Source organism: Schistocerca americana, chromosome 5, assembly GCF_021461395.2.
Source record: "Schistocerca americana isolate TAMUIC-IGC-003095 chromosome 5, iqSchAmer2.1, whole genome shotgun sequence".
Lineage (NCBI taxonomy): Eukaryota > Metazoa > Arthropoda > Insecta > Orthoptera > Acrididae > Schistocerca > Schistocerca americana.
In genome coordinates, this window is record NC_060123.1 from 357,940,329 (window position 1) to 358,012,417 (window position 72,089).

Here is a 72,089-nt window from a genome sequence, read left to right on the forward strand (position 1 = left end):
CTGCTGGACCCTGTTAACTATAAATGTGCAAATTACCTATATAATGCAGCGAATACCGTTGAATAGAATACATCAGGATCAGATTCTACACGTGAATCTAAAACGTAAGTATTCTCTTAACATTAAAAGTGTTTTTACATGCAGCTAAGCACCAACAAAAACTTAGATCTGAAAAAGTAAATGAGCATTTTTGTTACTAAGAGCAGCTTTTATTGAACTGTTCAAACAGTCACCCATGAATATTGGATTATTGCCTGATGGTGCTGAATCGTTGCACACTACAGATGCTAGTCTAGTATTATCGCCTCGCTTTGGAACTTCCTATGTAGCACATGGAGGTTCACACGTAACCACAAGGCAGTTCGTTTTTGTTTTTTGTTTTTTTTTCCGCGACCGGTGAGTCGCGCCGTGGCCTCACATATTACGCGTTGCAGACTTATTTTTGTGGGATTCCCTGCACCTGCGCCAATATATTTCTTCAGAATGGTGTGCAGTATTGCGTGAGAAGGTCCTCCGCAGCTCCTCCCTGTGCAAGAAGTAAATACGGCCTCTGGTCTGTACACCGCTTTCTCAAAAACCAGCACAAAAGCATGAGAGGAGGAAGCGAGTAGCAGTAAGAAGTTGCACCGCGATTCAGACTCCGAATTTAACTCACAGACTAAATGTTACGATGTAGCTGAGAGAACACATGCAAGGAAAATGGTCTTCGATATACAGTACAGTAATGATTCTTCTCTGCCAGCTAACAGTTAATTACCGACTACCTTACATAAAGTCGATGAATCCACCCAAACAGAAATCAGTACTTGACACTAGATACGAGTAATTGCATTGTACATTTCGAATGTAAGGACAAAGATATTTTATTAAATCTATTGCCTCAGAGAATGCAATCGTGCATTTCCTCTACCTGTAGAAAAAAATATTTTCATATATATGAGCCACTGTCTGTAAAAAGTACATTATCGTGAAGAATTACATAAGTGTAATGTATACTACTTGTTGCATAAACCGACATAGTTCCATGTTTAAGTGTACAGTGAAGTCAAACTACATAATGTGGCCAAACATTGGTGAAGCCACCAAATGCAGCGACAAGACTGCATAAACATCAATTGGACTGGGAGACTGCTATGGTGCTTCCTGTCAAATTAAAACGATGAGTCTAATCAGGACTCGTGGAGAGATGTTTGCTATTCGCGGCCAACTATTTTACGGTGGGCGATCTATTCATTGGAATTTAAGTGCAGGAGAGGTACTGAAGCTGTGAGGCGAGTTGAAATTCCCACTTCGATAGCTGAGTAGATTATAGCATTGTTATTAAAGGCAAGCTCCCAATACGAGTCTCGCACAGATAACATTCTGTACTTATCTGTAAGTTACAAGACAGCTTCAAAGTTGAAGATCAACAAACTGTGTAGTGTACTAACAATACGAGATACGATTCGTAGCAATATAATAATTGAAGTCTGTCACCGAATGGTGGCACAGTGGTTGAGGCAACGGACGCGTACACGCCAGGGCGTTGGTTCATATCAGGCCATCAAGAATTTGAATTTTCGTGATTGTCTATATCGATCAAGACGACAGCGAGGATTTCCTACCTTATTGTTGTCCCGTCACTTTATGAGTTAAGCCTCTAATAACTTTGTCGCTGATCGCAGGGATTGAGATATTCTTCGAATTCCAAGAATGAGTTCATTTTTCAGGGCACCCATCAGACAGGTAACCTAAGCAAAGCTTATCTGTATTTTTAGTCATATATTCTCAACTCATATGTAACTCTAACTCCATTTGTCCGAAACGTTACTCTGAACCATAAGAAAGAAGATTTAATGAGTTGAGTACATTTGACAACAAATCGAATGACAGAACTGTTTGAAAATAAAGAAACGGGACAGATACGCTGAAATTCCATTGTAAATAATTAATACCGATACCATAAATGGCTCTTCCATTTGTGGAAATATCAGTTCCTTTAGTCTACAAGCCTAAGCCGTAGCCTCTATCGTGAAGCTTCAGATAAGGCTACAAAATGTATATAACGGTATTTATGTTACTCAGATGTAGCACTAAATAAAGTTAGGCACTTATTCCGGTCTAGGTTAGGTTTTAAACAGCATGAGTGGCTAACTTTATCCTTAATAGACGACGCGTCAGTTTCTTAACAAGTGCGCCGAAGCTTACGAAATATCTCTATTTGGTATTGATATTCTGCAGGGAAGCCATATTAACGACAGCGGAGATTATTCACAGAAGCAGCTACATATATTGTCTAAATATCTCAGTCGTTTTCTTCATGTGGGGTACTACAACCGTGTATTTGTTAAAAGACATTTTACAGGTTTCGCCTGTTGTTGGCAAGCATTCAGTTTGTTAAAGCAGGCAAGACTGGCCAAATTCGGTGTTACAAGTCATCAAGCAATCTACTACTTTCGCCATTTAATATGTTGTTGTTGTTGTGGTCTTCAGTCCTGAGACTGGTTTGATGCAGCTCTCCATGCTACTCTATCCTGTGCAAGCTTTTTCATCTCCCAGTACCTACTGCAACCTACATCCTTCTGAATCTGCTTAGTGTATTCATCTCTTGGTCTCCCTCTACGATTTTTACCCTCCACGCTGCCCTCCAATACTAAATTGGTGATCCCTTGATGCCTCAGAACATGTCCTACTAACCGATCCCTTCTTCTGGTCAAGTTGTGCCACAAACTTCTCTTCTCCCCAATCCTATTCAATACTTCCTCATTAGTTATGTGATCTACCCATCTAATCTTCAGCATTCTTCTGTAGAACCACATTTCGAAAGCTTCTATTCTCTTCTTGTCCAAACTATTTATCGTCCATGTTTCACTTCCATACATGGTTACACTCCTTACAAATACTTTCAGAAATGACTTCCTGACACTTAAATCTATACTCGATGTTAACAAATTTCTCTTCTTCAGAAACTCTTTCCTTGCCATTGCCAGTCTACATTTTATATCCTCTCTACTTCGACCATCATCAGTTATTTTGCTCCCCAAATAGCAAAACTCCTTTACTACTTTAAGTGTCTCATTTCCTAATCTAATTCCCTCAGCATCACCCGACTTAATTAGATTACATTCCATTATTCTTGTTTTTCTTTTGTTGATGTTCAACTTATATCCTCCTTTCAAGACACTGTCCATTCCATTCAACTGCTCTTCCAAGTCCTTTGCTGTCTCTGACAGAAATACAATGTCATCGGCGAACCTCAAAGTTTTTATTTCTTCTCCGTGAATTTTAATACCTACTCCAAATATTTCTTTTGTTTCCTTTACTGCTTGCTCAATATACAGATCGAACAACATCGGGGAGAGGCTACAACCCTGTCTTACTCCCTTCCCAACCACTGCTTCCCTTGCATGTCCCTCGACTCTTATAACTGCCATCTGGTTTCTGTACAAATTGTAAATAGCCTTTCGCTCCCTGTATTTTACCCCTGCCTCCTTCAGAATTTGAAACAGAGTATTCCAGTCAACATTGTTAAAAGCTTTCTCTAAGTCTACAAATGCTAGAAACGTAGGTTTGCCTTTCCTTAATCTTTCTTCTAAGATTAGTCGTAAGGTGAGTATTGCCTCACGTGTTCCAGTGTTTCTACGGAATCCAAACTGATCTTCCCCGAGGTCGGCTTCTACTAGTTTTTCCATTTGTCTGTAAAGAATTCGTGTTAGTATTTTGCAGCTGTGACTTATTAAACTGATAGTTCGGTAATTTTCACATCTGTCAACACCTGCTTTCTTTGGGATTGGAATTATTATATTCTTCTTGAAGTCTGAGGGTATTTCGCCTGTTTCATACATCTTGCTCACCAGATGGTAGAGTTTTGTCAGGACTGGCTCTCCCAAGACCGTCAGTAGTTCCAGTGGAATGTTGTCTACTCCGGGGGCCTTGTTTCGGCTCAGGTCTTTTAGTGCTCTGTCAAACTCTTCACGCAGTATCATATCTCCCATTTCATCTTCATCTACAGCCTCTTCCATTTCCATAACATTGTCCTCAAGTACATCGCCCTTGTATAGACCCTCTATATACTCCTTCCACCTTTGTGCTTTCCCTTCTTTGCTTAGAACTGGGTTTCCATCTGAGCTCTTGATATTCATACAAGTCGTTCTCTTATCTCTAAAGGTCTCTTTAATTTTCCTGTAGGCAGTATCTATCTTACCCCTAGTGAGATAGGCCTCTACATCCTTACATTTGTCCTCTAGCCATCCCTGCTTAGCCATTTTGCACTTCCTGTCGATCTCATTTTTGAGACGTTTGTATTCCTATTTGCCTGCTTCATTTACTGCATTTTTATATTTTCTCCTTTCATCAATTAAATTCAATATTTCTTCTGTTACCCAAGGATTTCTACTAGCCCTCGTCTTTTTACCCACTTGATCCTCTGCTGCCTTCGCTACTTCATCCCTCAAAGCTACCCATTCTTCTTCTACTGTATTTCTTTCCCCCATTCCTGTCAGGTGTTCCCTTATGCTCTCCCTGAAACTCTGTACAACCTCTGGTTCTTTCAGTTTATCCAGGTCCCATCTCCTTAAATTCCCACCTTTTTGCAGTTTCTTCAGTTTTAATCTACAGGTCATAACCAATAGATTGTGGTCATAGTCCACATCTGCCCCTGGAAATGTCTTACAATTTAAAACCTGGTTCCTAAATCTCTGTCTTACCATTATATAATCTTTCTGATACCTTTTAGTTACCTGATACCTTTTAGTTTAATGTACGGATACTATTACAGTGTAATGGCACTCACTGTGCTTCAAAATGACTTGTAAGGCCGAAATTCGCCAATCCTGCGAGCTTTAATAAAGTAAATAATTGTTAACAACAGCCGAGGTGAAAACCTTTCAAATGTCTTTCAATAAACATAAAATATCCGCATATTTATAGTAAGAGAGAATGAATTATTTCAGCCTCAGGTCTCTAAGATGGAATCCTTACCGGGATCAACTTACAACAATCTAATAATTAGATGATTTGAAGAAGAAACATAGTAAGAACTTAGAGTGCCACTGTGATATTTTTCAGTTGAGAACTTACTTTGTGAGTTGTTCAAGATCGGAACCAGTAACGACGCCATTTTAGTGACCAGAGGCTGGTGTACACGGTGTTCTGCATTGACAGGTACAAACAAAAGAGAGGGCAATGAAGCAAGAAAATAATCACAATATACATAGGTCGGAAACCAAAGGGTTTTTCCAATCTAACGTGTTACGATAGACCACATGAACACCTTATCGAAGCGTTCACGTGGATCCAAACTACAGACATGCATTTGAGAACAAACTCACTACAACAAATGTCAAATGTTCAAATATGTGTGAAATGTCATCAGTCCCTAAGCTTACACACTACGTAACCTAACTTATCCTAATGACAAACACACACACCCACGCCCGAGGGAGGACTCGAACCTCCACCGGGACCAGCAGCACAGTCCATGACTGCAGCGCCCTAGACCGCTCGGCTAATCCCGCGCGGCAACAAATGTCCACATGGCCACTGCTCATATGAAGACAGGCTCTATCACGTCTCTTCATCGATGTCGGTGCACGTTCAAAATACCGAGGATTACTATGATTGCAATGACAACCATGCGCAATGCATTCCCGGAGTTCATCCAGAGTAGCAACACGACTGGAATCCAAAACAGCCATCTCCGGACACAAAATAATCCACCGGGTTGAAGTGGACAAACCTGTGAGGCGATGCCATTGGCGAGCCAGGACCGATACACTTGCTTTCGAATATTCGTGCTACATACTCCCGGGCAGCCAAATGGAAGTGTGCCGATGCATCATCATGCATGTACGACCTTTCACCATAAGGAACATCATCAAATATTTCGACATTATTGCATTAGTTAACACGTCGTACAGGTGAAATCGTTGGTTCCCAGACCTGTGTTTATCACGACTGCTTGCAAGTTTCATGACCCTCTACTCGCCCTTTCGTTTGCACCTACCGTAATCAACACTGTGAATATTATTAAGAAAAATTTACACGACAATCACTGTGTTCGACTAGGGCAGAGCGCCTAGTCTCTTTTGTTTGGACAGCGAACGAATTTTTTGATAATAGATCATAATTATACATACGTTATACTTGGAGCGTCAGGAAATCCTCTGAGCACAATTTAATCGGGTGTTATTGCCTTCGTTTTTCGACAAGATTTTTTATGCATGCTGGTATGGCTTGATTTTCCCCTTCCATGTTATTGTAGATGACTCAATGCGGGCACAGGCCTCAACGGCGTACTTTCGCTCCCGAGTTCGTGTAATCTGTTATTTAATATTCCCAGGGGTCAGCTGCCGGCACAAACCAACGCCATAGCGGTCGCCGAGCTGCGTGCGTATTCTGTCAGTATTTCAGTTCCAGTTACCAACAGACTGCGCTTTAAAACGCGAAAAGGTTGACAGTAAATAAGCGTAAATGAAAATGTTTGCTATACTCGTTGTTCCAGTACTTCACAGGTATTGTGCAAATTCGGTCAGTGTTTACATAATCCCACATTTGACATGAGTTTTTGTCTCCGTAATGGCCACTGCTCTTTGTTAATAATGCACAACCAGCAGCGTTTGACAAATTTTGTTACTTGTGGTGCACAGATGGATTTTGACAGTCTCATGTTTCTTTCTTTCGAAATGGAGATGAGCAACAACAGAAATTGGTACAATGCGACAATAAAAGATTATCGATAGAAATGTGAATTTACGCAGCGTATGTAAGCGATAGACGGCCCATGGAGATTAGGTTACGTTCTTCCACCTCATAATGTCCGCAAGGCTTTTACCTTACTTACACAATAAAGCAGTATTGTAGTTAAGACTTTGGAATACCGTAGCCGAACTCCATGTAAATATCTGTACTACCAAACTTATTTCTTTTCTCTAAATCGCTTCTGCGGAATGCTGAAATGGTTTTTTCTTTTTTCTTTTTTTTTTTTTTCAAAACAGTCCTATCACCTCGTCGACGTATTTGAAATTCATGGTTGACAATAACACATATCAAATTTAAGAATTGCGTACAGAGTTTGATGAATCAGTTCATTTATAGTAACCTTTTTAATGGAGTACTCTGACTTTTATACGAACTAAGAATTTTCTCATCTCTAATATAGTCAAGTTAACATTCTACACAATAATTTATTTATCATCTCTCATTTGGTCATGAAACGAGTTACCATGTGTATCCACAGGAGCACTACATTCCAGGGATATGCTCCAATGTACTCTGTAATGTCCGCAGCTCGTGATCGTGCGGTAGCGTTCTTGCTTCTCGCGCTCGGGTTCCCGGGTTCGATTCCCGGCGGGGTCAGGGATTTTCTCTGATTCGTGATGACTGGGTGTTGTGTGATGTCCTTAGGTTAGTTAGGTTTAAGTAGTTCTAAGTTCTAGGGGACTGATGACCATAGATGTTAAGTCCCATAGTGCTCAGAGCCATTTGAACCATACTCTGTGATGGGTGCACCTGGAAGGTGTGGGCTAGTGGCTCAGTACCGGAGGTGAGTGGAGATGCATACGGTGTAAACAGCCAACTTGTTGGTGAAACTCCTTACTAACAATCATCAGCAATCGTAGAGCAGTGCGTCTGCAGCAGGCAGAGAGCAGGCGACGACGACTGGCACCTCGAGACAGGCGCGCTCACAGCAGCGGCACTGCCCCGGGTGTAGAGAACGGACCGCGCAGGCTGAGGATCGGTGGCACCAACCAAGCTGGACCTCACATTGTGTCTCGGACAATGTGGTGGCAAGGAGTCCAAGCAGTCAGCTATCGGTGGTTTGCATCCAGCTGGCTGTGATTGCGGTCGCGTCACAAATACGGCGTTGGCCGACACAGACTGAACGTCATAATGCTGCCCAGCACTGATCTAGCGGATGGAGCTGTGTTTCTTGGTCGTATCGAAACTTCTCGAACGGGGCCAGTGTTCTAGGCGCAGGTATCAACATTCGGAAGCGTGTCGATGCGATATTGGCCCAAGAGCGAAGACTGCTGTGTAGACAGGTCTTCATCCGCGGCTGCTGGTAGCAACTGACTCTTGCTTACGGAGCGGGGATTTATGCTGTTAAAATCCCAAAGAACTATGCAAAGGAGCTCACAGAAAGGAAATATTCTGTCTTAAACGTAAGACTAGGTGACCACAGTTTTCATTTCATTACACTGTATTGTAAATGGAATTGAGAAGTTTCAGAAAAGACTGTTCTCTTTTTAAATCGCGTCAAGAATGGTTATCCATGCTCAGATAAACACTGAGACGACAGAAGTCATATAAGCACAGACATCCTACAACCAGATATGTAGATGGCATTAGTACCGTGTACTCAAGGTACAAAAGAACATTGCATTGACTGAGTTGTTAATTGTACTCAGGTGATTCGCGTAAATAGGTTTCCGGCGTGATTATGGCCACACGAGAGGAATTAAGAAGACTGAACACTGAGTGGTAGTTACAGCTACACGCATGGGATGCTCATCTTTAGGGAATTCAATATTCCGAAATTCACAGCGTCAAGAGTACCCGAGAATACCAAATTTCAGCCATTACCTCTCACCACGGACAACTTATTTTCTAACGGCGAGAGCAGCGACGTTTGGCTAACAGACAAGCAACACTGTGTGAAATAACAGAAAAAATCAACGTGGGACGTACGACGAATGTATCCGCTAGGACAGTGCGACAAAATCTGACGTTATGGCTATGGCGGCAGACTGGCGGCACAAGTGCCCTTTCGAACAGCATGAAATCGTTTGCACCATCTCTTCTGGGCTCGTCATTATATAGTTTGCATCCAAGACAACTGAAAATGGTGGCCTGATCAGCTGAGCCGATTACAGTTGGTAAGAGCTGGTGGTAGCGTTCGAGTGGGGTACAGACACCACGAAGCCATGAATCCTAGTTGTCAACAAAGCACTGTACAAGCTTGTGGTGGCTCCATAATGATGCGCCCTGTGTTTACATGGAATAGAATGATTCCTCTGGTCCAACTGAACCGATCTTTGACTATAAAAATGTATGGCTCAAATGGCTCTGAGCACTACGGGACTTAACATCTGAGGACATCAGTCCCCTAGAACTAAATCAAATGGCTCTGAGCACTATGGGACTCAACTGCTTAGGTCATTAGTCCCCTAGAACTTAGAACTAGTTAAACCTAACTAACCTAAGGACATCACAAACATCCATGCCCGAGGCAGGATTCGAACCTGCGACCGTAGCGGTCGCGCGGTTCCAGACTGTAGCGCCTAGAACCGCTCGGCCCCTCCAGCTGGCCTAAAAATTTATGTTCAGCTACTTGGAGACCATCTGCAACCAGTAATGGACTTCAAGTCTCCAAACAACGACGGACGTTTTGTGGATGAGAATCCCCTATGTCACTAGAGCACAACCTGGTCGCGATTGGTTTGAAGAACATTCTCGCAATTCGAGCAAATGATTTGGCCAATCATCTAACGTTTGTTGGACATGATAGGGAAGTCATTTCGTGCACAAACTCCTGCACCCGTAACACATTCGCAATTATAGACGGCTATAGATGTAGCATGGCTCAACATTTCTGCAGTGGACTTCCAACGACTTGTTGGATCCATGCCACGTCGAGTTGCTGGACTATTTCGGACAAAAGGAGGTCCGACACACTTTTAGGACGTATCCCTTGACTTAAAACTTCAATGTTTTTCTGTATGCGCAATCTACTGATTGAATGCCCTAGTTTCTTTTCGGCATGTGAGTGATGGTGTCTGTGGTCTTAGCATGTGCTACTTTATGTTTACGGGACGAATTAAATTCCAAAACTTGGGGAAGTAGGCTGTTGTCTTGGACTGGTCAGCCGGCATTGTCCTGCGTCCCCTCTGACGATTTCTGTTTTTCGATCTGCTAAATAAGATACCTCTCACGATCATTCCAAGAATGAAGTACTATTCTGTTCCTGATGAACCTCTTCTTCCGAGAGTTTGCTTAACGCCTAAAATTCATCGCTTAATGTGGGATCAAACAATCTCTAAGATATCACAAACGTCTTGGAAACTGATACACTTATCTGAATTAGAACAATATCACGTAGATTATCAGTATTTTTCACAAATATCTGTGCGATTCCGTAGACCATATTTGTCTGTTGTACAGTTAACCTATCACTGATAATCTTCAGCATGAGATATCCAAGGTTTTATAGCGACATCCGCCTCAAAGTGATTATACAGCTCGTGTTCTTAAATGCGTGTTAAACATTCTTCGAATAAACAATGTAACACTTGATCTCAGGGAAACAAGTGCAAATGCTATCCTCATGTGAGAATCGTCAAGCAAATAGAAAAGATATCAGCTGAAAGCACAACGATATTTCTACTACAGAAGAAGTCACTAATTTCATGATAACGGTAGTTTGTGCTTCAGCTGTGGAAAAACGAAATCAGCAGAAATTGTCGCCAGTATGACTTTCCTCCTAAAGAGGTGCACATTCGTTCGCGCACAGCTAAATGTACGTAAGTTGGCCGCATCAAATGGTGAAAGCCCAAGCCAGCAAAGGCAATTATTCTGACAGGTTAGAAAATTCCGCGGATAATAATTCTTACCCTGATGAAGTTTTCGTGAAACACTTGACGAAAGCCATTATCTTCCGTCTCAGACTGAATTAATTAATGAAAGCAATCGAGTAGTTATGGACTGGAGAATGGGTGACGACAAATTTATGAATTTAATGCTGCCTTGCCTCGTTGCTGTGACATTATTAATGATGTTTGAGGTTTCGAGGGATCACACTTCATTCATCACATGAAATTTCACGCGACAGAGCTGCTACGAACCGCAGGAATGAGATCTTCATCAAGTTCAGAAGATGCAACGGAAGCGTGCCCCAGACGTAACGCAGGGTTTTACGTTGAGAGTACTAAAGGACGTGCCGCTCTTTGACTATGCAGTAGCAAGCGTTAAACGAAATCTTTAGGCTCTGTTTTGGTCTCAGTCGTCAAATGTTTGACTGCTGCAGGCCACTGTGCCAATTTCTTCCAGTCGTTTCTGAACACATACTTAATTGTCTGATCCTGCATAGAAACAATTGCGAAACCAACACGAATAAAAGGAGGATTAAAACCCATCCGAAAAAGGCAAATATAATTTTTAAAAATTATACAGTAGTACCGTCTTCCCGTTGTGATTAATTTCAAAACCGAACTTTTCCATCTCTACAAATTCAGTGTCGCGTATAGACGAATGAAACATCCAACTTGCCGCTGAGGAAATGTCCCACTTGATTGTGGTACGATTGACAGATCTAAGGGTTAAGGCAACAGACACGCACTGAGGAGGATGGATGTTCACACCACATCTTGCCTTTCGGATTTAGGTTTTACATGATTTTCCAAAATCGAGTGAAGTGAATACCGCCATGAATATTTAGTGGAAGACACGTCTGGTAATATTAAGGCCCTTGCCCTATTGAAGATAATGTTCTGTATAAAATAACTGTTGCTTAACTAATAAAGCACTCTCATTATTGGAACTGAACTAAGGAAAGAGTTGATAATTGCAGAGTACTCTGAGGCCTACAAGCTGAGAAGTTCGCCAGACATCTACAACATAAAGCGTATAATATTATTTCCGTGGTCTAGGATTGGCATCTCTGACTTATATAGGAATGGTAGCTGAATTTCCTCCTGTCCCACTCACAATAACAATCATATGCAGTGTCGGCCTCGTCAGAAAGTGCAAAGGAGTGAACGGCAGTTGAAGGTACAGGCGCTGTTCTGCTTATTAGATAATCGAGTTGTTCTACTGACTCTCAGCATATCAAAGAGGCGAGGGTTGTACTTTATGTCTACCTTTTGAAAATTTTCTAGTCTATTAAGTTACTTTACATGTTTAAATTTTGAAAAAAATTATTGTTTTTAATGAAATTTTGTATCAGATTAATTCTTTTTTAATTTGTCATTTAAAGTTAACCCAAAAATGTACTTTTCAAAAGCCGGTGTCACGTCCACGATGAATGTCATATTCAGTATGTTCAGTATGTACATCTCTTTGAATAGTGCATTGTGAGCAAAAGTCAACAACAGTTACGAAATGTGCATTATTCTTTTTTGTTTTATTCGGTGGGCATAAAGTATCCCCCTGGTGGTATTACACGTTACTGAAAGTGTGTTGACATTGTTAAGAGTGTTCTGAGAAATATTTTCAGGTTCTAGAATCCACTTAAATATCAGTATGTCTCTAAAAAGTATGTTGTTGGTAAAAGTCAACTACAAATAACGAATTTTATCTTTTTTTCTGATTTTTAAGGATAGGTACAAAGTAACCACACCACTTCATAATGCACATTATGGGAAGTGCATTGGTATTGCTAGGGTTAACTATCGTTTCTTCATTGCTGAAACAATTGTGTGTGATAACTTTATATACTAGCGGGTGTACTTTCATTTTGTGTCAGAAGCACATGAGTCGTGTATCTCACTAGCTCTGGGGTGATAAGAAAGATAGTTTAGTATTAACAATTCAGCAATGCAAAATGGCAAATCATTGCTAGAGTTCCGTCAAAACCAATGTAAGAAGTTAGAACATTTCATAATAGCGTTGGGAGCGATTACCAGTAACGAGCATAGTAAACTACAAACAGAGAACCTATTAACAGTAGTGTGTAGCACATCTATAGAAGTAATTGGTTAACGCTAAACAAAGTTAAGACTAATGCGACAACAAATAGCAGGAATTTGAATAAAGACTTTCTCATACTTTGATTTTAAATAACTAAAATCTGAAATGAAAAAATTTTCGTTTCCTTGTAGCTACATTCCTTAGTCCTTCAGATCCTAGGATCAAAAGTAGAATAATGGAATTGAAGTGGCCTTCAGTGAAACAGCTTTACAAGTACACAGATATCAGATATTGAGGTACTGAGATTGAATTTAGGGTGACGTTCCTGAATGTGTGGCGTGTGAAGCACATACTTTTCTTTTTAATGAAAAGTAGGGAAATCCAAGGAGACGATACTACAAGGAATCTAAACAATAAAGTAGTTCTCAGAGTACCGAGAGTCAGAAGAAATTATTATATCCTACCGGTTGGTAGGCATTTAGGAATATTTAACTTATCAGTAAAGAAGCAGCAAAAATGAAATCAGGAAGAGTCGACAAAGATGGGAACTATGCTTAATTGTTATCGAACATATGGTTTTAGTAGGTATTTAATAAGTGAATAAATCAAAGCGAGGAAAGCATGGAAGCGTATAAGCAGTTCAGAAACTGTGTCTGAAAAAAAATATTAATCTTGAGATGGAGTGTTTCGTGTGACCCTTTCAGCATAATAAATCGTCAGCGGCAGAACAATGTAGCAGACCCATACTACCTACAATACTGTAGCCAGCAACACCATACCGAGAGGGTGATGAAAGGAGCCGCCGCGATAGCAGAATGGCCTGGGCCCCGAACATGGCTATAAATTCTTGCTGTCCTGGCTGCCAGCGATCAATGGACTTATATGTACACAGTATTATACACTGCACTAGGACTAGCGAAAACACTATCAGGTTTCGGGCACCAGCGGGAAATGCATTTGCAGTGCTACTTCACAACGCAACTATCCAATTGATGCGAGGATTACAATTAGCAGAATTAACGTAAATCATGTTCAGAAGCAACGTGATAGAACCACCTTTGTCTGCGACAGAAGCTGAAATGTTAATTTTTCCTATTTTACACCGCGACGCTGTCATGCATAATGAAGAATTCCGCTGAAACGGATTCCAACCGCAAAGGCTTCCGTTCCGTACAGCTGGTACTTCTAGTAACGAGAACACCGGTACAAATAATTCCAAACATTAACAGAGAACTGGCCGGCCGAAGTGGCCGTGCGGTTAAAGGCGCTGCAGTCTGGAACCGCAGGACCGCTACGGTCGCAGGTTCGAATCCTGCCTCGGGCATGGATGTTTGTGATGTCCTTAGGTTAGTTAGGTTTAACTAGTTCTAAGTTCTAGGGGACTAATGACCTCAGCAGTTGAGTCCCATAGTGCTCAGAGCCTTTTGAACCACTGAACAGAGAACTTCCAAAAATGATACGCTAATAAGAGAACAGGAATGTAACTGGATGGAAAATTCTGTAAATTCTTGTCATTTGAGAGACGGAAGCAATTTTTTTTTAATCGTACAAAACACTTTTTACTAAAGCTCATACGTATAACGCGTATGGTGATACTAAACTTATCGTAAAAATAGATTGGGAAATGTGAATTTTAAGGCCAAAGCCACCAGCAGAAGTCAGCTTCTTCTATATTGGCATACCAACACAGCATAATGTGGCTCCAACTGATTTCGTGGTACTCTCGTTTGAACACATACCGGTACCACCTATTTTTGCAGAAAATCTACATGCAAACATACCGAGTTATATCACAGCATTCCAGTTTCCTAGAGATCGCTATTGTATTTAGAAAGTATATGACTCCGTAAATACATAGTTGCTTCTGTAGTATTTTCGTTGATAAGGAAATATTCGATTGTTCGCCATTTCTGTAGTGTCAGTTTTAAAAGCTGTTGGTATGAACCAGTTACAATAGATTTCTTGTGTACTTGATGACGTACAAGGACTACTAACCTACCGCGATCGCCTCGGTGGGGGGGGGGGGGGGGGTGTATTTCCTTCCACCGTATGCTGTTGTAGAAATGACTAAATACAGCAAATAACAAATTTTTAGTAGCATTTCAATAAATATAAATGCGTTTTTGCGGTTAAGAAACTGACAGCCGTTGTACGAAGAAAATATTCTAATGTTATGGTTCAAATGGCTCTGAGCACTATGGGACTCAACATCGGAGGTCATCAGTCCCCTAGAACTTAGAACTACTTAAACCTAACTAACCTAAGGACATCACACACATCCATGCCCAAGGCAGGATTCGAACCTGCGACCGTAGCAGTCACGCGGTTCCGGACTGAAGTGCCTAGAACCGCACGGCCACCGCGGCCGGCTCCTAATGTTATAAAAAGAACTAACGTGTCACGGAAAACAATCTTTCGAATGCTTTAACGTCCATTAAAATTGAGGGTAGAAGAAAAGATCAGAAATCAGATCAGTGTTTGGATAAGATAACTTCAAGGCATCAGTCTCTATTTGATGTGAATTTCTCAGTGCGTATGACGAAAATTCTTCATCATACGATCTTATATTACTCAGGGTTATTTGGCCAATTTCAAGATTTACATACACTACGATGATTCTGGGTATAATATTCCAGAGCGTGAGAGGTTCGCTGCGTAAGAATAGAAATTCTTTCAACATACTGTCTTAGTGTAATTTAATAACTTCAGCTCTAGGTCTGTTTAGGCATCTAATTTTTTTGAACGAATATGTTTCGTGCTGCATTATCAGGACCTGTACTGCAAATTTGTTCTCTGTTACAACTTAATCATTCAAGTTATCTGTACATTAGATTTGTATCTATAACTGATCTATTTCATCGTTAGTTCATGATTCACGTTTTTGTTGATAACAACATACACAATATGGATTTAAATTTACTAACTGTGTTGTAGACTTCATTTCTGTATTTATTTGAAACATGATAGCCCCAGGAAGTTTAAATGCTATATCTACTCAATTATGTAGTCAGTTGGTTATCAGTTTTCATTTTTTTCAACAAGAATTACATTCTTCGTGTTCATCGCGATACTTTAAAAGTTTATGATTCATTAAATTCTTTCTCGAGACTGTTCTTTGTTTCTTGGGTTCTGATTTAATCACCAGAAAATACAGGTTTCGACATTTCTGTGGGGTTCAACATTTTGTTTTCAACGTTAATGTCAATGAAAAATGAAATAGATTCAATATGATGAGTATCGGTAAATGGGGTGGTTTGAAGAAGAAACAATTGTTGGAAGTGGGCTGCTACTGTGTTGGCAGCGTTGTGTAGCGCTTTACATTGGATCTCTGACTGCGCTTTCTTTGTAAGAGACTCTGTGGCTGGTTGGACTCGTTGTTGGAAGTAAATCGCCAGTACTATTGGGCAGCTGTAAGTTAGTCGCTAGCAGTGATGGAAGTATTGTTGGGCAGTTGAAGGTGAACAGCCAGCAGTGACGGATGTTAGATGTGAGAAGTTAGCATTGATGGAGGGTAGAGGTCTGAAGTGTTAGCGTAGGCTAACGGTCTTTACATGTTCGACTTGGAGGCTGAATATTATTCATGATTATATACCTTTGTACTAGATGTCAATGACGATTTAGATTCGTGTTTCAACTGGATGCCCCATTATTAAGGTTAAAAAATGCATTATTAGGTTTGCAAGAAAATCTTTCCTTTGCTAACCACATGCCTATTAGTAGCTAGTGGCTTTAGTAGTTAGAATCTTTTATTTAGCTGGCAGGATTGACGCTCGTTGTATTGCAGTAGTTCGCGTAATGAAATGTATAGGTTATTGAAATTCTTCCAGTCCATATGCGGCATAACAGCAAGCCAGTGCTTAACAGTATTGGTTAAAAACAATCTTGGTTGCAATTTTATTATTTTTTATTTTTCAACGACGCGTTTCGCCTTATTTAGGCATCTTCAGGTTATCTACGTAGAAAACAGAGAACAAATACATCTATTTAAGAATCGCGATCGCGTTGTGCAGACTTCGATAACCTACAAGCATGCATAAACAGATCACCTGTTCAAAATATAAACAGATCACCAATTGAAAGAGCAAATACCTTAATTTGGTATTTCTTAAGAATCCTTTAGGCAGTGAAGCCAAAGAGCATCGTCGAATATATCAGGCCAATATCGCCTTCGTTAAACTCAGTAAAAACTAGAAATATTAAATAGTAAAATCATTACCTTTTCTAGACGGGCGCGAGAGGCACCAAGATCTGCATAACGCTTGCTACCTGACCTCCCATATTACTCGCTCCTGTGAACGGGAACACGTTGTTACTGTTAAGATTTCTTTTTAGTCAGGGCCATTCTTTTGAATTATTTTTTGAAGTCAGGTTGTAACTTTTTTGAGCAATCAGATTGCAATGCGCTTGAATATTTTGGGTCAATGTTGACATGATAATAAGAAGTAGAGAAAGTAGGCTCAGTACGTTTAGTTTTACTCAGCTGTTTCGGAATTAAATAACGTAGAAGTTTCATCTTCTCATTCTGCAATTTAAGTACAGACACACTCATTTAAATAAAGAAGTTTTATTGTAATAATTCAAAGGCAACAAGAAAAGTCACGAAGTTGTATTGAGAAATCCTATTTTACATTGTATGATGAGGCCACGCAAATAGCATGAACTAACCCCATTTAATATACATATTAAGACATGAAAATTGTTAATTAAGAAATGCAGAATTTCTATTCAGTAATTTGGTATTATTGTGGCAATCATCTTTTCAGCATATTTGTGGTTCATGTGTTCGCACCGGTAAAAATTATACAGTGTAGCATACGAGTATATTTTTTCCTAGTGGCATTAACTTTTCTTTAGCATTATCGATTAGTGACTTTATCCTTCCTCTTGGTCACTAAGCCATTTCACATCCCTGAAAGAAGTTTCAAAAATACTACAGTGTAGTATACGGGTCTAATGGAAAAGTTACGGTATTTTGAAAGATGCATGATTATTAATCTGAAGTCATATTTGCCGATTTCGGTTAACATGTCAATTTAAGCGAACGTACTGTAATGTAATGACTCGTTGGCCATGGCCATCTCACACCCATGTCATACAATACATAAGATGCAACAGTATAGTGTCTGGAGCCGTCCAATATCCTAATTGGCATAATACTCTCAAACTCTACACTTGCAGAAGTCTACAGTAAGTTTTGTAGATGTTTGCACGTAGGCAGTTTGACAGGATTATACCACTCATAGCGTTCGTAAGGGTATAGACATCGATACACTCCCTGCGTATCGAAATTTGCTGTTACTCATCTCTATCGGACAGTTCTCCACAGATGGCGGGCGGATACTACACCGCCCTAGTATAGGTGCGCTTTTGGCTCTTGCCGACTTGGAGGGAGACAAGTGGTCTGAAAATATGCGGTCAAATACAGGCGAGTACGATGTGCGCAGTCACGCATCGGAGCGCAGAAAGTAGGCACGGACAATAATAATTGCTAGTTCACATTAGTTTTGTGTAAAACGAGACATCATACACTAGTCGATAACTTTCGAATTTAGGAAACCAGATACTGGCAGAGCTAAAGCTGCGAGTGCATGTCCTGAGTCACGCTTGGATAGCACTTTTCCACGAAAGGCAAAAGTTCCAGGTTCGAGGTCCTGTCCGGCACAAAGTTCATCCAGGAAGTAGCAAATGACGTTCTACAGCAACCGGAATGAACCATAAAAGAAACGGCCAACCTGAGTGGACTTGATGAATCGCTTGAAAGTTTACGTATGGTGAATGAATTTCAGACATCTTACGAACGCTTTCTGTAAGCTCGAAGTAATACAATCTGTACTGATAGAGACCTTTCTCTTCATTTTTTATGAGTTACTTCGTTATCCTGAGTACTGAGACTAGTAGTTTCATAGGGCACTTTAGGCACAAGGTTAGGAAATTTAATACTGTGATAAGTGAACCTTTGGAGTAAACCTACTAGCCATTGCTGTCAAGGTCAAATTAAACCTTTCGTTTATTACAACAAACCTCGAACTTGTATTTGTGAATAACACGAAGTTCTCTACTGTTACTAAAGGGAAGGGCTTTAATAGATTGTCTTAGTTTTTGAACTGTGCTTTAGCACAATTATTTCGGAAATATAGCAATTATTTTCATGCTCTGAACAATATTAAATGTTTACAATGTCTTTTTGAGACGCTTTTTGCTGTTATTTCTTCCAGATCAGAGCACTACGAGAAAATGTATTCCACTCCAGTAAAGTTAAACGTCAACAGAAGCTTATTTTTCATTAAATGGTGGTTATTCTGATAAAAATTATTGGTAACCTGCTTAGGGAAGCTGAAGTCCTGTTGCCCTATCTCTCTCTCTGTCTGTCTGTCTGTCTGTCTCTCTCTCTCTCCCTCTCTCTGGTTAATTCTCTTTCGCGTGTTTGTCGTCTGGCCTCAGAGCTGTAATATTTCGCTTCCAGCGGCCTTACTTCTCCGCCAGTGTCGCCTAATTTCGGGAGGAACTTAATTAAATTTGGTTTGACAGGCAGGCCAAAAACAAGAGCCCTGCGCCAGAAATGAATGACAGTAGACAGCGCGGCTGCCTGTCTTGTCAAACGACACTCTCTCCTTCCCTCGACGCGGCTAGCTTACCGAAGCAAACTGTGATATTAGCTAGTGCGGTGAGCCACACATGGCGTCTGCTACAGTCAGCTCTTCTCATTTCTGCTGTTGTCTCTGTGTAAGTTCGAAATACGTATTTATTGGCGTTTCTGAAATGTCGTTGTTTATATTCAGGGTATTGTCGTCGTCATTTACCGACTCGTGTAATACGCTGCACCGTGGCCATTGGTAGAAATTTCTTTATTCCTGCTACCAGTTTAAGGAGTCGATCTGGCTCTGCCAAAACTCCTGTTTCAAATGAAGTGAAAGAAGTGTACAGAGGCTCATGACACACTTCTGCTCATTTCGTAAGAAGCAGACCTAGATTGAATTATATTCAGTGATCATCGAAACTGGATCCATATACCAACAACACTTCAAAGATACAAAATATTCCTATTCTTCTAGCGACTTCTTTATTTACGTATATTATAGGAGATATAAAATGTTCTCAAAGTCGATTCTCTGATTGTAGATGAGCTGAAAGGAACATCCGAAAGCAACTCAATATCCTGAGATAAAGGAAAGTGGGTAAAGTGGTCTGAGTGCGAAAAGTGGCCATTGCAAATTTTTTACTCTCAACAGTGCTGCAGAGAAGTCATCAAACTAGTTTCATTCCATTTTCAGTCATCAGTCTTCTGACTGGTTTGGTGCGGTGCGCCACGAATTCTTCTCATGTGCCAACCATTTTATCTCAGAGTAGCACTTTCAACTATCATTCTTATTTAGTTGCTGGATGCATTTCAATGGCTGTCTTCCACTGCAGTTTTTACCCTCTACAGCTCCCTTTAGTACCATGGAAGTTAATCCCTGATGTCTTAAAAGGTGTCCTCTCATCCTGTCCCTTCTTGTCAGTTTTTTCCGTACATACTTTCTCTCGCCAATGTAGCCGAGAACTTCCCCATTTCTTATCAATCCACCAAATTTTCAATATGCTTCAGTAGCACCACATCTTAAGTGCTTTAATTCTCTTCTATTTCGGTTTTCCCACACGCCATGGATCACTACCCTATAATGTTGTGCTCCAAAAGTACGTTCTCAGAAATTTCTTCCTCAAATTACGACCTACGTTTCATACTAGTACACTTCCATAGGCCACGAATGCCATTTTTACCAGTGATGGTCGGCTTCTTATATTCCCCTTCTTCTATCCGTCGTGGGTTACTTTGCCTTCATGGTAGCAGAATGCCTTACCACCAATTCTGATGTTACGAAAGCTTGATCCGTTATTTATTTATTTTTTGATTTTTTTGTATGAAAACTCTTCTGAATTGTAGACATCAGATCTAAGATGTGATTTATACTTTGCCTCACTAAAACGTAACTTAATATTTTCTTACAACATCAACTGTTTAAACTACTTATTTAGCCTTATAAATGTAGTTGTTTGTTGCTTCTTTCGGTCTGATGGTTTCACCTCTGATCATAGTATGAAAGCTTTCACGACCGGATGACATATCTTCTGGTAAACCTTCCGGGATGTAAGGTCGTGGTCCATGAAACTCTTCAGGTTTCACCTCTGAAGCACAAATCTGACCTAGCGCCCAATCGGCAGAATTGGCTACTACTCGTCGGGAAAACTGGTCCAGATGAGCCCTTTTACCAACAATTAATTTTTAATCTGTTTGTTACGAATCAGCTACTTCCATATATCGCACATTATACTACAAACTGATTTCTAAATCTTTATACAGGGTGTTTCAAAAATGACCGGTATATTTGAAACGGCAATAAAAACTAAACGAGCAACGATAGAAATACACCGTTTGTTGCAATATGCTTGGGACAACAGTACATTTTCAGGCGAACAAACTTTCGAAATTACAGTAGTTACAATTTTCAACAACAGATGGCGCTGCAAGTGATGTGAAAGATATAGAAGACAACGCAGTCTGTGGGTGCGCCATTCTATACGTCGTCTTTCTGCTGTAAGCGTGTGCTGTTCACAACGTGCAAGTGTGCTGTAGACAACATGGTTTATTCCTTGGAACAGAGGATTTTTCTGGTGTTGGAATTCCACCGCCTAGAACACAGTGTTGTTGCAACAAGACGAAGTTTTCAACCGAGGTTTGATGTAACCAAAGGACCGAAAAGCGATACAATAAAGGATCTGTTTGAAAAATTTCAACGGACTGGGAACGTGACGGATGAACGTGCTGGAAAGGTAGGGCGACCGCGTACGGCAACCGCAGAGGGCAACGCGCAGCTAGTGCAGCAGGTGATCCAACAGCGGCCTCGGGTTTCCGTTCGCCGTGTTGCAGCTGCGGTCCAAATGACGCCAACGTCCACGTATCGTCTCATGCGCCAGAGTTTACACCTCAATCCATACAAAATTCAAACGCGGCAACCCCTCAGCGCCGCTACCATTGCTGCACGAGAGACATTCGCTAACGATATAGTGCACAGGATTGATGACGGCGATATGCATGTGGGCAGCATTTGGTTTACTGACGAAGCTTATTTTTACCTGGACGGCTTCGTCAATAAACAGAACTGGCGCATATGGGGAACCGAAAAGCCCCATGTTTCAGTCCCATCGTCCCTGCATCCTCAAAAAGTACTGGTCTGGGCCGCCATTTCGTCCAAAGGAATCATTGGCCCATTTTTCAGATCTGAAACGATTACTGCATCACGCTATCTGGACATTCTTCGTGAATTTGTGGCAGTACAAACTGACTTAGACGACACTGCGAACACCTCGTGGTTTATGCAAGATGGTGCCCGGCCACATCGCACGGCCGACGTCTTTAATTTCCTGAATGAATATTTCGATGATCGTGTGATTGCTTTGGGCTATCCGAAACATACAGGAGGCGGCGTGGATTGGCCTCCCTATTCGCCAGACATGAACCCCTGTGACTTCTTTCTGTGGGGACACTTGAAAGACCAGGAGTACCGCCAGAATCCAGAAACAATTGAACAGCTGAAGCAGTACATCTCATCTGCATGTGAAGCCATTCCGCCAGACACGTTGTCAAAGGTTTCGGGTAATTTCATTCAGAGACTACGCCATATTATTGCTACGCATGGTGGATATGTAGAAAATATCGTACTATAGAGTTTCCCAGACCGCAGCGCCATCTGTTGTTGAAAATTGTAACTACTGTAATTTCGAAAGTTTGTCTGCCTGAAAATGTACTGTTGTCCCAAGCATATTGCAACAAACGGTGTATTTCTATCGCTGCTCGTTTAGTTTTATTGCCGTTTCAAATATTCCGGTCATTTTTGAAACACCCTGTACATACAACGCTTTGATTCTACCCCCTTACGGCTTTGATTTAATTAACTTATATTGTTCAAAACCGTCTCTGTTCTATTTTATTTGCCCTAATACAAAATCCATTGAAAATATTTTGCTGCAGTGGCTTGGCATTGTTTCAGATACTAGTGCATCAACGTGCCTAGAAAATATGTCCATTAAGCAGAGCAACAAACATGGGATCTGGATGAGATTGAGGAGGTAAAGAACGGCAAGATTCTTTCTTCTTCAGCGGCAAAGCAATCTCATGTTCCGTGTAACACGCTGAAAAGAAGAATTGTAGGAAAAATAGTTGAAACAGAAGATTATCACCCGAGTTGGCAGAATGCAACTAAACATCGAAGCGTTTTAACAGAGAAGTACCACGTGGATCATTTTTTACCCACAAGGGTTTTCGAGGGCCCTGCGCCCCTCCATAATGATTGCAGGACCAAACGCTCCAGTGACATTTATGGGGTTATACAACCCACCAATCTTGAAAATGAAAGCCAGCGGTGTGGCCGCGCGGATATAGGCGCCATGTAACTAATCGTGCGGCCCCTCCCGACGGAGGTTCGAGTCCTCCCTCGGGCATGGGTGTGAGTGTTGTCCTTAGCGTTAAGTTAGCTTAAGTAGTGTGTAAGTCTAGGGACTGATGACCTCAGCAGTTTGGTCCCTTAGGAGTTCACACACATTTGAACATTTGAAAATGAAAAATTTATCTGTTGTAGAAGTAGAACATGTGGGTCATTTTTGTCTCATATGCATTTTAACGCAATTAGATAACAGTAACAGCGATTTTCAACACTAAATATTTTCTGGACGTGCCTCGACATTATTTACGAGATACTGGAGTACATCACGACACTTTCAGCCAAAAAGAACGTGTAATACGAAGAATTCGGAGGTCGGGTGATACTTCATTTCAACGCGGCTTTCCGTTTTGTATGGACTGCTGACATGCAGAACTATGGAGTGACACAGAGAAGCTACAGAGTAAGCTATTATACAGCAGGGAAGCACCCCACCGCTCCTTCGTTGTTGTTTAGGGCACTGCTAACAGTCCTCTTACACGACAGCAGATGTCAGGCCCGTGGCCCACTGACAACTACTTCACCTCTATGAAACTAGCAGATGAACTGAATCGAAAAGGCACAAGTTCAGTTGGCACTCTTGGGAGATCAGTCAAATAGGTCCCTCCTCCGGCGCGAAGTGGACACGATGCATATTATGCAACACAGAAGTCAGGCGACAATCTTCTCACAGCATACCAAGAGAAAAACAAAAAGAAAAGTTATTCTAACATGCGCGTAGGATGTCAGGTGAATGAGAATACTGAGAAGAAACTTCCAGAAGCTATCAAGTTTTATAATGAATCAAAGGATGTGGTGACCACGTGGCAAGACACTTCGGTGATGGCCTGTGCATGCCTCTTAAAATATTCTTGACCTTGCCATGATCAGCTCTCACACAGTTTTTAAGTTACTTACCGCTAAGAAGATTTGACGTCGAGACTTTTCCTAAGAATAGTAGATGAGGTTATTGCCCCCTCTAAACTGCAGAGAGGAGCCAATATACCCCTTGTAGACACTCGATACAAGCGCTGGCCAATATGGAAATATGAGGTGTTGTCAAATTCAAGTTTCCTGCAAATAACAAAACAACAAAGGAAAATAAAACATCAAACATATGCTTCAACGGAGGAGTGGCTGTTGAGAGGCCAGACAAACGTGTGGTTCCTGAACAGGGTCAGCAGCCTTTTCAGTAGTTGCAGGGGCTAGATGATTTACTGATCTGGCCTTGTAACTCTAACCAAACCGGCCTTGCTGTGTAGGTACTGCGAATGGCTGAAAGCAAGGGGAAACTACAGCCGTAATTTTTCCCAACGGCATGCAGCATTACTGTATGGTTAAATTATGATGGCGTCCTCTTGGGTAAAATATTCCGGAGGTAAAATAGTCCCCCATTCGGATCTCAGGGAGGGAACTACTCAGGAGGACGTCGTTATCAGGAGAAAGAAAACTGGCGTTCTACGGATCGGAGCGTGGAATATTAGATCCCTTAATCGGGCAGGTAGGTTAGAAAATTTAAAAAGGGAAATGGATAGGTTAAAGTTAAATATAGTGGGAATTAGTGAAGTTCAGTTGTAGGAGGAACAAGACTTCTGGTCAGATGAATACAGGGTTATAAATACAAAATCAAATAGGGGTAATGCAGGAGTAGGTTTTACTAATGAATAAAGAAAAATAGGAGTGCGGGTAAGCTACTACAATCAGCATAGTGAACGCATTACTGTGGCCAAGATAGACACGAAGCCCATGCCTACCACAGCAGAACAAGATTATATGCTAACTAGCTCCGCAGATGACGAAGACATTGATGAAATGAATTATGAGGTAAAAGAAATTAGTCAGATTGTGAAGGGAGGCGAAAATTTAATAGTCATGGGTGATTGGAATTCAATAGTAGGAAAAGGAAGAGAAGGAAACGTAGTAGGTGAATATGGAATGGGGATAAGGAATGAAAGAGGAAGCCGCCTGGTAGAATTTGGCAATAACTTAGTTATAACTAACAGTTCAAGAATGATGAAAGAAGATTATATACATGGAAGAGGCCTGGGATTCTCAAAGGTTTCAGACAGATTATATAATGGTAAGACAGAGATTTAGGAACCAGGTTTTAAATTGTAAGACATTTCCAGGGGCAGATGTGGACTCTGAGCACAATCTATTGGTTATGAACTGTACATTAAAACTGAAGAAACTACAAAAAGGTGGTAATTTGAGGAGATGAGACCTGGAGAAACTTAAAAACCAAAGGTTGTAGAGTGTTTCAAGGAGAGCACAAGGGAATGACTGACAGGAATGGGGGAAAGAAATACATTAGAAGAAGAATGGGTTGCTTTGAGGGCCGAAACAGTGAAGGCAGCAGAGGATCAAGTGGGTAAAAAGACGAGGGCTAGTAGAAATCCTTGGGTAACAGAAGAAATATTGAATTTAATTGATGAAAGGAGAAAATATAAAAATGCAGTAAATGAAGCAATCAAAAAGGAATACAAACGTCTCAAAAATGAGATCGACAGGAAGTGCAAAATGGCTGAGCAGGAATGGCTCGAGGGCAAATGTAAGAATGTAGAGGCATATCTCAGAAATAGTTCAAATGGCTCTGAGCACTATGGGACTTAGCATCTGAGGTCATCAGTCCCCTAGAACTTAGAACTACTTAAACCTAACTAAGGACATCACACTCATCCATGCCTGAGGCAGGATTCGAACCTGCGACCGTAGTGGTCGCGCGGTTCCAGGCTGAAGCGCCTTGAACCGCTCGGCCACACTGGCCGTCAGGCATATCTCCCTAGGGATAAGATAGATACTTCCTACAGGAAAATGAAAGAGACTTTTGGAGAAAAAAGAACCACTTGAATGAATATCAAGAACTCAGATGGAAACCCAGTTCTAAGCAAAGAAGGGAAAGCAGAAAGGTGGAAGGAGCATATAGAGGGTCTATACACGGCCGATGCTGTTGAGGAGAATATTATGGAAATGAAAGAGGATGTAGATGAAGATGAAATGGGAGATATGATACTGCGTGAAGAGTTTGACCGAACACTGAAAGACCTAAATCGAAACAAGGCCCCAGGAGTAGACAACATTCCATTAGAGCTACTGATAGCCTTGGGAGAGCCAGCCCTGACAAAACTCTACCATCTGGTGAGCAATATGTATGAGACAGGCGAAGATGAATATAATAATTCCAATCTCAAAGAAAGCAGGTGTTGACAGATGTGAAAATTACCGAACTATCAGTTTAATAAGACACAGCTGCAAAATACAAACGCGAATTATTTACAGACGAATGGAAAAACTGATACAAGCCGACCTCGGGGAAGATCAGTTTGGATTCCGTAGAAATGTTGGAACACATGAGAGAATACTGACCATACGACTTATCTTAGAAGATAGATTAAGGAAAGGTAAACCTACGTTTCTAGCATTTGTAGACTTAGAGAAAGTTTTTGACAATAATAACTGGAATACTCTGTTTCAAATTCTGAGGGTGGCTGGAGTCAAACACAGGGAGCGAAAGGCTATTTACAATTTGTACAGAAACCAGATGGCAGTTATAAGAGTCGAGGGGCATGAAAGGGAAGCAGTGGTTGCGAAGGGAGTGACACAAGGTTGTAGCCTCTCCCAGATGTTATTCAATCTGTACATTGGGCAAGCAGTAAGGGAAACAAAAGAAAAATCTGTAGTAGGTATTAAAATCCATGGATAAGAAATAGAAACTTTGAGGTTCGCTGATGACACTCTAATTCTGTCAGAGACAGCAAAAGACCGGGAAGAGCAGTTGAACGGAATGGACTGTGTCTTGAAAGGAGGATATAAGATAAACATCAACAATAGCAAAACGAGGATAATGGAATGTAGTCGAGTTAACTCGGGCGATGCTGAGGGAATTAGATTAGGAAATGAGACACTTAAAGTAGTAAAGGAGTTTTGATATTTGGGGAGCAAAATAAATGATGATGGACGAAGTAGAGAGGATGTAAAATATAGATTGGCAATGGCGAGGAAAGCGTTTCTGAAGAATAGAAATTTGTTAACATCGAGTATAGATTTAAATGTCAGGAAGTCGTTTCTGAAAGTATTTGTATGGAGTGTAGCCATGTATGGAAGTGAAACATAGACGATAAATAGTTTGTACAAGAAGAGAATAGCAGCTTTCGAAATGTGGTGCTACAGAAGAATACTGAAGATTAGATGGGAAGATCACATAACTAATGAGGAGGTACTGAATAGAATTGAGGAGAAGAGAAATGTGTGGCACAACTTAACTAGAAGAAGGGATCGGTTGGTAGGACATGTTCTGAGGCATCAAGGGGTCAGCAATTTAGGATTGTAGGGCAGCGTGGAGGGTAAAAATCGCAGAGGGAGACCAAGAGATGAATACACGAAGCACATTCAGAAGGATGTAGGTCGCAGTCGGAGATGAAGAATCTTGCACAGGATAGAGTAGCATGGAGAGCTGTATCAAACCAGTCCCTGGACTATAGACCAAAACAACAACAACATTTCAAACTGAAGAACTACCATGTTATCCTAAACTATGGACCAAAATCTTAAATACAGTAACGATCAAAGCTTTGTGACTACCTGACGAACAGCTGTAGGTCCACTTTTGAGATGCTATACAGCAGTGACTGTGCATGGAATGAATTCGACAAGTCCTTGGCAGGTGTCCGTAGGTATCTGGCACCAGGAACACAATTCACATAAATTATGGGCCGTTGGTTTATGGGCAAGTATTTGCCGAACGGCAGCTTATGTTTGTTCTACCGGATTCACATCACGTCAGTTTCTTGGTGAAGACATCAACATGAATACCATCACGCTCTTCGAACTACTGTACAATTGTTCTCGCCTTGTGACTGGGATCATTATCCTACTGGTAGATGCCACTGCCATCGAGGAAAGAATCAAACATGAATGGATGCAATAACGTTCACGTAGTCCACTTCTATCTTGTTACCTTCGATTACTAATCCACGTTCCATGGAAGGTGACATGGACGTCCCCCTTACCATAATACTGTCCCTACCAGCCTCCTTACGTTACGCGTTGGAAGTCATTTGCATCAAATGGTTTGGATGACAATGTGTTCAGACACTACCGACGACCTTGTGTAACAGGAAATGTGATTCATGCGATCTGGGGACAAGTTTTCTGTTGTCCACGGTCCAATATCAGTGATACCATGCCCACTGTAATCTTAATTCGTGATGCTGTTTTGTTACCATGGGAGTCGTCTGCTGCTTTACAATATGTTCAACAGCGCTCGCTGAGCTTTTTGCTCAGGAACACTAGCGCCTGCACCAGCATTGTACTCATTCGTCAGACTCACACAGATTGCCCCTTGTCCTGCTGCGCGGAGCGGGCAAGCCTCTGACCTTCACTTTCTGTAATGAGACGTAGACATTCAGTCGCCTTGTCGGCTACTGGTCGTCTCACTGTCCTTCTACTACTTCCCATACGTGCTCACCATAGTACCACACAAACAGCGGACAAGCTTCGCCGGTACTGAGATGCTCCCTTCCAGGTGCTGAGCCATAACAATCTGTCCTGTGTTTACATCACTCATGCCAACTCATGTTCCCTCGTTATGGACCATTACTGTCGCTAGAAACGGAGAGATAAATTCACACATTAATATGTATGTGATGTTATTTTAACGATTACAAAATGGATAAAATTTACAAAGAACTTCGTTTTTTGAGCTCGGCTACCGATTTGACGTTGCACCCCCTCTGGTCCTGATGTATGCACTGGTTGAGTGCCAAGGGTGTCAAAAAGCCGCTATATGCTCTCCTCAGGCGAACTGGCTCACAAATATTGTAAATGATCCTTGATATAGTGGACACTGGCAATTCGACAGAGTTCGATTTGGTCTCGCGCAAGTTCCAAGACGGATAGAGCTGGGGATCGTGCTGTTACTGGACTACCTCAGCGTCACACAGACAGTTCATCAGTTCATAGAGATACGTGCCATTTGAAGATGAGCTTAGTCTTGTTGAAAAGAACACCGCTATACTATCGAACGAGATGTAACACAGGAGGATGCAGGATATTTGTAAGTTCCGTTGTTCCCTCAGTCACTACCAACTTAAGTCATAACTCATGTGGGGAACCACATCATGTCACCAGAATAACATCAATGTGCCTCTCCAAAGACTTGAAAGAATGGAACCTCTCCTCAAATCTCCGCCGTAATAGCCACCGATAGTCATTGGGGGTGGTGGAGAACCGTGATTCATCGCTGAACATAATGTGACGCCATTCATCAGCAGTCCTTGCATCCCGGTCACGGCACGACTCAAAACAATGTGATTTGTGTTGTGGTGGGATCCTACACATAGGACGGTGATTTTCTAGTACGACTGCTACTAGTCTCCAACCAGTGATCCGAAATGGTGCAGAGAGTTGTTTTAGAATGGTAGACGCGGATATGAAACGGATTCGATGTGCTTGGTGCACAATACGGCTGGAATATGTTGGCTGTCACCTTTCCATGCAGTCCAAAATCGAGCCACTGTCAGATGAGGATACCTCACAAATTGGTATAGTACACTAATCGGCCAATCGGCCATATGCAGAATCACAATGAGGCCACTTTCAAACTGTAAGGTGCTGATAACGCCGTATTACAAGAGTACGCAGCATCTCCGTGTGTTTCACAGTGATCATTCAATATCCGACGCTGTTCACTCCCTCCCCCCTCCCCTCTTTTTATACCCTACCACGCCTGATAACCACACTAAACTCGAATCACACGTAAGCCTCCTGGTGGCCTTTCTACTAATCACAGTGAATTGCAAATCTATATCTCGATGGTGTGTACGAGTACGAAGTTACGCTGACGGTAGACAGTGTCTTCTAGGTGTTTCCCTTTTTTGGTGTCACACAATACATCTTCCTGTTGGGAACGCCACCAGACGGCATTCACACTCAAGGCGGGCCGTGGTCAAGATGTTTTGGCTCATCTTCAGTGTACCACTACATTCATAGAAGAGCATTACCTCTTTTATGGGAAAGGAAATACGAACAGATAATTCTACGATAGATACAACCTTACATGTATTTCAAATTATAAACGTGACGCGCATTACGGGATAATACACCAACCGACAGATTCCTCTAAGAGAGGGTACGTTATCGAAATGATGGTTAATAGAACATAAGGTATAATAAGAAAAAGAAACGTGAAAACAGCTGAGCAGTTTCCGGAATCTACAAATCTGAGCCGGCCGCTGTGGCCGAGCTGTTCTAGGCGCTTCAGTGCGGAAATGCGCTGCTGCTACGGTCGCAGGTTCGAATCCTGCCTATAACATGGATGTGTGTGACGTCCTTAGGTTAGTTAGGTTTAATTTGTTCTAAGTCTAGGTGACTGATGACCTCAGACGTTAAGTTCCATAGCGCCTAGAGCCATTTGATCAATTTTATTTTTCAAATCTGAAATGAGAGCAACTCTAGCGACATATGAAGGATGAAAAACTTGCCTCAATACATGTGTTGCATTCGACAAACATTTATCGCCCTTATTGAGTAGCTAAAAGAAAGCGAAGGAGAAAAAAATTTGCGAATGAAAGAAAAGCGCCAAATACAGATAAAAACTTCTCGGAAATATTAGAATAGACAATGTTCACAAATCTGCTATAGAAAATCACTTCCTAGAAACAGACCATAGCTTCAAAAATGGCACCCTTCAATTATTTTCTCGTTTACCTATATGCTGGGCCACCAACGTCATGCAGGAAGAAAGAATAAGTCAAGAACGAAAGTAGGATCCTTTGTGAAGTGATAGAATTCATAATAGGAAAGTTTCGCAATTCACCCACTTGATCACTTGGTAGCGATACAGTATATCAACACACACTTATGTATGGTAGTATTTACGTCTGTACAGAAAATTCATTTAAGTAAACCATTAACTTATTAGAATATGAAAATTTTGCTATATGAAACTTCTTGGAGATTAAAACTGTGTGCCGGACCGAGACTCGAACTCGGGACCTTTACCTTTCGCAGACAAGTGCTCTATCAACTGAGCTACCCAAGCACGACTGAGGCCCCCTCAGAGCTTTACTTCTGCCTGTACCTCGTTTCCTACCTTCCAAACTTTACAGAAGCTCTCCTGCGAACCTTGCAGAACTAGCACTCCTGAAAGAAAGGATATTGCGGAGACATGGCTTAGCTCTCCTGCGAGCTTCTGTAAAGTTTGGAAGGTAGGAGACGAGGTAGCGGGAGATATAAAGCTGTGAGAACGCGCCGTGAGTCGTGCTTGGGTAGCTCAGATGGTAGAGCACTTGACTGAGAAAGGCAAAGGTCCCGAGTTCGAGTCTCGGTCCAGCACACAGTTTTAATCCGCTAGGAAGTTTCATATCACCGCACACTCCGCTGCAGAGTGAAAATCTCACATTACTACATCTTTGCATATCTTTCTTTATGCCAAAGCATCAGTAGCACAACTGTATTTCGTATGTAATCATGTGTTGACTGTTTTGTTTGAAATGATAACAACCTGGTATTTAATTTTGGCAATGTTTACCAAACCGGATTCGTCTGTAGTTCCCCAAATCCTTTAAAAATAAAAGTCAGGTAGAAGGTACAGGCTGTTCAATCAGATATCACTGACCAGGTGATACAATATGTCATATTTAACGTTTTCCTGACTGACTGGTCCTTACATTCAACCACGCTGTCCATATGTTTTCTCCCGACGAGCCTGCTGAGAAGGAAAAAGAAGTCACCTGAACCGTGGCACTCTCCTGACGTAACATGAGGCTGCCTTCTAGCTTACTTAAACATTCGTTCACAGTAGTAAAACTAAGTAATAATTCCAACATAACACATACAAACAAAAGCGTAACATTCCGTACCGTTGTTTCTCCGCCTTTTAAGGTGTAGCAATGCATCCATGTCGAGTTATTGGCAGTTCTATCACAGGTTCGGCCAATTTAGCGCAGCAGTGGTAAAAACAAACACGAATGGTATGTTTGTCTTCAACGTTAGTGACAGATGACACTTCAGAGTTTTCACGGCTTTTATCCACTATATACTTTCACTACTTTGACAACAGAACCACTGACAGATTTCAGCATTTCAGGGATACTGCCAAATTAAATTCGAAGGCTAAGGAACATGTCTTTTTGTGGACCAGACAAACCACTTCCTTTACCTATGACAACAGAATGGCAGAACAGCAGAACTCCAATTATCAGCTTGAGACGGGCCGGACCGTATCCAAATAAACATTCGGATTGTTGGAGACTATCATGAGAGACATACTACAGTAATATTTACGTAATGAGTACAAAACAATGTTGTTTGGATTTTGTACAGTACTGTATTCACATACAGTAAAACTTCCTGAATATATAGGTCAGAGTCAGTAGTTTTGCTATCTTCAATCGTTTTCATGCAGCCAATTCTCGCATCCGCTTGACGGTTTGCAGCTCTATGTGGTTACAGGCTGCCGTTCCATTCATGTCAGCGTAGTGTCAAGACAGGGAAACGATCACGTATCTCGTTCAGTGATAATGTCACCTCTTGGACATAAGTTTCTTGTCACACACTTGAATGGTTTCATCCTTACTGAGAATTTTAAATACAGGGTCCGAAAAATCACAAACAAACCACTAGCACTTATTCTCTACACTGCAAACTGAATATGTACGTGAATTTTCAAAAGGATTTTTGCTATATCCTCAAGTGATATTCTTTCTTCGGCCACTTTTTTTTTTCCTGTTGCTTCTTAGTCTCATTCTTCTCATGAAACTTCCTGGTACATTAAAACTGTGTGAGGGACCGAGACTCGAACTCGGGCCCTTTGCCTTTTGTGGGCAAGTACTCTACCAACTGAGCTACCCAATCACTTGCCCGCGAAAGGCAAAGGTCCCGAGTTCGAGTCTTGGTCCGGCACACAGTTTTAATCTGCCAGGAACTTTCATATCAGCGCACACTCCGCTGCAGAGTGAAAATCTCATTCTGGGATCATTCTTTTCATCTTCGTCTTTCTGTACCTTATCATCGGTTGAAATACCTTTCCATTTCTTCCAGTCTCTTTTAAATGTGGCTCTCTTCCCCAAATTTCATACTTCCATCGCTATGTAATAGCCGTCTTTTAAATTCAGTTCTTGGTGATGAGCCGAAGTGCCTTAACATTTCCATCTTGTATCAAAAGTTTCCTCACGAACTGTCTTCTATAATGTCACTTCATAGTTTTGATGACCGATTGATCCATTGGCTGCAGGAGAGTAATTGCGTTTGGCGACAGGAAGAGTTTTCTGAAACGTACATATTATCTATACAAATGATTTGTGTGTGATGGAGGAGTGAATTTGGAAGTTAACGCTCTTTGGACTATATAAAAAATGTGATTGAGATTGTAGGCAAAATCAAGTTTACTGACAACATTTATTTTCCAAAAACAAAGACAGACATGATTTATGCTAAACACGTTATGATAGAATATCGTAAACAACTAACAGGTGGTTTAAGACCACAATGGACAAGGATCCTGGGTGGCAGAAGTGAGTCAAGTACTCTGGCCATAGAAATGTGGATAACGGAATCTGAATTGATCTGACGCTGAGCAGACTTTGATCAATAATCAACAGAAGTCTATATAGGTGCAGCTGAGAGCAAGTGCCAATTCGGATTTGTACACCCTGACAAAGCTGGAGCAAATTACGCTACCCTCGTTTTCTTTGTGCAGCGATGTAACTTGCAGCTGGTGAGATGTGTGCGTAAGGGGCGAGGCGTTAGATGGGACCTGTGAATCGATAGTGGCCACGAAAGAAATCCAAAATCTGTCGTTCCAGCGATCAGGCAGATGGATCGCAATTTACTCTCTACCAGAACCCTGAAATCATGGTAGATTTCAGTGTGTGACACACCCATTTGCTGGTCGCACCAAGGACCAATCCGGCTAACTTATACGGCAGAGCGCACAAGGATATCAAACGTCAAGACTGGTAAACCAAAAACGAATAAGTGTACCCTCAGCAAACGAGCAGTCCGAGACGTTTGAAGCCACACTTTCAGTAAAGTGAGAACGTCACCACACGCTCTCCTCTAACTACTTGCAAGTGAAGTCAGTCTCAGGACAGTTCGAAGCACCAACAACACATGCCAGAGCTTTGACCAGAAGATGCTTCCAGACTGAAGTCCAGAACCCGAGTGCCTCACCTCTCCAGATAAAAAAAATTCCGTTTTCCTGCAAAGTTCATTAACGACACTGCCTTCCCCCTGTCTTGAGCAAATCACAGGGCTTTATAGGCGCTAAATCTCTCCTCCAACACGACAGCAGAAACTCATGTCGAACCAGCGCAAGAGTTAAGAAACCTGCAGCTCTGGAAATAAAAGAAACTGCCAATTACTGGCTTTTTTTAAGTTTTCACGGAGGGAGAAGATATTTTCCTCTGAAGTCGTATCATTTCTCACTGGAAATAGATCGTTATATAAATCGCCTGTGCCTTGGAGCATGTTAGTCCTAGCTATGAGGTGTCATAAAGATTCTATCTCTAAACGTTTCTCAGACATCAGAGTTTCTTATACAACCGAGGTGGCTCATGGAAGTGCCTCACAGGCCTATTTGCAGGATCGGGGAACACGAAAACTTGTGAATTTAATTAGATGTGGAGCTGCACACAATGCCCTGTTGATGACTCCACTGTGTAGACGCTCCCATTCAATCCATCGCCCCCAGCCCAACCTTCGGCTGGTGCCAATGCAGGTATAGCAGCATTGTCCTGTTGGAGACCTATCCCAACAAGAGTGTTCTCTGTCTGCCCCACATGGTTGCAGGCCTGTCCAGCATGATTTGCTGTGTGATGGGCTAGCCGCCACTTGCTTTCAGCTTCCAACATGCTGTTTCTACAAACTAAGAAACATAAAAATACCTCTTACTTTTCGTGCCCTACCAGGATCCATCAACATCTGCTCAGGCCGTTAACTTTCTACAGTCTCGCTCAAGGTGCATAACGTTGTAAAAAAAAATCTTTAATAATTTCCCGTATATGAAAAATAGGTGAGAAGGTAACTTGTCCTCTCTCACATTATCCAGAATTAACATCACTTTACTGTCCCCTTTCCCTACGGCCTTTTCTTGTCATATGAAAATTGAATAGTACCATTCATCAAAACAAAGTAGCATCATCCAGGCCTTTGGTTGATTCTTCTAAAAGATGGGACGCATTTTAACGTTTTTGGAAAACTAGTGGTTTTTCGATTTTCTTATTAATAGAGGGGGGATAGTTGTGATTTCCCATAGCATTGGCACAGCTCAGCACCTAACAAAATCTTTCTTATATGTATGACCAGGAGCACTAGTTTTCCTTTTAGAAGTTAAATCTGTTTCAGGTAAGGCCTTCCAAAATATGTTTGTCTCATCTGCGGTGTCTAAAAAATCGGTGTCATAGAATCCTGCTTCAATTTTCTTTTTTTCAATAAAATTGACTGCTCGTTTTGCGTCTGCTAATAGTGTTCACCACTCAAATCCAAATATCATGGCTTGCCTTGAAATTCTGCAGCCAGCAATAGCTCACTTGAAATGGAGACAAACTGTTGATTTTCTCAGCTAAAAGTTTGTTCTCAAACAATCGGCCGTGAATGAGGGTTTCGCAGTGCTCGCTGCTGCAAAGAGCACTTGAATACGACATCTTCAAGCTCTTTGTTTTTTTCTATTTTTCTCACTTTCCTCGACGAACTCCCATCTTCATTCACAGGACAGACTCAAAGTTTAAAATCGAGGGCTTATCTTTCTGTGTCTGATATTGTTGATATTCTCACGCTAAACGTCTCAGTTAACTGCTTACCAATCATGCCTTTGTCTAATTGTTCAATCACTTTTATTTTACCTGGCATCGATAAGACAACGCATTTCTTTGTAGAAGGCATGAGTCCCACAGTAAATTAAAAGATACACTCAAAACAAAAGTGGGAAGACGAAACGTATATTGATGAATCGGTGTATACTTTAAGGGCACGACACAAACTGAAGCAGGCCGCATTGAATGAAGGACGCAAAGAGTACAACAATGAGTGTGTTGCGAGTAAAGCAATGCGCATACTGTACTCATTGTTCACTGGAAGGTTTTTCTTTCAATACAGTCGCTGCGGATTGGTTTAGAACGTTACAGAAACAGTATACAGTTTACTGTAATAACTATCGAACAGAACCAACAATTTTAGTCACTCCGTCAAAATTCCTTTTCCTCAAAGCGATCCGTTTAACTGGTGAACCGGATAGTTACAGTTCAGATGACTACACTTCTGCTGTATGCTGACACACTGTCTGATCCCATTTAGTCCTACGTTGCCTTTGCAAATCCCACGCCCATACATCGTAACCCACGCGTTGTCTTTATGTAGGACGTGCTCAGTGTATAACACTGTAGATGCTCCCGAAATAAGTTATCTCAGGTTTTTTTAACTTCTTTGGGTTAATCTAAGCTTTCCAGATCTATAATAGTCTTGGACACCATATGATATATCACGTAGTTCCGCGCTGCTGTTGGCATGTATTAGAATGCTGCCTATCTATATGTAAATGGGTAGGAGATTAACCATTAAGGAGCACTCCCGCAAGTTCAGCTAAGCTTCAGACAGGACAATAAAGTATACCGGGTGCTGTGGTAGCTGCATTATGGCCCATGTCGCGATTACGTGCGAATTGTGAAAGCAAGTTCCTCGTCCAGACACTGCAGCAATGTTTTACAAAATAACACGCATAATTCAGTATGTGTTGATAGGAAATACAATTCTTGCAGGCGAAACATCCTCCACAGAGTTACGTAACAGCTGCTTACTCCATTCACGGTACCGAGCGAGGTGGCGCAGTGGTTCGACACTGGACTCGCATTCCGGAGGACGACGGTTCAATCCCGCTTCCGGCCATCCTGATTTAGGTTTTCCGTGATTTCCCTAAATCACTCCAGGCAGATGCCGGGATGGTTCCTCTGAAAGGGCACGGCCGACTTCCTTCCCCATCCTTCCCTAATCCGATGAGACCGATGACCACGCCGTCTGGTCTCCTTCCCCAAGACCAACCATCCATTCACGGTAAGTACTCTGGCTGAAATTTCGTAAATTACAGAACACCGCTGTTGGAAATCAGGGAAAAGGATTCTGCAGAACAGTGGAAAATGTCCTAGAAGGGTTTTTTGTTTTAAGCCAACGATGTTCATCACGAAAAACTCCTTGCACGGAGAACACGAGGATCAAGCGCTTGTGGACAGAATTCTTGGAATTGCTGAGCATTCATTGACTTACGTACTTTCTTTGTTTTGGAATCGGAACCAACAAAAGCTTCATTAAAGATCATCGACTATGTTGCTTTTTTTCTCTTAAGAACTGCATTATGGAATACACAGCTCCACCGGTATATTTTATTTGAGACGATCGATTTCAGTCTAGAATCAGACCATCATCGGATCCGAAAACCTTCCCAGCTATGCATCTGCGTAACTGGAATAACAGCTATAAGATTCACATTGTTCCATCATTGATACTAGCTGTATATACGTAACATTATGTCCATTTGACGTCGTAGACGGTTCTGTGTTGAGTGCAGGAGGTACCGCACAAAAAGGTCTATGAGCATAAACGGACATAATGCTACATACATACAACTAATATCAATGATGGAACAATCTACATCTGACAGATGTTATTCCAGTTACACAAACGCATAGCTGAGATGGTTTTTGGGCCCGATGATGGTCTGATCGTAGACCGAAACCAATAGTCTCCAATAAAGTACGTTGTTAAGCTGTGTATTACATAATTCACCTCTCAACATTCTTCAGACCTGTACAACACACCTCCATATAATATTGTTTATTTTCACAGTATGTGCTGTAAGATATTTAGACTTCAAAATTAGTTAATTATTTAGGTGTCACGTGGCAGTCAAGATATAAGGAAATACTAGTTCAGATACGATGTTAATTCGATTTCATAGCTTACAGTTATCGTCACGTGGGGAAGGGGGGGGGGGGGTGAAATGACTCCACTTCTAATGAGGCTACACAGCAATAAGTATTAAAGTGGCATGTTCTAGAAACCAACTGATCGAGTAAAAGGTTCACTAAGCAAGAAATTTTCGGGTGCTATCAGCTTCGTAGCAACGTTGGATTCAAATGGTTCAACTGGCTCTGAGCACTATGGGACTTAACTTCTGAGGTCATCAGTCCTCTAGAACTTAGAACTACTTAAATCTAACTAACCTAAGGACATCACACACTTCCGTGCCCCAGGCAGGATTCGGACCTGCGACCGTAGCGGTCACGTGGTTCCAGACTGTAGCGCCTAGAACCGCTCGGCCACCACGGTCGGCTACAACGATGGAAATTACATGGATCTGAAATGACAAAATCATATTTTGACTTATACTCCCTGAAATTTGAGTAATTACCTGCGTCATCTTAACCTGTAGCGTTATTGTTTGACTATAGCTCATTTAGAAACACTGATATCTAGCGTACACATTTCCTGTCGCATCTTGGCGGCTGGTACACGATTTTCTTCAGTCTGTCATAAATCTTCATTTATTATTCCACCATCTGTTAACTAACACGTTCTGGTTCTTTTAGCTGGGAACTAGCGATGCTTACCAAATTCCATTTCGTCATAAATTACAATCTCGCTTTACCATTTTTAACCAGTTTCCGATGTTCCTCGGTGCCAACGTTGATAACCTTAATAACAGGCTTATGGCTTGTGACGTAATCAGACAAAGAAAACATTACAATCATATATCGATAATTCAACGAGTAACCGATTGCTGATGAAAGCGTAATCACTATACTGAAATTATTGCTATTTTGGTGTAACTGGGCCATTACCTACACTTACTTATAAAATTTTCGAGTAGGGGAATTCCGGAACATAACTACGGCTACTGCCGATTAATAATGAAACTGCCTTGTTCTCAAGCGAGCTTTCTTTAAATGCACAGCCTATCATACTGACAATGCATTTGGATTGTACAGACACCTTCCTGTAGTACCTCCGTGGCATGTAAACGTTCTATTAAATGTGGCGTAGACAGCGTATCGGCGATCATTCTTAGTATCAATTAGGAATAGCGTCCAGAGCTCTCCTATGCGCATTTGCTTTCTTATAAGGATGCGGTAAAAGTATATAAATACAATATAACTCTAAATCGCCGTCCCTCATTACAACCATGACAAGTACAGAACTTGACACTCGACAGCTAAGACGGTAGACATTTGAATGGAGCAGCATAGACGCCCCAAAACTATTCAGAATCACCAAGGCAAAGGGACCGAACGAGCCGACCAACTTGATTTGATGTTATAGAAACATCTCTCCCATCTCTGCTCATTACTTTGCTTTCATATATTTACTCGTAGCTATCCAAGGGAGGCAGGTACTGCATAAGGAATTACAGTTGTTTTATAGCCACAGACACTTAAGGTATATTCAGACTCTTAGGCACATACATTTTAATCTTTATTCTGAAGCAGTACGTTACACTGACACAGAAATAAATAGAAAGTTGTTCAGATCCCGTGGTTCCGACAGTGATTTCGTGAAGTTGCCCTTAGTTAACTCCCACGTGAAATGTTGGAAATAAGGGTCCACTTCTTAACAATATCAACTCTTGTGGAACTGTAGTATAAAATTTGTTGATATTTACCTTTTTAAATTCTGTGCCGATTTTTTCCGATGTTTGCTTGTTTTATTTCCTTTTATCTGCTTTGATAAATTTAGAAACCATTCTCTATATTTCTGTGAATGTGTTGCACCCTCTTCTTTATTTATGAGAGTTGTTTTTCGTACTGTCATTTTCCGTTCTGTCGCTGCGCAATGTGTTATGTTCCACCACGAGCGTCTCTTCCTTCTTGGCTGTTGTCATAATTCTTTCATAGTTTTTGCAATTGCCTGTATTTCAATCCCAAACTCTCTTCTCACTTTCGATCATTTTTTAACTTTTTTCCTTCCCACTTTCTTTTATTGCCACAATTCTAGGGTTCTTCTTTTGCTTTTTTTTCGGTTAGAATTTTGCTTTTATCTCCGTTGAGAATTTGTCTGGACCGATATTGAACTCTCTGCGTACCTTTACAATTTTTATTGATAGTTATCACAAGGTCTATGTGGTGTGAGTCTAAATTTGTAAGTTGGGAGAAACTGATATTTCCACCTTGTAATTTCCTAAACATGATTTGATTAAGGATTTTAGAGGGTCGTGCTGCACAGCAGTTTGCGAGGCCATTTTAGTAGAGAATCAAACAAGAAAACATCAATAAATAAATAAATAAATACTGAATGTCTGGTAAAATCATTGAAAAATGTGATAAACATGCATTTACCACGTGTAATAGAAATATTTTGGAGGCTACTGGAAAGATTACTGTAGATGCTTTGAGAGCATAAATCACACGAATTTTCTCTTTTCTTTCTATAAGAACACGCTCGTACGATAACATATTTAATCGCCAGTAATTGTCGCTAGGTGATGAAACACACAAAAGTCAGACTCAGTAATTGGTACATCGAGCCTTCGGTAGTCTTTTCTCTTTTGCTCACTGTCCACTAGAACATAAATTTCTCCTTCTAAGTAAAAGAGTGTGCAGTTGAATTGCTCTGTAAGTTCAAGTTTTTGGTTTACCTCGAATCAAACCGAGATGAATGTGAAAGAGATTTTTTACGAGACTCACTGATTTGCTACGTTCAGGCATTTTGACTAGAATATTGATTCACGACGTTCTAGTACTCAGCCACCACAGTAATATTTTCTCATATGCATTCCGAAACTGAAACTAAGCAACCAAGAAAAGTGATAAATGTACGTCCGGAATGAGCAGCTCTGCAACCCTCCTGCGGTCATGCAGATCCACGTTTCTTGTGGGTGTCCCAAATCTTTTTTTTGGAGTGCCATTATGGGTGCTACGAAAAGGTCACGACCTGTTTCCTGCTCCTGCCTCTTTGCCAGCCATATCCTTTCATGTCTTTATGCAAATTCTGCAACCGATTACATCACTTTTTTTAAGGAGATATTTATTAAAGGTAAAAGATCCCTTTACTATCTGCAAACAGAAGTCAGTTTCTTTGTAGATCTTTTGTAGATCTTTGTAGATCTTTTTAAAGTAGAAACCTGGAAATACAGAATGGTGGGCATAGGTGTAGTACCCGCTGCAACATAGGCAGTAGAAATTAGTAGCGGTATGCTTTTCTCTGTTTGTTGAACTAGGGAAAACTCAAATTGTAAGGCAGCTTTTTTTAAAGGACTTAGACTACTACAGACCCAGAGTTAATAAAACAATGCCTTATAATCAACAAATCTACGACTCCATGATCAGTTTTGCAATGTAATCTGACTTCGATTGTAAAAAAGGATTAGAAACTGTATCGCAAAGTTACAATAAATAGCGAAACGTGTAATTGCCAGGCATAGCTCATATAAATGAACATCAGCTACTATGAAAAGTGATCGTAAGATTGTATCAGATCTACTGGGGGTAGAAATGATCACCTCATGGCTGAACACGGTATAGTGGTATCGTAGTCCTTGCTCATAATAACAATGCTTTAACATGGAACTAATAACTGCTGATAATACCTCTACTGATCTTTTGAATAATGATGTAATTCGAAAGATTGAATTTGTAATAACTATTACGAATTGCTGAAGACATCACTACCAGCTCTGCTCAAGATAAGGAATGCACCACAAATTCGTGAAAATATCCCTTAAGTAATTTAGGAAAGAAGAAATGAGTACCAGAAAATTCAGAGGAATTATATATGTTGCCTTGAAATAAAAAAAAGTTGACACAAGCCACGAGGGGTGCATAAATGTGAAGCACAAGTCGAAGTCGAAATTCTAACAATCAGATTGTTCTACTTCTGCTTACGCGATTTCCACCAAGGCATAGAACAATTTAAAGTGCAGGGGAGAATGAAGAAGTTGAGTCCATAGCACTTCGGATTGAATAACTGAAACACGATTCAGCAAGCTTCCAACTTACGAAAAGCACAAAGTCCTAGTATCTCTGTAACGTCTCGCGACAGTTTATCAGCTCACCTTCGTACTTCGTCATAAGTGTAACATGCAAAATAAGTAAGTAATAAACCGAGCAATACTAGAATCGCATAACTGAAGTAACTCAAAACCTTGCTTATAACTGAAACTTTCTCTCCGAATCTTCTGACTGTTGCCTCCGTCCCTGATCAGTGAATACTGAACTGCAATAACTCACTGCTCGACTACCCATAAAGAAAAAAGTTTCACATTTACACGCAAGCACGGTCCAAAGTAAGCACGAGCTCTCTTATTGGCTGGAAACGTACGGAACTCATCAAAGATAAACATGCTACCCTGCTGTGACACAGAGAGACACAACTCAGAGTCTACATTGCACGAAGACACTGGATATGGAACGTCCTCGCGAAATTTAGCAAAAAGTAGATTGCAAGGTGAAGTAACTAAACTGTAGCCATTTAAAACGCAACCGAAGCTTCACGGATAGCGAGTCGTAACACGAGCAGAGCGCGCTCTGTAAACCGGTAGCTTGTTATATGACGGTGACCAGAAGCTAACAGGGAACCAACTACTACCGTGATGGCACATACGGCTGCTCCAGTGGGCCTTGGGGCCGTAGAATGATAAAATGAAGAGCTACCCACAACCGCTACCGCTGAAAGGAACTGTGGCAACATTTTTAGCGTTCATTTACATTTGGTATACGATTAATCGCTCTCAGCAAACGAAGACAGATGAGCTGTTTCTCATTCATAGATTTCTTGATAGCATTTTATGAATTTATAACTGTTCACCAACAGAACTAAAAGTTCATAAAAGTAAAAAATACACAGTTAGTATTAAATGCAAACTGTTGTAAAAACACAGAAAGTGCCACTGTTGTCTCTGTGGTTGCGCAGATAATTGCGGAGCCGTCCCTCGGTGCCAGCCTAGTCGTTGTGGCGTAAGTCCGACTGAGATTAACAGCAAGGAAACAAGAGCCCGTCTACAGATCGTGAACCTTGGAGGCTAGATTGAACATTTGTCATTTAAGTCTACTTTTTCATGGTTATAGCCTGTGCGGGCAAAATTCTGTGTATTCAACAATTATGTTTTGATTTATTCTTGGTTGTTAGGCATTTCGTAACTTTATGTGCCCCGACATTAGTTGGTCTCGCTTTATGCGATGAGTGATCCTCGTTTATCCAACTTTCTTTCAATGTCTTAAACTGTTGTTGTTTGTCTTTAAAGAAAATATGGAAAATAGTGATTAAGCAGTAATTTTATAAAAACAAGTACGTTTTTTCCCAAACGGATTATCTCTCATGAATCCATCAAATTGTGAACAAGAAATTTATGAATAAAACAGTGTTTTCCACATAGACCACGTGCTCCAGTTCCACAATGTCAAATATAACTTAAGAGACGAGTTCAACGTCGTAGGGAGGAAATGGATATGGATAAAGCAGACGTGTCATCTACTCGCATGCAACCAGCTTTTCGTGAGACAGAATTCAGTCTTGAAACGATTTTTTTTCGTTAGGGACTTCCTCTGGAAGGCCAGCGTGTGCCGGCAATACATACGACAAAAAAAAAAAGGTTCACATGGCTCTGAGCACTATGGGACTTAACATCTATGGTCATCAGTCCCCTAGAACTTAGAACTACTTAAACCTAAGGACAGCACACAACACCAAGCCATCACGAGGCAGAGAAAATCCCTGACCCTGCCGGGAATCGAACCCGGGAACCCGGGCGTGGGAAGCAAGAACGCTACCGCACGGCCACGAGATGCGGGTTACATACGACATCCCTGATAGATTCTCTCGATCTGTCTCCATTGTACCGTGAACAGTTTGAACGGTACTGTGGCATTACGACAATAAGTTTTAAGCTGGCCGAGTCAAGTGTATTCTAGGTTTCTCGCTTTGTGTGAATTACTCTCTTATGCAGTCGGTATGTTCTGTCGGGGAACTCCCGGCCGTATCCCCGCTGCGTACTCTGCGTAGTACGATGAAACGGAAGGGTAGCAGATTTTTGACTTGCAAAGTTCCCTGTTGCGTGACTATACTCCTTTCCCCTTGGTTCAAAAGGTCCGAAAGAAGCTGTAGAAATTCAAATAGGGAATTTCGTTGCATGCATAGCAGGTCCAAGATCTCAGCCAGTTAGACTCTCCATCTCCTCTCTGTAGCTGAAAATGAAAATCCAACTCATGTTACTGGAAAATGATAACTAAATGAGACATACGGTTTCACTGAAAAAGCGAATTTGCAAGTAACCGAGCCCAGAAAGAAAATTTTACATCAAAAGGATGTTTAAATTTTAATAATAGCATAGCTCTGAAGAGGGGACGAAAGTTTTCAAGGTTTTAACACGCATGCAGTCACATAGTGTGACATCGGCAGAAGAGATCAGAGGTCCAGTCAGTGTTGGCAGAATTGATGAGTGAGGATCCCATCTAAGTCTTTTGAAATTGGAAGTGATGTTGCAACGTGACATCCAGAATTTGCAAGGAGTATTAAAACATGACATCCAGCTAGAATAAAAAATATCAGAGTGCTTACGTATTGACATATCGTGCTTATTTTGAAAAAGCAGAAATCAATAAAACTCATTTACCTTACATTCCAAAAAAGTAAACTAAAAATTTTGTTAATGTCTATCTAGTATATTCCACGAACCCAACACGTAGCGGAATCTTGACTCCCATGAAGTCAACTGCTGAGGTACCACTTGAATGAAAAACGTTCTCACACACGTCATTCATCTCAATCTCCAATTGTGGATGATATAGACCGAAGAACTTTGTTGTATAACTAAAAGTAATCTTTGCCACACACTTATTTTCTGCATCGCAGAATGTATTTTCATTAGCAAGTGAAAAAATTAATTTACATTGCGAAGAGCACCTGTTGTAGGTGATGACTATTACGAAATCGTATAATGCATTATTTTCGTTTGATCTATGTCAATGGGAGGTTACTATGACACTCAAACCGATTATTAGGAGACTGATTAATCTTCTCGAGCAACATAACGAGCTAAATGTCTCCGTACGATGAACAAAGAAAAGAACAGAAAGTTTCACACGAATCGACTCAACAAAACACATTGTTCATAGTGTAGTATTTAGGAAGTTCACACCACGTACCTCCATTGAGGCAAAATATTGGAGCAGAAATTTTCTGTCATCCAAGATCTTCAATTTAGATCTCCGTGCCGAACGACACTCAGCGTGCATAATCGATTTCGGGTATGGAAATGGGTAACATCTGTGGAACAAGTGTTCTGCGGCGTCTCCCTGAAAATTTATCTCGTTTTCTTTTCAGTGACTGACAGACTCCCAGAACCATGGTTTTGCCGTAGAAGTGCACTGAGACGCCACAAATACACTCAACAGTGTTCACAGGGTCTTCAGTTCGGGAAATATTGAGCCTTTGGTCGTTGGTTGATTTTCACAAAAGTACATACATCATAACAAAAATATTTCAAATAAATAGAACATATTGATTACAGCCTGGAAGACAATAAAACGCAATTTGGAAATGTATCACAAAAATAAAATGAATTTAAATTGTTGCATCTACATGAACAATAATATCACAAATTTTGTTCAAATGTTCAAATGAGTGTGAGATCTTATGGGACTTAACTGCTAAGGTCGTCAATCCCTAAGCTTACACACTGCTTAACCTAAATCATTCTAAGGACGAACACACACACCCACGTCCGAGGAGGGACTCGAACCTCCGCCGGGATCAGCCGCACAGTCCATGACTGCAGCGGCTGAGACCACTCGGCTAATCCCGCGCGGCATCACAAATTTTCAAAACACTTTCATAAACGTATTATTGTTGGATTTTTATATAGCGCTCAGGCCCGTTGAGGTCGTACCTTTTCCGGTGGATCCCAGGTTTTTTATTCAGAGGGCATGAGCTACAAATCGGTAAAAACCACAATAGGCACTGAGAAAGGCTATGTTGAGCTTGAATTTCATTCGCGTCCTAGCGATGCTCCTCGAAAATGCACCGAATGCCAATTCTGTTTGGCAGTAATATACACAAAATAGAGCAGATAGCAATTGGAAGTCAAAACTGGTCAGCAGGCAATGACTGAAAAAAAAAAAAAATCTGGACACGTGTAGTAAGTTTCCAGATGAATGACCTGAACGTATCAGAACCGATAGATTACATGAACTTACATAAATGATAGAAGCAAAAAACTATTGCTTGAAATTACTAAGATTTTTGGCATTCGTGGACAAAGTATATTATAAGTACCTGGAGTTTCGGATACAAATGCTACAGGATGTAGCAAGCGCTTTAGTGAATGGTTTAATCGTCACAACAGATGGCGTGAATGTGATGTACACGAAATTTCTGCACAATTAAAGAATTTATTCGCAACCAGTCAAAAGTTAATGCATTTTGTGTGACTTGAAAGTCATAATTGTATACTATTAAGCAATACATTAGAAAACTGATGGATAATTTGTGGTGGGGAAAAAATAATAAAGTTTTGTTACATTCTATGCGATTACCGAACCAATCCTCGTTGTATTATGTCAAATTATGTTGATGGATCAGTTGTGATGGGGACAAAGATAATACATTTTTGTTACATTCTCTGCGATCACCGAATCTATCCTCGTTCTATTATGTCAAATTATGTGTCTGAACAGACCTGAAGAACTAATAACTGCATCAATAACTGCTGCAGGAAGGCTAGTATGCGCATATTGCGCGCAGCGAGGGATGAAAGTCATTACAGAGTCCTTAGTTGGAGAATCGACAGGCGAAAATATGTTGTCTGGAATTTCATGCGTTTCTCCATGTTACGCATCTAGCCAGTACTTTAGACATGCAGGAAGTTTGATACAAAATTGTTAAACTCGTTTAATAACGTTGCATCGGCGGTCGATGTCACAGTTGATTGAAGTTCATCCTATTTGAGCCACGTTGCTAGCCCGCTGACTCAACTAACTTGCTGTATACTCATTTGTATGCAATAGAAGCATTCACGTCGTTCAGCAACCAATTAGCTGTTTGGCTTTCGTCTCAAACCTTTCTGTAACATACTGCCCTGTGAGGGAGAAGTACACAGCCTACAGTATTACATCACATGGAAGCAAACAAGCAAGTAGCTTACAGTCTGCCTGCCAGTTTTTCACACTCAAATGGTTCAAATGGCTCTGAGCACTATGGGACTTAACATCTGTGGTCATCAGTCCCCTAGAACTTAGAACTACTTAAACCTAACTAACCTGCGACCGCAGCAGGCATGTATCTAAGATATTGTCTTTCTTTACATGTTTTTAAATGACGTACGATATAATGGGTCCCCAGTCCGTGAGTCCTTACGGACTGTGCCATATAAGCTGGTCTGTACTAACTAGATACTAGCGCTAGTTCTATTCACTTCTGAAGAAAGGATTGTAATCTGAACTGTGATAGGCAAAAAGTAAAGTTGATATGTGTGGAAAAAGTAGCTAGACAGTGAACATAAATTAGCCAGTGGGAGTTTTGATTCGGTTAGCTTGGATTTTCTTACCTCACATTAATGTCTACTTCTTGGCACATAGATCTGTATAATTATATCTGAAATATATAATCTTTTTACATATGGCGTACACAACGAGGTGACAAAAGCCATGGGCTAGCGAATACACATACACATATGGTGATAGTATGAAACTTCCTGGCAGATTAAAAGTGTGTGGCGGACCGAGACTCGAACTCCGAACCTTTGCTATTCGCGGGCAAGTGCTCTACCAACTGAGATACCCAAACACGACTCACACTCCGTCCTCACAGCTTTACTTCCGCCAGTACCTCGTCTCCTACCTTCCAAACTTTACAGAAGCTCACCTGTGAACCATGCAGGACTATCACTCCTGAAGAAAAGGATATTGCGGAGACATGGCTTAGCCACAACCTAGGGGATGTTTCCAGAATGAGATTTTCACTCTGCAGCGGAGGGTGCGCTGATATGAAACTTACTGGGAGATTTGGAAGGTAGGAGACGAAGTACTGGCGAGGTACTGGCGAAAGACAAAGGTCCCGAGTTCGTGTCTCGATCCGGCACACAGTTTTAATCAGCGAGGAAGTTTCATATCAGCGCACACTCCACTGCAGAGTGAAAATCTGATTCTGGAAACATCCCCTAGGCTGTGGCTAAGCCATGTCTCCGCAATATCCATTCTTTCAGGAGTGCTAGTCCTGCATGGCTCGCAGGAGAGCTTCTGTAAGGTTTGGAAGGTAGGAGGCGAGGTACTGGCGGAAGTAAAGGTGTGAGGACGGGGCGTGAGTCGTGCTTGGGTAGCTCAGTTGGTAGAGCATTTCCCCGCGAAAGGCAAAGGTACCGAGTTCGAGTCTCGGTCCGGCACACAGTTTTAATCTGCCAGGAAGTTTGATATCAGCGCACACTCCGCTGCAGAGTGAAAATCTCATTCTGGATGGTGATAGTATCTCGTACACAAAGTATAAAAGGCCAGGAGAATACACTGGCGCAGCTGTCATCTGTACTTACATGATTCATTTGAAAAGCTTTCCGATCTGATCATGGCGTTACGACGGGAATTAACAGACTTTGAACGCGTAGTGGTAGCAGGAGCTAGACGTGTGGGACATTCCATTCAGGAAATCGTGAGGAAATCCATTATTCCAAGACCCACAGTGTAGAGAGTATGCCCAGAATACGCAGTTTCAGGTATATATCCCACCACTGACAATGCAGTGACTGACCGCCCTCACTTAGCGACCAAGAGCATCGGCCTCCGCGTACAGCCGTCAGTGCTAACAGATAAGCAACACTGTATGAAACAACCACATAAATTAACGTGGGACGTACTACTAACGTATCCGTTAGGTCAGTAATAGGGCTATGGCAGCAGACGACACACGGCAGCAGACGACACACCCGAGTGCCTTTGCTAATAGCAGAGCGCCTCCTGCAGCGCCTCTCCTGGGCTCGAGACCAAATCGGTTGGAAAGCCGTGGCCTGGGCAGAAGAGCCCTGTTTCAGTTAGTAAGAGCTTATGATAAGATTCGAGTTTGACGCCGACCCCAAGAAGCCATGGACCCAATTTGTCAACAAGGCATCGTGCAAGCTCGCGGTGGTTCCATTATGGTGTGAGCTGTGTTCACATGGAATCGACTGGGTTCTCTGCTCTTGTGAACCGTTCATTAACTATTTTCAGCCCTTCATAGATCTCATGTTCACAAAAAACCATGGAATTTCTGTGGGTGTCACCTGACAACCATTGTTAACGATTCGTTTGAAGAACATTCTGGACAGTTCGAGTGAATAATTGTGCAACACAGATCGCCCAACATGAATCCCACTGAACATTTATGGGATATAATCGAGAGGTCAGTTCGTGCATAAAATCCTGCATCTGCAACACTTCCATAATTTTGGCCAGCTATAGAGGCATCATGGCTCATTATTTCTGCACGGGGCTTCCAACTGTTTTCCGATTCCATGCCACATCGAGTGGTCGCTTTCCACCGGGCAAAAGGCTGTGCAACACGACATCAGAAGATATCCCAGTGGACTTTAATGCGTGTCTGAAGAACTCGTGATACTCAACGCTGTGCCTACCGCTGCTAATCGATGTGACTACTCGGGCGCGTAATTTACTCGCAGAACTCTGCCAACTTCGTTAACTGAGGTGCTTCCCCTAACTAACATTCTTTCAATCTCATACGCCCCATTCATTCTTAAATTATACATCTGTTACTGTATCTAATCCCCGAACAAGAACCATTGACCGTACAATTCTTGCATAGATGATTACCGAAACAACAATATCTACAAATCTGATGTGGGTATTTGCAACAAAGCCTGTTACAATAAATATTTTTAAAATAGCTTATACGGTTGCAGCATATCTCATGACAATATATTCGTTTTTAAAATATGGTGCATTGTCTTTATTACGAACGTCAATACAAATAAAAAATTTCTCGCGAAACTACCATCTCTCTATTCCCTAGCGGTTATCCTGTCTAGTCTGGGGTCCACTTTTGCTGTAATTAGTAATTATTTTATTATTTAACTTCGTGACCGGTGTCTTTGCTGAAGGCGCAATGTGAAGGTAACCTAAGGGAGGGAAGCCGTGCACGCCATATGTTTCTGAATTGTGTAAACTTTGCTCTGTATCTGCTCATACTTGTACTATTTTTGCATTGTATTCTCTTGGGCGAAGTTTGTGGACCAGCTAGCATTTACCCAAACGAGCGTTGGAAACCATGTAAATATCACACTCAGACTGGTCGGTGTATCAGCATATCCTCTGCGCGTTACGCTATACAAAGAGGTATGCAGAATTATGGTTATAATAATAATAAGAGTAACAGAAACCTATCTTCAAATCAAAGGAAATTGGAGAAAAATATGTCTCTCTCTCTCTCTCTCTCTCTCTCTCTCTCTCTCTCTCTCACTCACTCACTCTGTGATTGCGTGTGTGTGTGTGTGTGTGTGTGTGTGTGTGTGTGTGTGTGTGTGTATGTGTGTGTGTCGGTGTGTGTTTGTGCAGTTTTGTTGTTTGTGCTGAAAATGCTTTTTGACAGGAACTAGCTTATACACTCGTAAATAGCGTTTTACTTATCACTTTTATCGTACATCCTTAGTTAATGTATCTTATATGTATGTTAATGAGGACGAATTTGTTCTTATAATTAATTTTGGATGAATGCAATTAATAAGAGTGTCAATGAATTAGCTAAAGCTTTCTGCAGTGGAGGTCTGGTGGTTCTCCGCATCTGATAGATTTTTTCGATGCTCATAAATTTTCTGATGCACAGGCTCGATAACCACGTATCGGACCGGCAAAAATCCTCAGCGCAGCAACGTTCTTCCTTGTTGGCTAATGGTCAGTAATTACTGTACGGAAAGTACAATCGAACTTCGGTGCTGATTCCTAGTCGGTCGACCACTTTCCAGCAGTATGTCTTCCACATTAACGATGTAGTATAGAGGTTCCATTAAAAATATCAAAACGTTTCAAATTTAATTTAGACATATAGATATTTATGTTTGTTACATTGTATGAACGACATTTTTTATCAACAGATGGTATATAAACACAACATATGTTTTATTACGACGAGATTTTAAAAAGTTATAACTTGTTGGCTTATGTGACAATTTTAAGTTATGAATGCTTGCAACGTTTAGTGGCGTAGTGTCACTGACACAGTTCACCGTTCTGTGATGTCAAATTCATTCACAAAACGCCGCCAAGACATTCTAATGCGTGTTGGATGTTCTGTAGTTACATACTAGAAGGAGACCAGCATCCAGTACCTTCGGTAAGTAAAGTGACGTTTTATCTTGTTTTGTAATATTTCCTCATTATCATGCCGCAAGCACTCAGCCATATCTTGACATGACTTGCATCAGCTTGTAGTCCACATTAGAAAATTTTAGCATTCAAAGGACTGCCACTATATGTAGCCTCACTGCCGACCCATAACTCTACGCGCACCAGATGACCATTTTCTTATGTGCGCATGAAGGTTGGAATTATATTTCTGGAGACTGACTATTTATGAAGAAAGCCTCTAAGTAAGTACGGTCTTAGGTCTCCTTTGCAGTGGAAGCACTTATCGGCTAGTGAGACGTAGGTATTTCCTGTGGTTTTCGTTTTGTTGCTCCATCGTTATTTTTGACGTCACGACTGTTAGTAGTGCGACAGATATTCCAAAACATTTATTACTATCACTTGTTACAAGGAAATTATATAATAACAATAATAATAATAATAGTTATTATTATTTTTATTATTATTATTATTTTTATTATTGTTTTTGTTGTTGTAATGAGGAAGAGGAGGAAGAAGAAGATGACGATGATGATGGTGATGATGATGATTACTGATGAAGTAATATACACGACTCTATCCCCTCCCTCTAGCCTTCCGTTTTATCTACTCATATTGATTGAAAAACTTACGTTATCTGTAGTTGCAACCATGCGATTTGAAGTTATTTGGTGTTTGCACATAATTAATGAATTTCAAGATGGAGGAGTGGTAGTGTACGTACGGTCGAAGCGACCCTAGTTCGTCAGAAGACGCCTTTTTAGTAAAAATTGTATCCTGTGGCATTAGAGAGACTAGGGACTGTACTATTCTATCATCATATTCGAGATTATCGAAGTTTTGCGTTTAGTAAGTTTATACGCTGCTGCCCATTAAAATTGCTACGCCATAAAGACGAAAACAAAACATTATACAAACCGGCATGGTTAGCACATCAGTGCAGCCATACAAAATACAGGAACGTACAGCCACGTCATGCACTTTCAGTCAGGAAATGAGATAGATTACAGGAAGGCAAATATCCATACGGAAGTGCGATGATATGTGGAACACCTCGAACTGTCAGTACACAAACAATTACTATGGCTTCCACTGATGCATCCAACGATACCTCTGGACACTGCTGTGGGAACACATCGTCTTTCCACACACGTCCTGGTTTTAAGTACAGCGTTACGACGGACTTACCCATGTGTGAAGGCTCTGAGGAGGACTAGCGTTGCCAGATTCATCTCATTAACTACTGTAGAGACTTTGATAAATTTTTCACGAATAGATAGACTCATTCACTTGGAAGATTTGTATTCGTCCTCATCAAGCTAGTCGAGTAACTGGACGGATGGTATGGGTTGCAATTTTTTATATAATACGACCGCTTCTGGTTCGCATTACCATTACTTTAGACAGCGACCGTTACATTTCAGATGTGTTTGTGCTCTATCTTTGAGGTGATACAAGCTTTCAACAAGATATCGCAGGACCGCTTCTTGCCCATTGTGACCTTGCCTACCTGTATACGGAAGGTGTTTGACTGTTGTCCTCGCGAACAGGTTCTCCATGTTTCTCATCCGAAGAAAGCATCTGGTCATGGATTATGTATGGACAGACATTTGCCGCTATTCACCAGTCACTCTGAATTACAAATTCCGTATTCATATTTGCCATCAAACCTCATTTCGTCTAGATTCCAGGCAGGGGTGGGGCCTTCGCTTTAGCCAGAAGTAAGTGCTGTCTGTACCAAGTTTCGAATCCTATTTACCCTCAAAGTCATCTGTAAGTCTAATTATGTATTTTCACTAAGCACTGTTATTGATATCTCTCGGATTTTAGAAGAGAACAGCAAGACATACCGAAAAATTACTCATATAAGTGGGTAGAGGATGTCTCCCAGTTTCGGTTCATAATACGCATCGTGCCTTACTTGCACCTGTGGGCACGCATGTTAGAATATAAGAGACAAACCATCCGCTCTATAAAGTTGCCTAAAATTATTGTATATGGGCGACCAATTCCTCACCTAGCAATTTTTGTCAGTGAATTCAGTGAACTGCATGCATGCGCTCATGTCTGCCATGTTACAGACGGTGCACCTGAAATGTGTGTTCAAACCACTGAGAGATGCTCTTTCCACTGACATGTTCTATTTTTAGTAAAAGCATTCTGGAGAAGTGATTCGAAAAATAATTGTCTGAAAATAAACAACATGATCGAATAAGAAATTAAATTCTAAACGGATTCATTTTCATGATTATCGATTTAAGATAGCGAAGTGGCCAAAATACCGCAAAGTTGTAAGAAACGATTTTTCTTAAATAATCTCCAATCGAATAATGTTAATTGAAAACGTTATAGGGCTTAAAAAGGTGTATAGATTGCATTTTTATAAGTATAGATCTCTTTGTTACGTTTCGAGATATGAAGAAGCGAACGTCAATATGAATTGGGAAAAATTATTTAATAGCATGGTAGCACAACTCATTGCGAAGAAAACGTACCTCAAACAATTACCTTAGGCCCATACGCTGAGAATATCTAATCAGTTATCGAAAGCACCTTTTTAAAAAAATCTGTACATCTCGAAAAATAACAAATTTTAATTTTTCATACAGGTACTTTTTTGACTTTTCGCTGGTTGTACTTACACTAAATAGCAGTATGGGAACACGGATGATAACGAGGTAGGGAGAATCCGATTTTTAAGGTTTTTCTCGATATATCCCACAAACGCAACTAAGCAGTCGGTACCGGTACCTATAGAAAAGCAATCGGTAGAACTTTTTAAGCCGTACAATGTTCTTACTAAGAAAAACCGTTTTTGCAACTTCTAGGAGTTCTTGGATAGAGTTTTATGAAAAATTAGCTTAATTTCCAATACGCTCATATTTTTGTTTTCAGTTCATAATTTTTGAAACTTTAACATTAGGTTGTCACAGAATGCTTGGACTATTCCGCACGTGATGTAGTTCTGTTGCAGTCGTCTCTGCAATAACGGAGATACTTGTGAATGTGAACAGGAGCCTGTTCTATAGTTCTATTGAGAAAATAAATAAAATTTTGACCTTCCATAATCTGTGAATATCTGGCACTTTATATTTTAAAATTTTGAAAAAAAAGTAATTATTTTGAATGATATCGTGAGTCAGATTCCGTAACTGTGTTAAATTATGTAGTAAAATTTACCCCAAAACTTTAAGACATCAAGGAATTAATGGCATTAGCTGCCAGTAAGTATTGACTTAAATCAATGTGAAAGTTGAAAATTTGTGACTGAGGCGGATTTGAATCCAGGTTTCCCGCTTAATCGGCAGACGCGCTGACCACTGCGCCATCCGGACGCACAGTGCTCAGCGCTATTGAGCGGGCTATCATAGACGCCTCCTATCAGACCTAACTTCTCAACTTATCCGTATGCTATTGCCAATTATTCCCATTACTCGCAGCTTTTGGACGATCCCCACGTCCCAGGTTCCATATCCGGAAGAACAGACGCCATATATACCAAAAATTTAAGTCTTAGACGTGAATGTCACTTCTCTCAACAAACGTCATGTTGTATGTATCAAAACATGTGGTGCGTGGTAGAAATCTTCTCAGTGACAAATCTTAAGTGTTCAGTGAGAACAATGTGCGTGTGCAACAACACGAATGCAGTGGGAATGCATTTACATCTGTTGGACGAATTTTATGAAAACAAACACTCGAAACCGACGATTCACGACAATTAATCTGTAAAAACCGCACCACATGTCATAAAGAAAGCATGTAAACCGTCTGAGGATGAATCACAACGATTCGAAACCGGTAACGGTACCCTTTGAATAAATACTGAAAGTAAATTTGTGGCTGGTTGCTGTCATAACACCATCAACATTTGTCTTCAAACAACAGCCACGGTCTCCATCATGTCATCATATGACAAAATTGCATAATGCGTCATATTCATATTGTCAGATTCAAGACCCTTCCTACGCATCTATATAATTTTTTAAAAAATGCGTTTTGCTTGCAATTCAAGGCAATCAACGAAATTTTTTAAAATTTATTTATGGTGGTCATGAAGCATCCCTCCACTCGGTCTAAACGTTACGAAAAATGTGTTGGTATTGCTCAGATTGTGCTAAAAATTTCCATGTTCTCTACCATAGTTAAATATCAGTACGTATTTAAGAACTATGTTGTAAATAAAAGTCAAACAGCTCCCACGAATCTTTTTTTTTTTTTTTTTTTTTGTTTCTTTTGGTGTTGAGCAGATACTTGCTCCCCCCCTCCAGTCTCACCGCCACCTCTCCCCCTCCAAACCCCCACCCGCGCTCGTCCAGAAAATTACACGTCTTGGAAAATGCGTGGTACTGCTAGGATTAATAAGCGAAATACGCATTAACAGAAATATTGGGCTGTTTTGTTTTTAACTTGCTTAATTTTCGTGTAGCTTGACGTGCTAGCAGGGAACGAAAAGGAAATGGAAGTATTAGTTATCTAAAATATTTCTGATCAGTTGCGCGCATGCCAGAGTGGCCGAGCGGTTCTAGGCGCTACAGTCTGGAACCGCGCCACCGCTACGGTCGCAGGTTCGAATCCTGCCTTGGGCATGTATGTGTGTGATGTCCTTAGGTTAGTTAGGTTTAAGTAGTTTGAAGTTCTAGGGGACTGATGACCTCAGCAGTTAAGTCCCATAGTGCTCAGAGCCTTTTGAACCATTTTTTGATCAGTTGCGTATAATATGTCACGAAGGTCTCTTAATTCCTTTATGATTGTATATTATGTTACCAATTCTTCATTCCAGGACAGTTAAGTTTCTCTTTTTTATCTGGTTGATGGTATTGACAGTGGCATTAGACAGATTGCCTATGATGTTGTAGTCTACATTAAAGTAGCATCACACGAAAGTTGTGAACAAATCAATGAGAATTTGGAGAAAATATATGCGTGATGTAATGACTGGCAGTTATCTCTCAATATTAGTAAGTATACCCTACTGCGTATAAGAAGGCGAAAATCCCCAGTGATGTACGAGTACAAAATAAATGCCCAGTCTTTGGAGGCGGTAACATCCATCAAGTATCTGGGTGAGACTCTTCGAAATGATCTCAAATGGAATGATCAGATTACACAAGTAACAGGCAAGGCGGGCTGTAGATTGCGGTTTATTGGCAGAATCCTGAAGAGATGCAGTCTTTCAACAAAGGAAATTGCTTACAATACGTTAGTCCGTCCAGTATTATTGTTTGTATATATGAGACCCTTGCTTGGGTCTGATTCAAGAGATTGAGAAGGTCCAAAGAAGAACGGCAATATTAGTGACTGGTACATTTAGCCATCGCGAGAGCGTTACAAATCTCATTGAAAGTTTGAAGTGGGACACACTTGCAGATAGACGACGCGCTAAACGGAAGGGGCTGCTCACTAAAATTCCGAAATCCGATCTTCGTCGAGGATGTAGAGCATATATTATTACCACCAACTTTCAAATCGCCCAATGATCACCATTCATAGACAAGGGAGGTTAGAGCTCTTACTGAGGCGTTCGGACAGTCGTTTCTCCCTAACGTGTTCCGCGATTGGAACACAGGGGGGAGAGGAAGGAGGTGACTTTGGCGCGAATTGTGCCCTCCGCCACACACCGCTTGGTGGCTAGCAGAGTACGTATGTAGTTGTAGATAAACAAAAATCATGGGTGTACAGTCCGAAGGAACTATAAGCAACTGATTTATAGAAAACTGTCTTCCCAAAAAGAGCCTCCAAGTCGTTCCTTAGAATCATGAAGACGATTTGTACTCATTTAATTTGTAAATAAGAAGCAGTCAGTGTTGCCCGTCAATTAGAAACACTAACAGACGAAATAATCAAGGAGAAATAACTTTCGTATTACAAAACGCCAGTAACCATCTAAAAATTCCTTATAAGAATAATTCATACTAATTGCGAAACTTCCTTCTGCCCTAACGACTCTTCTTTCTTTCAAAAACGAGATCTTGTTGCTGTAACGAATCGCCATCAATCCCCAGGCAATAAAGCTGGTAGCAACGTCAAGACAGGTCACTGGAGTTTCTTGCTTCGGTGGACTCAAGGGAGGGCTTAAGGGCTAAACGAGCTACAGTATGTAAACTTGTCCTTCCCAGCGGCCCGTATACTCGCCCTGTAATCTAACCCTTGTGAGATTTTGGGCTGAAGTTTGCCCGGCTAAGAAACGGCGAACAATTACAGTTGAGGAGCCTTACAACGACGGCATAGTTGCCTCGTATTGCAGGACTGCGTGGGTGGAGAGGCATTCGCGGGACCATCAGAGGCGGTCGTAACTCAGCGGCCGCAAGGGGAGGGCGCGATGGCGGGGGTGAGGAGAGGGCTCGGGCCGGCCTCCAAAACAGCTTCCTGCGTCTGCAACAAAGGCCAAAGCCGCGCGCCACAATTGATTCTGCGCTGCCACAACGCTGCGTTCACACATCCCGCAATCGATCATCCCAAAGAGGGTCCTCCAAATAGGATCGCTCCGAGCGGATACACCGTTCGATGCATGGCCGTAATGCGTCACGTCCTGTTAACGCGGCTCGTTATGCGCCCATGCAGAGTGTAGCATCCGCGCCTCTCTCCAGACTCGAGTGACCACCTGCCTCTTTGATGTGCTAAACAGTTCCACAACCGGCCGGAACTGCCCAGCGTTCTCTCACATCCCTCCCATTTGCCATAATTTGACGAAACGCACAAAATGACGAAGTGCAGGAAAACTCTGGAAACAAATATACGCCCATCCGCATCACGATAACTTTCCCTGTGTATCCTGCATGGGATTTTAGAATGAATCGCTCTTTTCTCCAGTTTATTATTTCATCTTCACGTAACGAAAGATTTTGTACCCATAATGGTTGTTTTAAGTGCAATGTTTTGCACATGATTTTGAGGACACGCATTATATACGTAGGATGTGAAATTCGTCTCAGGTCTTGTCTTATATAAGTGTCCATTAGTTGTCGACTTTTATTTCACAGTTTTTAAATTGATCCGACTTTTAATCTGTCCTTTTAGTGTTATTTCTGGTAGCTATTAATTGGCATAGTAGTTTCTCACATTGTGGACTGTAGGGATTCGCTACTTTCCATTTTCGTCAGTAGTGAGATGGTTGTAAATGTGAGTGGCACATGCGTATGTTCTAACTAACTGATGACTGGCGTGTTGCTCCATGTCGCCATATATCATTCCCCACTGAATGAAAAACTTGCATGCCACTCGTGTAAAGGGAAAAGTTTCATTGCGTTTTATGGTTTATGCCGCCAGCCTCCACTCACTTTTACTGCCCTTCCGTACTGCCCTGTGCAACGTGTTCCCTTACCACGCATAATGTACTTTTGAAGTTTTTCATGTAACTTTGTATAATGTTTCCTTTTTTTTCATTTTTCATTTTAAATGTAAATAACAAATTGTAATACTGAACGGTCGAGCTAGTGTCCCCGCGTTCTTCTTCGCGTTTACAGATGGCAGTACTTTCGCCACTCTGGTTTACCAATTTTCTTCCTCCTCCGCATACGCTACTGCATGCTCTGCGCTCGCTGGTAGCACACCGCGTCTTGTACATCTTGTACTCGTCCACAACGGCGCTCGGAGTCACAGCATCAACTTCTTTACCCCGGCAGTTGTCTGTAGTACTGTCATGTGTCACTTTGGCATTGACTTAGGTTTTACAGCACCTAGCCCGACCGGTGGTTTTTAATTTTTTTATGGAATCTTTCTTTTTGTGTTTTTCATGTGTATTGCTGCGTGTAAAAATTATCTTCCGTCCCTTGCTACTTTCAGTACGACACCTGAATATGGGCTTATAAGAGCCCGAAACAGCTCATGTCCCAAGTAAAAGAACCTTAAAACTGTTTAAATGGCTCTGAGCACTATGGGATTTAACAGCTGAGGTCATCAGTCCCCTAGAACTTAGAACTACTTAAACCTAACTAACCTAAGGACATCACACACATCCATGCCCGAGGCAGGATTCGAACCTGCGACAGTAGTGGTGGCGCGGTTCCAGACTGAAGCGCGTAGATCCGCTCGGCCACTGCGGCCGGCCCTTACAACTGTAGTGGTATTTTCAACTTCTGCTACCTACGTAGGACTGATCCCACCAATGTTATATTCTGGAAGATTAGTCATTTTTCGTGTGCACTACAATGAAAATGTAGAAGCATTTTTTCCTTATTTCGTAAGAGTTACTCTTCGCAATGAGGTATGCTGACAAAATCATTCACTTGCCTTTTGTCTCTGTTGCTCACGACACAGTATCGTTGGCTCAAAATTCCCCATTACCCCACCTGTAAATTAAAGCATCAGTCCCGAAAGATTAGAAAGGAAGTAAGTTAACGTTTAACGTACTGTCAACAACGGAGTCATTAGAGAGAGAGCGCCAGCTAGTAATTGGCCTTGCGCTTTCAAAGGAACCATCCAAGCATTTCTCTATTGTTCCACGAAATTAGTTTTGAAAATTGTAGATGTAAATTGACTTAAGATTTACTATTTATTGGTGAAATATGGAAACTTTTGCCGGACGAGGACTCGAACTACCTGCTTAAAACCGCCGTGTGTAGTCTTAACCTCTTCGGCTATCTGAGCACGTCTCCAAGACAGACACAAGCTTCCGTACGCCACACTTGTCCACAGATTTTAATGGTAGCACACACACGCTATGTGCTCCCGCCAGAGAGGGACATTCGATGTGAACGTCATTTTAACCCATTTAAATTTTTGTCTATATCTCCCTACATGAATACTCTGCAAATCCGGCACAAATTTTCACATGTCACTGATAAATAGTACAGAAGAAGTCAACTTGCATTCGCAGTTTAGGAATCAAGTTACGCAATATTTAATGAACAGTTGTAGATCGTCCAGGCATGTCTGAAGGGAGTTTGTAAAAAAGTTGTAAATTGGTGGTAAGATCTTATGGGACCAAACTGCTTAGGTAATCGGTCCCTAAGCTTACACACTACGTAATCAAACTTAAACTAACTTAAGCTGTTGACAACACACACACACCCATTCCCGAGGGAGAACTAGAATCTCCCATGGGGGAGGGGGGGGGGGGGAGGGGAGCGGACCGTGACAAGACGCCCAAGACCGCATGGCTACCCCTCGCGGATAGGAAATTTGTATAAAGTGAATTGTCAAACACAGACTTTTACAATACCGTAATAAGTATTACACGTCTCGATGTATTAAAACGACGATCACATAGAAAGTCCCTCTCTTACGGGAATCACAAAGTGTGTGCTGGCATTAGCAGATGTGGACAAGTGTGCCATAAGGAACTTGGCGTCGGTCTTGGAGGCGTGCTGCGATAGTCAGAGTTGTTAGGGCGACCGGCCACGTTCAGCGGGTAATCCGGGTTCGAGCTCTGGTCCAGTACAAATTTTTATACGTCACCGATAAATATTACTGGTGAAGAGAAATTTAGATTCCCAATTTGCGAATGAAATTTCGTAATATTTAATGATCAGCAATGGATCGCCATGCAGTGTCTGCTTCAGATGTGCATGCATGTCCGAAGGAACGCTGTATAACGGCAACTCTGAAACTAGACATTGTACAATAACTTAACAAATACCGGCATTTGTGTTAAGCGATTTAGGGAACACGGAAAACCTAAATCTGGATGGCGGGACGGGGGATTTGAATCGCCGTACTCCCAAATGTGAGGCCGGTGTACTAACAAGTGGCCACCTCCGTTGGTCAGTTTATTTTTGGTGACTCCTCTTCAAAATGCTGCACTCCAATTATCAGGGTTCTTCGACCTTCTCTCATACGATATAGTTTTTGCAAAATATTGATATGTTCTGCGGAATATGACTTACCATAGTCATTTACGTTCGTCGCATTAAGGAATGTAAAGTTTGATGCATAACAAGGCATCATGTAGTTCATAGAGGAGGAATTACCAAATTGTTTCAGCAACAACAATATTCTACAGACTCGCTAATTTTCTCAGTCTATACCAGCCTATGATTCCTCGCAGTAAAATGCACAAAACATGGAAACAATAGACTCTCTTCTCACGGATTTCATTTCAAAGGCAAATCCATTATTCATCGCACAATGTCATTTTCTTGGCTAACTTCTTACGATAAATACTCTTCTTTTGAAAAGACTTGGTGTGGCATTAACAACAAATCTCCTGCTGACTGCTATTGGATATGTGATGTGTTAGCAAAATAGTAAAATTTAACTAAAATTTATGCTGGCATAATCTACAGCTGGCGAACACTCCTCGGGTCAGTCATGTTTCTTTCTTATGCTAGTGGTGATGCAAAAAGTGAGGTTAACACGATAACGTTATTTGGAACAAATACTATACTGAAAAGTGTTTAAAAACGTGAAGGAAAATTGGTAACGCTAATACGCTCACTTAACATTCAAAGGTTGATATGACACATAAGAGAATGCTATTACATAGCTATACAGCACTAGATTACTGAGAAGCTCTCGCTGAAAGGCTGATATTATCGGTAAAACATATGTATCGTGGTATGGAAATGGAAATGTCGTGTGACTAGGGCCTCCCGTCGGGTAGACCGTTCGCCTGGTGCAGGTCTTTCGATTTGACGCCACTTCGGCGACCTGCGCGTCGATGATGATGGTTAGGACAACACAACACCCAGTCCCTGAGCGGAGAAAATCTCCGACCCAGCCGGGAATCGAACCTGGGCCCTTCGGATTGACAGTCTGTCACGCTGATCACTCAGCTACCGGGGCGGACATATATCGTGGTATATACTATCTGATCAAATGAATCCGGACATCCATTTGTAACGTGAATGACTGCTAGATGTGGCGAGAGGTTGATCCGACAATATAAAATCCGGCTGGGAGTATTGTGTTGGCTCTACAGTAGCAACAACAGCAGTATGCTTCCGTCAGGAGACATCAGTGACTTCGAAGGTGGCTAATTGGGTGCCATCTGAGCAACAAACAGTTTAACTATTGTAAGGCCGTCCAAGTCGACTTTTGGTATTGTGACGCTGAAGTGAAAACACTAATGGAGAGCCATAGCGAAACAAAGGCCAGGCAGAGCTCATGTAGTAAAGGACAGACACCGTGTAGCATTATGGAGGATGGATGTGAAAAATCGCAAGAAATCAGAAGAAGGAATTGCAAGTGAGTTCCAAAGTGATGTCCAGCTAGCACAATGACTGTACACAGGGAGTTAACAAGAACAGGGTACAATGGCTGACAGTTCCTTATTAGCCAAACATTTATGCAGTCAGTGGTAAGCGACGCTTCATGGAGGGTAAAGATCGACGCCACTGGACAGTGGATGACGAGAAACGAGTGGAGTGATAAGCCACGTTGTAACCTGTGGCAATCCGATAGCAGCGTTTGGGTTTGGTTAATGCCTGTAAGACGTTACCTGCTTACATGTGTAGTGCCAGCAGTAAAGCACGGAGGAGGTGGTGTCACATCGTGGGTGTATTTTTCGTGGTTAGGTTGTGATCCCTTTATTGCAATAGAGAAAACGCTAAACGCGAAAGAATTTGAACATATTTTACAAAACAGTGAACTGCATACAGTACGGAAGCAGCTGAGGCGATGATTTTTTGTACCAGCAAGACAGTGCACCCTGTCATGAAGAAGCAGCTGTGAGACAGTGGTTTGTGCACAATAACGTTCTTCAAATGGCCTGGCTTGCCCATGGCTCCGACAAGAACGCAACAGAACACCTTTAGCCTGACGTCCAACATCACTGCCTTGCCTGGTTTTGATCTCTGATGAAGAATGTGCTGCCTTTCCTCCACAGACATTAGTAAATTGCATCTAAAGTGTCACCAGCAGAGTTCAAGTCATCATAAAATCGAATGGTGGACAGACCCGATATTAATGTTCACCAGTAGATGTACGGATACTTATAATCATAAAGTGTAGATTAATAGGCACTGATAATGTCAGAGACGGCCGTATGATCAAGCTGTGAACGTAATCCAAGGGTCGCCTTTGCATGAAAGTTATAATATTCTGTCGTATTGTAAAACAGCAATATCTGTCGATGAGTAACACTTCTATATTCTGGTCAATGAAAAACATTAATTGGAAATAAGTGAAAGAGACTTAAAGATGCAGTGGGTCACAAAATGTGGTGACCCAAAATAACAACAACAGAACGAATAGTGTCGAAGTATGACATTCGCATGAGACGATATGTAGTGACAGTTGGTAAGGTCATGAGTGCGGTCACAACACTGGAGTACAGTCATTGCATCACAGCCTGCTGGCATAGTTTGTGGTACATCAGGAGCACGGACAGGATGCCTTTGAAACCAAATCAAAGACAGCTATGGCTACAGTGGACCGTCAGTTCAAACAGTGGCTTGTCACTCGTATTTTCCGATTACTTGCTTTGATCTTGATTGCAGTTACGACGGAGAACGCTCGAGATGGACACAAACTGCCAGAGCGTGCTATTTAGCGGTACTTGATCGTCTGACGCCTTGCTCTGTAGATTCAGTGGACATGTGAGTAACCTCGTCTGGGACAAACTTCGGCTTCATTTGGCAGTAACATTTCCATATCAAAACACGCTAAGAATTGATTATCTTCCATCAGAGGATTTCCATTTCAATAGAATAACTATGATCCACGCTTCGTAAGGAATCTTCAAGTTCCCTCTTTGTGTGACAGCACTGACAGCATTGTGATGAGCATATTTCAGCCCCATCATTTACACAACAGCCAGCCCATCAATATAATATTCGATCTTAACGTAATGTAAATTTGTGCATATATCACTTTGCCTTTTCTTTCTTTTCTGTTATCCATTTATTGACTTTGTGTATGTTGCCATGTATAACGAAAAATGTTGTTAGAGTTATACTGTTATTTTCGATGTATCTCTCTCTTTATATATATATATATATATATATATATATATATATATATATATATATATATATATATATATTCCAAGTGCAAGAGAGTGGTGGTACAGGGATAGCATCATCGATTAATATCATACCACTGCGTTAATGGGAAACCGACTCACACAGAAAAAAATTAGTTCCAATTTTGGCCGCCGGGTGCAAATATAGCGCTGTACAATGTTTGTATGATGATATGACATCCACCGTTCGCTGAATGAGGGTGTCTACTTATACCTGAAGTCTTTGGCTACCATTACTGACAATTTTTATTCAAAATTGAAGTGGTAGCCAGGTTCGAACCAGAGACAGTTCGATTATTAATCGATCACTGTACCCCTGTACCACTCTCTTGCCCTTTGGGCGGGAAACTGCCCCTAAAGGCGGAAGAATCAGCAGTGATCAAAGGCAGGAGGTTGCAAAAGGAAATGGAAGCCACTATGTGGAAGACAATATGTATCCCTAAGACATGCGGCCTGCAAATGAAAAAAGTATAATGATAATTTCTCCACTGAAAAAGATCCGGACTATTCCCACTTTCGAATCTAGTGGAGACGACTGCCAAGGGAGAAATGACAGTGAGAGACAGGTTGGATAACCTAGGAAAGAATAACCGACGAAAGGATAACGCTCTACGGGTCGGGGAGGGGAATGTCAGAAGCTTGAACGTGGTAGGGAAGCTAGAAAATTTGAAAAGAGAAATGTTGAAGCTTAATCTAAATATTGTATGGGTCAGTGAAGTGAAATGGAAGGACGACAAGGATTTCTGGTCAGACGACTACAGGGTAATATCAACAGCAGCAGAAAATGGTATAACGGAAGTTTGATTCGTTACGAATAGGAAGGTATGGCAGAGAGTGAGTTACTGTGAACAGTCCAACAATTGTATTGTTTTCATTAGAACCGACAGCAAACCAACACCGACAACGGTAGTTCAGGTAAACTTGCCGACGCCGGAATCCAAATATGAAGAGACAGAGAATGTATTTCAGTACATTGAATGGGCAATACAGTACATACAGGGACAAGAAATTCTAATTAGTCGAAGGGGACTGGAATGCAGTTGTAGGAGAAGGAGTAGAAGACAGGTTTATGAGACAATATGGACCTAGCACTAGTAATGAAAAAGGAGAAGACTGACTTCTGCAATAAATTTCAACTAGTAATAGTTGTTCAAAAATCACAAGAGGAGGAAGTATACTTGGAAAAGGCCTCTTAGATTATATCAGGGCAGGCAGAGATTCCGAAATCAAATGCTGGGTTGTAAGCCGTACCAGGAGCAGATATAGCTTAGTACGCAGTTCAAGTGAAGGGGAATGGACATTTTTAAAAACGGCAGTCACAGAGATTGGACCGGAAAACGTAGGTAGAATGAATTTAACTACGAAGCCACCATGCATAACAGAACAAACACTTCAGTTGATCGACGAAAAAGAAGTATAAAAATATTCCATGAAAATCAGGACTGCAGAAACAGAAAGTCACTTAGGAATGAAATAAACAGGAAGTGCAGGAAACCAAAGGAGGAACGACTATATGAAAATCAGAAGAAATCGAAAAAGAAATGAATGTCGGAATAACTGACTCATCCTATAGAAAAGTCAAAACAACCTTCAGTGAAATTAAGAGCATGAGCGGTAACATTGAGAGTGCAGTGAGACTTCCACTGTGAAATGCAGAGGAGAGAGCCATTAGATGGAAAGTGAACATTGAGGGCCTTTAGGAGAGGAAGGACTTGTGTGACGACGTGACAGGAGGAGAAACGGGAGTTAAAACAGAAGAGACAGGGAATCCAGTATTAGAATCAGAATTTAAAGGAGCTTTGGAAGACCTAATATGGAACAAGAAAGAAGGGATCGACAACATTCTACCATAATTTTTAAAATCAGTGGCGGAAGTGGCAACAAAACAACTATTCACGTTGGTATGTGGAGTCTGTAAGTCTAGAGATATACTTTCTGACTTTCAGGAAAACGACATCCACACAATCCCGAAGAATTCAAGAAAGAACAAACGCTAGATTTATCATAAAATCAGCTTAACAGCTCATGCATCCAAGTTGCTGACCGGAATAATATACAGAAAATGGAAAAGAGAACTGATGAAGTGTTTATAAGAATGAGTTTGGCTTCATGAAATTTAAAGGCAGCAGACGGGCAATTCTTACGGTGCGGTTGATAATTGATGCAAACGGAAGAAACCTCAAGACACGTTCATGGGATTTGTCGACCTCGAAAAAGCCATCGACAATGTGAAATGGTGCAAGACGTTCGAAATTCTGAGAAAAACAGAGGTAACCAGTGGAGGAAGACGGGTAATATACAATATTTACAAGAGCCAAGATGGAAAAATAAGAGTGAGAAACCAAGAACGAAGTGCTGGGATTAAAAATGTATGCAAGACAGGGATTTAATCTTTCGCCCGTACTGTTCAATCTATACATCGAACAATCACTGACGGAAATAAAAGAAAGGTTCAAGAGTGGAATTAAAATTAAAAGGGAAAAGATATCAATGATAAGATTCGCTGATGACGTTGCTACCTTCAGTGAAAATGAAGAAGAAGTATAGGATCTGCTGAATGCAATGAACAGTCTAATGGGTACAGTACATGGTACATGGATAAATCGAAGAAAGATGAAAGTAATGAGAAGTAGTGGAAATTACATCAGCCACAAAATTAACATCACACTTGGTAATCGTTAAATGGTTTAAATTAAGGAATTCTGCTTCCTAGGCAACATAATAACCCTTGACTGATGGAGCAAGGAGGACGTAAAAAAGCAGACTAGCGCTGGCAAAAAGGGCTTTCCTGGCCAAGATAAATCTGCTAATATCAGACATAGGCTTTCATATGAGAAAGAAATATCTGGGAATGGACTTCGGAGCACATCATTCTATGCCTGTAAAACGGACTGTGGGAAAACCGGAACAGAAGAGAATAAAAAAAAAAAAAGACATGCTTTCATCTGACAAGCTATAAGGCGAATGAACAGTATGTCTGTCGCGAAGAAAGACCGTGCGCTGTTAGCGAAACTTATTTTATGTGAACGACAGCAATTACAATGCTGCATTAAGAAAGTATCACCGACTGAATTGTTTGAGGAGAGGCCTGATGTCATTAAATGGTTTAAAAATAGTGTTAATGAATTTCGAAAACACTGGTGAGGCTGGTATGGCACCTGCAAGAGGAAGGCGTTCTATCCCGGTGGAAATTATTGACGAGGTTTCTGTTGCCTGTAACTGAGCGTGCACCGCGTGCCCAGAATAATGGTCGTGCAGTGTTACGAGAATTACACATCCCATGGTCAACAGTACGGAAAAATTTGCGGTCTGCGTTACACTGGTACTCATGCAAGCTCCAGGCGATGCAGCAACTGAAACTCATGATCCGCGGCAACGTTCTGAATTTTCTCTTCGTTTTCTGGAAGGGATGAAGTTGGAGAAATGTGCCCCGGCAATTTTCTCTGTGTTGACGGGTCATATTTTACCTTATTGGATTCTATGAATAGACGGAAGTTTGCTCTCGCCACTTGTGTCATTAGCGTCGTTATTCTCGGGTCTCCTTCTTTGAAGAGAATACACCCAGGGGGCCATTCATGTGTAACGTGACGTCTGCACATTATCAAGACCTCCCTGCACTGGATGCGATTCCTGCTTTGAAACAACATAGCTGTGCGGAAACCACTGTTTCATGCAAGATGGGACAATGCAGCCTTTCGGACGTTCTCCAATGGATGGCCTGCAAGATCACCTGATCTGAATCCATGAGCCTTTTGACTCTGTAAAAGACCTCATTAACCAGGAACAAGTTCGGTCTCTATCTGATCTCAAGCCCAGTGTACAAAGAGACGGTGCTCAGATTCCACTGGAACCATTGCGAGTAACTGTTCATCACGTCTGTTTACTGATGCAGCATCTCGTCGACGTCTTCGGCTTTCACTTTCAATAAATAGACTAAGAGGCTCTTAATAAGAATATCAACATTACTGCCTACTCATTTATTTGAATTTTTCCGCTTCCAATTCCAAACCTATTACACATGGAAACGTTCCTAGAAATCTTTCTGCATTTACGGCGTAAGATTGGCACCTGGTAACCAACAATTGAACTAATTGTTTGCAGCGTAAATCGCTTCCACATTAACGCATTAGCGTATCTACCAATTTTCGCTACCGTACGATAATTACAGCCTGCACTGTACCTTCCTGAGTAGTTACATTTCTATTGTAATCACCCTACAAATTCCTGGGTGTATTTCTGGAAGCTTTAATCCCAGTAGAAAATACTTTATTTACGTGACGAAAAAATTGTAAGGAATGAGGAAATGACAGTCGAGGAGCGAATGAGTAACGCGTAAAATGTATTGGCAGTTGCGAATATGGGCAACAATCAGCTGTATGATGGAATGGTGACAATGAAAATTTTTGCCGGACCGGGTGTCGAACCCAGATTGCCCGCTTTATGCGAGCGCTTGACATATCCGCTTTTGCTATCCGTATATGAGTCATGACCCGACTCAGACTTCCATATGTCGTCGTTCCCGGGCCACAACCAGTATTCGTAGACACATTATGTTCAAATGGCTCTGAGCACTATGGGACTTAACTTCTGTCGTCATCAGTCCCCTAGAACTTAGAACTACTTAAACCTAACTAACCTAAGGACATCACACACATCCATGCCCGAGGCAGGATTCGAACCTGCGACCGTAGCAACACATTATGTAATTACAGTACAGGGGAGGTCATTTTAATCGAAAGTCGCTGCATGGTATCGGTGGATAAATAAGATGTTGCTTCGGGCACGCATGCTTGTCCGAAGGAACATTGCATCGTCCTTCAAAACAACACAGGCACAGCAGTATCGTATCGCATCGAATGCGTATGGGTGGGACTGGGAAATTTTAAGACAGTCGGACGTAGTGTGCTTCAAGAAGAAGATTTTATTTCGAAGATCGATGCGCAGGAGGAAAGCATCAGTAGTGAAGACCCCGGGTAAGAGCCCAGGACAGAAGATATTTCAGGATCGCCGCAGAAGACAACTGGAAGAAGAAGGCAAAATGCACCAAGCAGTTAATAGCCTGCAGCAGTCATATTCAGAGACAGTTATTACATCGTGATTTAGTCGAGCAGCAAAAGAAAATATTTCTTCGAATAAGAAATCAGAGAATGTGAATTTTATTCTTCGACGGACTTATGATTGAAAATTGACTCTGTTCTGGGCATCGAACAGTGAATTACTCTCAGAAGTTATACTTAACAGCGTGGGGCCTAAGGTTCCGATCATTCATGTTGAATGAGGCGTAATAAACCAACGGCTAGCTATTTAATTAATACTTAAGCAGTCGTCAATGTTGGAAGTGCTAGTTCAATCCTATATATTCCATCCAGCGTCCTCTTTGTAAAATACTGAAGACTTACTTAAAGTGTGCTCTGCTGCAAAACGATATGCCGGAGTAGTTGTGAAGCTACATTTCAGTTTTGGTTACTAATTTTCTGATTTGTGAGGTAGCCATCGCCATCTTGCCGAGGTCCAGCGGTCTTAAAAGAACAACTGCATAGTGCCAGCAGCAAAAAGTCTACCACGCTGCATTTCATCACAAGCCGAACGATGTTAGCGATTCATAGGTCTATACACCCCATGTCTGTGTGTAAATTTTCCATTTCTATGAGACGAAGTTCATCATACTAAGTTATCATCCTAAGTTACCAGAAAGCTCCTAGAAAGGGCAATTACGAAGCCCAGAAATTTATTTTAAAATATATATACACAGAAATGTTTAAGAAAGTTACAGGTATCTTAGCGAAATCTTTTAGTAATTTCTGGATGACATAAATAATTTCAGGACTAGGAACATCCATCAGTGTCTCTTTTCTAATTTGTATCTAATTTGTATGTCAAAGATCGTAGTGGTTAATCCTCAAAAATAAAAATATCATGACAGTCACATATTGTCTTCAATTTTTACAATGTTTTATATTATATTGCCCTATAGATATAACGTTTTAACATCTTACAATATATTGGCTCGTATCCCAGAGAGGTAACATGCACAAGGAATGTAATCAGAGAAGCACATATTTCATTTTTTTTTTCGCTAGCTATCTTGAGATGCAGTTAACCACTACAAATACGAAAACGTTTATCTAACGGCGGATGTATCTAACAGCGCTATTTTATCTGACGGCGTTAACACAATACTAATTTCAGGTCTGCTGTTTTTTGCACTGTGAAATGTAGTGAAATTTGTATGAAATACAAATCCATGTTGCGTTAGTTCACTACAATTTCAGATACTTTTTCAGTTTTGTTATTAGCACATGAATCGACATGTCGAACTATTCTATTTCGTTGCTTTTTCGTGGTAGAACTTCATTATCTATAAAACTGATTTTTCATTTGCCTGTAGCTGTGTCTGCGGTATATTAAGATCTCAAAACTGCAAAAAAGCGTCACACACGTCAACTGTATTGTCAAAATCGCGTAAAAAATGTAAGTACGGATGAATGGTGTAAGGACGTTAACCTATTACCATTTTCCGCTCTTAATTAACACCACTTTATTTGTGTTTCATTGGTGAAACATACTTTCTGTTTATGAGTAGGGTTAATTTGTAAAATGATGCTTCTTTGGAAACTCATCAAAAATGTTATATTGAGTTAGTGGTAACTATGTCTAGTTTTACCATGTCTTTCTCAGATTAACTGCCACTGGTCGACCTCTTTGCTTCGCGAACACTCTAGTTACGTTCTTTCTGCAACCGGATGCATCATTAACAATAGTGAAATTCAAGGAGACCATTATTTATTCACATAAGGGAGGACACGCAATGTTGCTTGTGTAACAGAAGTCTGTAGTCTCGGGAAACTAATGATACACTGAAAATACGACATCGTTACCAAAGTTGTGCCGAGGTAATGGGGTTTCGTGACGCTAGCTAATGTAACGTGACTCTGCTTCTCTTTAAGCACCAATTCCAAGTACGTATACATCTTCCGTTCATTATAATCGAAAAATAATGCCTACAGCAAACCTAGGCAAGATGCAGAAGGGAAAGCTACATACTTTGCGTAATGATGAACTGCTCTCACTATAAGCCAAGCTTCATCTTCTCTCTTGGAAATATTATTTGCTTATTACTTGGGTAAGGGGGGGTGGGACGTCAAACGGACAGAATAGGAGCAGGACATTTTAATTTTCGCTGTCTATACGTTTACAAATAAATTCATGAAACCTTGTCAGCACGACCAGGAAACATTCAGGATTCACTCTCATAGCAGTGGAAGCTCAAAAACATAACAAAATAAATTCATTCACATGTGAAATTTCATCGTTTTCTCACATACAATTGGCTGCATTTATTGCTGTAGGTACACTTTTCTTCATAAGCAAAAGAGATTCTTCGATGAATTTTCACAGCATACAAACCAAATTCACAGGTGTATGAAACTCTATAATTTATTTAATTTATTTAACAATGAATCAGGTGCTACATTTTAAACTTCATGCTTAGAAAAAACTCAAATTTTATAGTTAATTATCTCAAATTCAAACACAGTTTTAATAGATTTGGAAAATTCTTGAGTTTTACATTAAGGAGTTTGTGTTTAATAAGCTTATTTTGGATGTTACATATTTGTGTTTCGCGGAAAATGGTCGTTAAAGTTTCTGCTTGTATTCGGCATTCTTTTAGACCTGTTCAGCACCATAAGCAGATTCTTGATCATTTTCTAAATCAGTTTTCTTCCTTTTCACATTCCTATGATACACGCTTCTTGATTTTATCACCATGAAAATAATTTATCTGCTTTCACTACACGATTTCTGGCTATCGCATACAAAGCTTTGATG